Source organism: Macrotis lagotis, chromosome X (assembly GCF_037893015.1).
Source record: "Macrotis lagotis isolate mMagLag1 chromosome X, bilby.v1.9.chrom.fasta, whole genome shotgun sequence".
In the NCBI taxonomy this organism is placed as follows: domain Eukaryota; kingdom Metazoa; phylum Chordata; class Mammalia; order Peramelemorphia; family Peramelidae; genus Macrotis; species Macrotis lagotis.
Window position 1 is genome coordinate 698,765,223 of NC_133666.1, and position 72,089 is coordinate 698,837,311.

The following is a 72,089-nucleotide window of genomic DNA, read 5'->3' on the forward strand; positions in this document are numbered from 1 at the left end:
CCAGGGTCAAAGAACAGAATACTGTGAAGGTTGGCATGTGCTCTGCCAAATGGTAGCTCATTAGAGCTACTCTGCACAGGACCCCAAAGACCTAGAGTCTCAGAAGGGGGATACCCTGGACATTCTCTCTGAAATGAATTACCAGTGGCTGGAGGACTATTGCTAGGTCACACTGCATTTTCCCCAAGTGTTTTGCTCAGTTACTTAGTGTGGCCAAAGAGACTCTAAAGGAGCCACCCCTGACTTACAGCTTCTGGAAACATTCCCTAGGGGAATAGAGACCAGGAGTGCACAAAGACCAGGCTCCTTGCTGTCAGTGGAGTCATCATTCCCATAACCAGCGAACCCCCAAAAAAGTCCCATCTAGAAGAAGATACCCCCTCCCCCGCAAAAAGAGCCTACACTTTAGGTTGCAATAACTCAAAACAGTGTCAAGATACTTCGAACAACCTGCATACACAACCACAACAATGTTAACAGTCCAGTGCATGCCATAAGGAAAAGATTGGCAAGACATACTTGGGAATCTTTTTGTTTACAAACTATCAACCAGATTTTTTCCGCTATCCACGCAGCTGCTTCCTGTCATTTATGGTCTTCAAAAGTTGTCTAGAATACTGAGAGTTTAAAGGACTTGGCCAGTGTTCCACTTACTGCAGAAGACCCAGGCATCAGGTTAGTTTGGATGGTGCAGGAATAGAGGCCTAGCCCTGGAGTCAGGAGGATCTGAGTTCAAATTTGATCTGAAGACACTTGACACTCACTAGCTGTGCAACCCTGGGCAAGTCACTTAATCCTATCGCCTCCCCTCCTGCCCCCACCAAAAAAAGACCCAGGCATCAAACTCCTAGGAGAGAATTGGATATCAAATTCCTGACTAAATAGTATTATAGGATTTGAAAATGGGAAAAGGGATCTGAATGTTCACTGAATCCAACCTCCTATTTTAGAGAGGGAGAAAATGAGGCTCAGAGAAGTGACTTGTGCATGGTCACAGGGTTAAGAAATAGTAGAACAAGGATCTGAACCCGGGTCCTCTTCCTCTTAAGTCCAGTGCTTTTCCACTATTTCTAATAATCACTGAGGTATAAAGAAGCGAAGGGACACCTGGATCATTCCTGACTAGCAGTCTTAGAACCCAGGATTCCAGACACCTAGCCCAATGGTTTAAATTTGTTCTAGTCCAACCTCTTCATTTTTCAGATGAGGTCTGTATGGGAAGAAATTTACTCAAGGTCAATGAGTGGCAGACTCTGCTTCTTCATCTTTCAAAAAGAGAAACTGTCTCATGAAGATAATATTACAAGTGCTCTCCATCATCTAGAAAGAAAATCCTGTCCTATACCCAAGTGTTAATGAAATAGTAACACTTCTGGGGTATTATAAAAAAAGAGGGGTGACACAAAACAGAAACTCATTGATTCAGGGAATGGCTAAACAAATTATGGTTAATAAATTTAGCGGAATATTACTGTGCAAAAAAAGGGAATTGGTTAAACAATATAAATAAATACTTTCTTCACTTCAAATCTCATCTATCACTTCTACTGGCGAAAGAGACCCACTGGTCTCAATACAGCTCCAAGGTTTTTGTTCCCCCAAGGCTAGTGACATATGTATCCTAAGGACAAGAATCCAGGGGAGGTGGAGAGACAAGATCTGACCTGAAACTGGGAAAGAATCTTTACAACTAATGTTTCTGACAAAAGACTCATTTCAAAAATATATAGAGAACTGAGTCATATTTAAAAAAAAAAACATTCCTTAATTGACAAATGGTCAAAGGACATGCAAAGGCAATTTACAGATGAGGAGATCAAAGCAATCCATAGTCATGTGAAAAATTGGTCTAAATCATTAATTATTAGAGATATGCAAATTAAAGCTTCGCTGAAGTACCACCTCACACCTCTCAGACTGGCCAATATGACCAGAAAGGACAATGATAATTGTTGGAAGGGATGTGGGAAATCTGGGACACTAATACATTGAGCTCATCCAATTCATCCAACCTTTATGGAGAAAAATTTGGAACTATGTCCAAAAGGGCAACAACAATGTGCATCCCCTTTGATCCAGCAATACCAATACTGGGTCTATACCCTGAAGAGATGATGAAAAAGGGCAAAACCATCACTTGTACAAAAATATTCATAGCAGCCCTGTTTGTGGTGGCAAAGAATTGGAAATCAAGTAAATGTCCTTCAACTGGGGAATGGCTTAGCAAACTGTGGTATATGTATGTCATATGTATGTTCTGTTAGAAACCAAGAGGGATAGGAATTCAGGGAAGCCTGGAGGGATTTGCCTGAACTGATGCTGAGTGAGATGAGCAGAACTAGAAGAACATTGCATACCCTAACAGCAACATAGGGGCGATGATCAACCTTGATGGACTCGCTCATTCCATCAGTGCAACAATCAGGAACAATTTGGGGCTGTCTGCAATAGAGAATCCCAATTGTATCCAGAGAAACAACTGTGGAGTTTGAACAAAGAGCAAAGACTATTACCTTAAACTTAGGGGAAAAAAAACCTGATATCTGATTGTCTGATCTTGCTCTCTCTTATACTTTATGTTTCTTCCTTAAGGACATGATTTCTCCCTCATCACACTCAATTTGGATCAATGTTACCATGGAAAACAATGTAAAGACTGACAAATCCTTCTATGGGGGTGGGGGGAGGGAAGTTAGATTAGGGGGAAAATTGTAAAAAAATAAATGAAATCTTTAAAAAAAAAAAGACCTGGCCTCCTTTCCTTCTGAATCCCATGACTACGTTTCCTTCAAAGTCCTGGAGGATATGGGCATTGCCCATTCCCGGGGGCAGCAGCAGCAGCATGGGAGAATGGGGAAACCTTGAGGGTGGAGGATGGTCAAGTTGCCGACGTTGCCAGGAGCTCCTTGGGGCATCCCAAGATATTCCGTTACCTCAGTCCTCGTCTCTATAGAAGAAGGATTGGAAAAGCAATGGGCGAGTTCACAGCAACAAGCCTTTCCCTGGAGAAAGATCCAGAACTATGGCAGAGGTGGACCTCCAAGGGGAACATTGAAAGCAACCACAGTCCTCTGCCACTCAACAGCCTGGCGCCAGGCTGGCGGCAGCGGCTTCCGACCCAGCCAATGGGGAGCCAGGGCGGGACGAGGCAGAACCAATCCCCACTTCCACTGTAAACTGGACCGCGAGGATTGGTCGGCCCTGTACCGGAGCTCTGTGAGGCGGTTCCGCTGCCTCAGTTTGGAGCAGCGGATTGGCTACTGCTCTCTTTCCGCGTCCTCCCCATCCCCACTTTTTGGATTTGAGGTAAAGGAGGGGGAGGGGGCATAAATTATCTCTGGTCAAAAATCCATCACCTGGAGGCCAGGTAATAAGATTCCCGGAACTGGGTCAGATCCTTTTCTCACAGGTGGAATCGCAGTCTGGGTCTGGCGGGCAGTCTGGGGCACTGTGAAGAGGATTTCTAACGAGGGCTCGGCCTCCAGGCCTGGGAAGCCTGGGCTGGGGCCGGGCCCAGTCCTGAAGGTGACAAGCGTGGACTAGGCGGGTAACTTTGTATCAAAACTGAAAGAGGGCAAAGAGGGGCCCAGCCCCCGGGAACATGCAGGCACAGGACACAAAGCTAGGCAGACAAGGGCGGTTGATACATGTGCCACATACACAGAGAGAGAGACAGAGACAGAGACACAGAGAGAGACAGAAATATTAACAATCTGATGGGAAGATAGCATGGAAGCACATTTATACAAAGCAACATAGATAGATAAATATATACATACATACATACATACACATACACACACATAGATAAGAAATAATGAACAGAGGGAAGGCACTGGACTGAAGAGTGTGGAAGGCTTCCTGTTGACAGTAGTATTTTAGCCGGGAGCCTGGTTGGTCAATAATTGGAAAGAGGAAGAGGATTCTAGGAATGAGGAGAAAATACCAAAGCAGTCAGAAGGAGTATCTTTTTGGTGGAACAGTTGGAGACCAGTGTCACCAGATAGAAAAGTCTTTGTTGAGAAGTAAGATGTGAGAAGACTGGAAAGACAAGACGGGGTGTAGGTCATGAAAGGCTTTGAATGGCAAACAGAGCATTTTGTGTTTGCACCTACAAATAATAGGCCACTGGAGTTTTAACTTTGGGTTTGGGTTTTGTTGTGGGTTGTTTGGGGGCATGGCATGATTCAACTTGAACTTTAGGAAAATCACTTTAGTAACTGAAAGTGGAGAAAGTATCTAAATGGGGAAAGACTTGAGCTAGGTAGAGTTACCTGCAGATTATTGCACTGGTCTACACCAGGGCCTATACCAGGGTGGTAGCAAACTCAGAGGAGGGAAATGGCCACTTATGAAAGATGTTGCAACACTGAAATGAAAAAGCCTTGGCAACAGATGGAATATGGAGGGAGAGAAATAATAAAAAATCCAGGTTGTAGGACTGAGGAACTAGAAGGATGGTGATCCCTCTACAGTTGGGGAAAGTAGGAAGGATAGAGGGAAAGGTTTAAAGAGAAAGATAATTGGTTCTGTTTTGGACATAGCAAATTTAAGATATCTACTGGAGTCTGAAAGGCATTTGAGGTGGGAGCAGATAAGCTGATATCTGAAACATCAGCATAGAGATGGTGATCTATAGAAGTTCCATGGAACTTCAGTTAGAAGGAAAAGAACAGAGGGCCCTTCAGGACAGAACCTTTGAGGGACATGTTTGTAGAAAGCACGATCTGAAGGAGCCAACAAAAGAGACAGAGGATGCAGTCAGAGAGGTAGGAAGAGATCCAGGATCCAGTACCTCAAAAGGCTAAAGATAGATAAGAGAGCATCAAAGAGGAGACAGTGATCATCAGGGTCAAAGGCTACATAACTGTCAAGGAAAAGGAGAATTGATAACAGGCCACAGAACTGAGCAACTATTTAGTAATTTTGAAGAAAGTTTAGGTGGAATGATTATGTTGGCAGCCAAAATTATTAGGATAAATTAAGAGAGGGAGAGGAGGCAAAGTAGAGAAGAAAAAGAGAACATCAACAAAGTATTGGGGGGGGAGGAAATTAGTGAATAAAGGACAGTGAATAGGAAAAGCACAGAAGAAACACTGTGGCTTGAAGGGATAGCCATAAAAATAAATAGAATAAAATACAGACATTGGACACTGAGTTCAACTCAACACCCATCTAAAGGAAACATATACTCTCTTGCAGTTGGAAGACAAATAGTTATTTATATAACATCTAAAAGCAATCACCAAGCAATTACTAACTACTTACCATCTGTCAGACACTGGAGATGCAAAGACATATAAAAACAGTCCTTGCTTTCAAGAATCTAACTCTAATAGAAAAGCCTCTCTATCTACCTCTGTCTTTCTCCCTCATTCCTCCAGGGAATGCTCAATTTTAAGAGTTCTCTGGAAAAGCAAAATCAGGCCAGTCTAAGTGTAGGGAACAATGCATGAATTCTGCCTGGACTTTGAAGAGAGTAGAAAGTATTGGAAAGGGTATACTAAATAACTTAGAATACTAACATGAAAAGTTTTTGAAGCTATCTGGAACTATTTTTTGAGATATATGTTATATATTAATATATATTTTAATATGTATTATATTTATATAATATATATTTAATATATACACACTATGTAAAAAAGTAAAAGGATATCATAAAGAAGAGTGGAACAAAAAAACAAAATCCAGAACCTTGCTAAAATTTGACTCAGTTCTCTATGTTTGGGAAATGAGGTCTTTATCAGAGAAACTTGTTTTAATATTTTTTCCCCACAGTAGCTATTGCTGGCTATATTTCCTTCTATCTTGTTCCTCCCACTTCCATTTATACTATTCTCTCTCTGCTTTCACCCTGGCCCCTCCTCAAAAATGTGTTGCATCTAATTACCCTCTCCCATGATCTTCCTCCCTCTTATCACCCCTCCCCTTCCCCCATTCCCCTTTCCCCCATCTCTTCCCTCTCCTCTTTTCCTCTAGGGTAAGATAGATTTCTTTACTCAAGTGTATATTTTATTCCCTCTCTGAACTAACTGTGATGAAAGTAAAGCTCATTCACTCCCCCTCACCTTCCCCCTTTTCCATTCCACTGCAAAAGCTTTTTCTTCTCTCTTATGTCAATAACTCACCCCATTCTATCTCTTTTTCCCCTTTCTCCCAATACATTCTTTTCCACCCCATTAACTCCATCTTTTTAATATCTTATACCTTCAAATTCAGCTTCCTTCTGTGCCTTGTCTACATATGTTCCTTCTAACAGCCCTAATAAATAAGAGGGTTCTGTTCAGCATCTCTCATAATTTGCTTCTCCCATCCATGCTCTTTATGCTTCACCTGAGTCCTGTACTTGAAAGATGAGACTTTCTGTTCACCTCTGGTTATTTCATCTCGAAAGTTTGAAAGTCCCCTATTTCATTGAATGTCTATCTTTTTACCTGAAAGAAGATGTTCAGTTTGGGTGAGTAGTTTCAGAAATAATCCAAGCTCTTTTGCTTTCTGGAATATCATATTCCAAGCCCTTTGAGCCCTTAATATAGATGCTGCTCAATCTTGTGCTAAGCTGACTGTAGCTCCATGATATTTGAATTGTTTCTGTCTGCTAATAATATTTTCTGCTTGACTTGGAAATTCTAGAATTTGATTATAACATTCCTGGCAGTTTTTATTTGGGGATTTCTTTTAGGACATGATAGGTGAATTCTTTCCATTTCTATTTTACCCTCTGCTTCTAGGATAGCAGGGTTCTTTTCCTGGACAATTCCTTGTAAAAGGAGATCTAGACTTTTTTTTGGTTGTGATTTTAAGGTAGGTCCATAATTTTTGAATGATCTCCCCTGAATCTGTTTTCCAGGTCAGTTGTTTTTCCAATGAGATATTTCACATTTTCGTCTAGCTTTTATTCTTTTGATTTTGTTTTGTTGTTTCTTGATTTCTCACAAAGTCATCAGCTTCCCTTAGATCCATTCTACATTTGAAGGAGTTACTTTCTTCAGAGAGGTTTTGTATCTCCTTGTCCCTCTGATCAATTCTGCCACCTTCTCCTCATTGGCCTTGTGGACTGCTTTTTCCATTTGACCCAAACTAGCTTTTAAGATGTTATTTTCTTCAGTTGGTTTTTTTTTGTATCTCCTTCACCAAGCTACTGACTTAGTTTTCATGATTTTCCTGCATTGCTGTCACTTCTTTTCCTTATTTTTCCTCTATCTTCCTTACCTGATTTTTAAAATAATTTTTGAGCTCTTCCATTGCCTGAGACCAATACATATTTTTGCAGAAGCTTTGATTTCATCATCTTCTGAGTGTGTGTTTTAATCCTCCATGGGACCAAATTATCTGTGGTCAGATATTTTACTTCTGTTGTTTGCTTATGTGACTTCATTTTGTCTATTTGTTAAGATGGGACTCTGCTTCCAGGGTGGAGGATGTACCATCCCAAGATATTGAGGGTTCTTACAACTGTTTTCAAGAATATTCTGCCCTCCACACCCACCCCTGGACCCCACCATGGACCTGCAAGTTTTCAATTCCTCCAAGGTCTTATGAGAGGCGCTGATTGCTCTCCAGACCTGTGTTTTGATCTGTGGATAACAATTTAAATCTGTCCTGGAACAGAGAAAAGCTTTGCTGCAAGTCCTGAGCTCTTTTGTACTTTTGCGCTTTTTCCTGAGACTGGGTCCCAGACTCTGACCTAGATCTGAGTATGGGTGAATCTATAGAGTCCTGCCTCAGGGATAGTGGCAAGATCTCTGCAATCTACCCCAATCCCATTATCATCCATGGACTATGCTCTCTGGAAGCAGCTGCCCGGCAGCTTTTTCCCGGTGGCTCCCCAGGCCTGCTCCTGGTCTCCAGGGTGGGGTCTGCACTGAGGCTTGCACTGGCTGGGGCCTTGCTCTCACTCTGGTATGTATAAGCCCCATTCTCAGGGTATCTTTGAAGAGGGTTCTGCTTCTCTGGTTCCCACTCACCTGTAGAAGTTCCTAAGTAATTCTAAAATCTGCCAGCAATGAGACAGTACAATTAAGTTCCATCTCTTAAATTTGGTTTTCTAATAACTGGTTCATGTGGTGAAAACCAGTTCAAGTTTTATGAAACCAATCCAGTTAACAGAGCTATGAGGAACATCAAATGAGGAACCCATAATTCACTTGAGACTTTAGAGAATTTCAGTTTTTATACACTACATGCTGTTTTTATATTTACTTAAGTCCTGAACCTGATATAAGAATCTTAAAAAAAAATTCATGAGGGTGTGTCTCATTAAATGAATCTTTCTGGCTCTTGATAGGATCAGACAGCTACTTCAAAATGAGAAAAATGATTTCACTTTCTTTACAATTATCCATGCAATTTTATATGTAAAATCTTTAAATTTAATTTTGGTAATTTAACATACACAAAAGCTAAATGCCAGAACCATTTGGAAACTAATCATGTACAGATGTAAAATAGTTCTTGGAGAAGAGTCTAATCCTGTTGCTTTCTCCAAATTTTCTGTCCCTTTGTATTAGAAAATTTTTATATTACATCTTTATTTTATTACTTTGTCTAGTATCCCCTGCCCCTTAGGAGGATAGAGCACTGACCTTGGAGACAGGAGGACAAGAGTTCAAATCCAGCCTCCAACACTTGATACTCACAAGCTGGGCGACCTTGGGTAAGTCATATAACCCAATGTACCTTGAATCCAGGGCCTTCTCCAGTTCTGATGCATATCTAGCCATTGAACCCAAATGATTCTAGAGAAGAAAATGAGGCTGGTGACTTAGCACAGCCCCCACTCACTCAAATGGCATCACCTTCCTGATATCATGGTTGTCTTCAATTATGAAGGACAAACATCATTATAATTTGACTACAAATACAGATTTAAATTGCAAGATTTTGTACTTTCCTCCTTTATCATGACTCAGAGCAGTTCCAGGATCCATCTGTTAATTGAGTTACTTATTATACTTTTGGGGGGGGGGGGGTTGCAAGGCAGATGGGGTTAAGTGCCTTGCCCAAGGCCACACAGCTAGGTAATTATTAAGTGTCTGAGACTGGATTTGAACCCAGGTACTCCTGACTCCAGGGCTGGTGCTTTATCCACTATGCCACCTAGCCACCCCGAGTTACTATTATACTTGCCAGATTTCTACTGCTCATCTGACCTTATTCTAGAAATTTGCTATGAAAGGAAAAGGAGGACATTGTTAAAATAATAAAAAAGACAGAGCTCCCAGAAAGAGGCAGTCCAGCAAATTGAATTAACACATCTGGCACAGTCTGCATTACACTCCTTGGAGGCTCTGTCCCTGCCAAGAAGGGAGGGAGGTACATTCCAGTGCATCTGAGCTTTCTCTTTATAATGACTTATTGGTCAGGGTGTAGGTTATCCTGAGATCACAGTGACTAGCCCTGAACGAAGTTCTCTGGCTAAGATCTGATGAAGGCCGAGGGCAGTGGGATGATCATTCCTTCTTATTGCTGAAAGCTCTGCCCCTTAGCAAAGCCCAAGATCATCTGAGTAGTTTTGCTCACCATCTCCCACTGTTGGTTCATATTAGTCTTGTAGTCCACAAAGACCCCCAGATCCTTGTGGAACAATTGCTGTCTGTTCAAGCTTCTCCTCCCATTGTCTGGAATTTCATCTTAATAGATTCAGCCTAGTACTCTCATCTCTGAAGATTCTGTTGGTTCTCACTCTCTCAACCACCTAATCCCTCCAAGATTTGGGTGGTCTGCACATTTAATGAGTCTCTAGGGCTTTATCTGATATCAGAGGATGATGAGTTGGGAGAGAGGAAGGGCATTATAAGTCATCTGGCTATTGATGGGAAGACTAAGTCCCATGGAGTGACTTGTTAGGAAATAGTGGAGTCAGGCTAACTCATGGCCTGGGGAACCCAGGGAGGAAGACATCTTCAAAGCATCCTTCATGGTATTACTTTACACAAACTACCTTCTTGAAATCTTTATCTACTAGCTGAAAGTGGACATTTGAATACATGGTCTCCTCTTCCTACCACCTTATTGCAGGTGGGGACATATTACAGGCACCATGACCTCTACATTCTAATCTGAAGTGGCTGTGGAATCTTGTCAACTCAACCTCTAAAACATGTCTTGTGTTTACTCCCTTCTTGCCATGCAGATAGCCCAAGATAAGACCCTTATCCCCTCACCCTGGTGATATGGCATCTCATTGATTTCCCAGACTCAAATCTCCATCCTCCACAAAGTTGCCCTGGTCATATTCCTGAAGCTCAGATATGACCATCTTACCCTAGCATGTAGGTATTCTACTTATCCCCATTTTACTCCTGAGCAAACTGAGGAAGACAGGTAAAGAGCCCTGACAATTAGCATTGGGAATAATATGCAAAATCAGTAATGGAACCTTGTGCCTCAGTTTGAGAGGCAAATAGTGATACAATGTGTCATGAAAACCTGGATTAAAATCCTACTATAACTTCCCTCAGATGTAAAATGAGGGAATTGCCTTCCAAGATCCCTTATATCTCAAACTCTAGGATCCCATGAATCTCCTTTGTAGAATAAGGGGGTTATAGAATAGATGTTGTTGATGGAACCTTTGTGTCTCATCATTCTGGAACTACTCTGGACAGACTGGTTGATTCTTCTCTCCTGTCCTTCAGGCTTCAGTGTTCCTTTTATGGGAAGAGTTGGGTCTTGGTCCAGGTGATGATTCTCTTCCAGATGCACATGCAGAGACCCTCTGACAAGGTCAAGATGAGGGTCTTTGTTCAGTGTTGCCAGAAAGGCAGCATTGCCCTGTTTGAGAACCTTAAGTTCAGCCAGGAGGGCAACAAGAGGGTCCTGGGGTGCCCGGTGGTACGAATTTTGCTGGGGTGATACCAGGGAAGTGTTCACTTTGAGGCCACCAGAGAGGACCCTTTCAGAGAAGCCCTTCTCCCTGGGCTTCATGACGTGGTTCATTGGGAAGTGTGTCTATCAGATATCTTTTGCTCCAGTCAGTCAGAAAGCACATCTTTCCCATACCAGAACTATCAATAATTCCACCCAAGCAATCTGGCTTTCCAAAGAGGAAATGGCTCCTGCTATTTTCAGTATGTTGTAATGATCCTATCTGTGGTCCTGATAGTGAGTCTTGGCGTCAGTGAGATCCTTTAAAAAGAACCTTCTCTGGTGGTGTAGGATGGTAAATACTTAACAACTGGTGACTCTACACACACACACACACACACACACACACACACACACGTATAGACACATATATGCACATGCATGTGATATATAATGTGCAACAGTGTGCACATATGCACACTCATATTGTGTGTCCACATATACATGCTCGTGTGCCTTGTGTACATGCAGATGCCCACACACATACAAGCATGTTACATACCTATACATGCACACACATAAGCATGTCACATACTCACAATGCACATGCATGCACAAACACACACATGTGTACATACCACTCACATGTGCAGGCAGGCACATGATTCACATGTGTGCATGCTCCCATGTGACCTACTATTAAGTTTAATTTAAATTGTTCACTTTTCTCCTGCCTTTAATCCTCCATGTATGGCTTGTCTCTTTTCTGAAGTGTCTCTAGCAATGGCAGGGGCTCCTGCCTTGATAAAGACAAATGCCTGGAGTTTTTCCTCAGGATGAATTGTCTACGTCAGGAGTCTCCCTGGATTGCTGAAACTAGAAACAGTGAAGCTGAGTTTCTCCTTAGCCAGAACAGTGTGTTTAAATGGAAAGTCACCAGATGGTCTTTTGTCTTCCATTCTGCTCCTCCTCAGGTTCCTGTCTCTCTACTTTACCCATTCTGGAAATCTTTTCTGACTTGTTGCTTGCCCCGCAACCTTAACATGGGAAAGTAGGTAACAGGAAGGAAAGAAAGGACTCTTGCCATTCTTACAGCCTCTTCTCTTGGTCTCTGTTTGCTTCTCAAAGGGGCCTGTTGGCTGCCCCTACAGTAGCCCCAGCTCTGGAGTTCTTTTTGTCTGGCCTTGACTTTATGGGGAAGGCCTTTGCAAGCCCCGGGGTAGAGATGTATCATCTGTCCCTGAGAAAGCAGTGTTGGTGTTGAAACTGGATACTTGGATTAGAGTCCTGATCTTCCATTTCCTGACTGGGTGATGTTGGACAAATAACACTTCCCCTTCTCTGGAACTCAGTTTTCCCAGCTGTAAAATGAGTGGGGTGGTCTCCATGGTCTCTCCCAGTGCTAAGCTGTAGTGCTATCCTTCGTCTGCTGATGTCTTAAAGGTGACCACCTTGCGAGTGTCAATGCAGGCAAACTTTCTTGATACAATCTATGGTCAGAATGAACTTTTCTTCTGGAAAGTCAACTAGAGAGCCCAACAGGTTCCTTGACCCCATTAACAGAATTAATGGAGCAAATTGTCTTATTATATGTGCTGATCTTGACTGAGAAAGCTTAGGCTGAAAGGTAAGTCCTTCCAAGAGAACTGATGCCCAAGTCAGTTGGTTTAGAACCTTGGAAGACATCTGAGCTCATGTAAATCATGACCTATTTGTTTTTTCTGAGACATACTAATTGCAGAGACATTTGTTCTTTTCTTCTTCCCTGCTTTTCTTCTATCTTCATTATCTCCTTGAGAACCAAGCCAACCCTGGGACAGGCAGCATTCGTTTTATTTTACTTTTGATTTGAAAATGATTATAATTAAAAAAATTAAAAAGTCACTCCCTTTATTTACAAATTCTACTTCATAGACTTACTAATCTTGTGACCCTGGGCAAGTCATACTATATGTACCTCAGTTTCCTTATCTGAAAAATGAGGAAAATCATACTACTACCCCTCAAGAATGTTATGAGGAGTCAATAACACAGCAGAAATACACAAAACACCCAGCTGTTAGAATTCTGATCATTTCTCTTCCTTTCTCCAGCAAATCATCCCTTTTAACAAAGAAAGGCAGTTCACCAAAACTAACCAACACATTAATGAATTCTGATAGTCCTCCACCTCTTCCATAAAAAAGAGAAAATCCTTATTCGAATAAATAAATAAGAAAGAAAATGAGGCACTTTTGGACAACCAGGAAAAGAGGGTGTCCTCTCCAAGAGAACACTGGGAGTTGGCTATGGGGGTTTAGTGGGGATCACCATCTCCACCAGTCAGTACTGCTGGATGGCAGAGTTTATTATCTTTTACTTGGGAAATATTGTATGTATGACTGATTTTTTTTCTTAGCTTCTGCCCAGCTTGATATTCCTTTTCTCATCTCTCTCATTTCTCTTGTCAATGACTTGACAAGGATAAAGTGGTGGGGGCAGTAGTTTATCTGAGAAAAACCCAGGGGTCTCAGTAGCCAACAAGCTTGGGCGGTAACTAAGCAAAAGGGGCCTTTGAGTAAGTGGCCAGCCTTGGGAAGTAGGTCTGGAGAGTGGAGACTGGGGGTCTGGGGGAGTGTGGGAGGGACTCACCTCCTCTAACAGATGGGGACACAGAGGTCTAAAAAAGGGGACTGACTCAGCCAAGGCCACCAAGGAACCATTGTGGGAGAGGGGTTTTGAATCTAAAACCTCCTACCCTCCCCAGTACACCCTGATGACCTCCCTCCCTCCATTCCTCTTTTCCTCCCTCCCTCCCAACCTGCTTCCTCTCTCCATTCCTCACTTCCCCTCTCCCTTCCTCCTTCCCTCATGCCTCCCTCCTTCCCTTCCTTTCTTCCTTCCTGCCTCTCTCCCCTCTTCCCCTCTCCCTTCCTCCCCCTCTCCCTTCCTCCCTCTCTCCTCATTCCTTCCCTTCCTCTCTCCCTTCCTCCATTCCCCCCTCCCTCCATTCTTCCCTCAATTCCTCTTTCCCTACTTCATTTCCTTCCTCCCATCCCCTCTCCCTCCCTCCCTCATTCCCTCCCTCCATTCCTTCCCCCCTTTCTCCCTTCCTCCCTCCCTTCCTTCCTTTCTTCCTCCCTTCCTTCCTTCCTTCCTTCCTTCCTTCCTTCCCTCCTTCCTTGTTTCCTTCTCCATATTCAAACTGTGGCCTGAGGAAGAGATCTGAGAGGGAATGGAAGGAACTCCTCTGGTACCTTCCCAGTTGAGCACCTCCAGTGTGTCACAGACCTCGGAGCTGCCTGGGACATCATCTTCAGGTAAAGAAGAATGCTGGGCAGGGCATGCCTCCCTGGGATTTTAGGACCTTATCAGATCTGGGGGAGGGGGGGGCATTATTGTCCAGGGGAAGCTTAAGCTTCATCTGCCCCAATAGACACCTGAACTGCTGTGACTATCCCATCTCTTGTCCTAGAGCAACTGCTCAAAAAGAGCATGGCTCCTGGCGAGTAGCTGACCCAGACCCAGTGGTCTGCAGGAGGCACCAGAAAGAAGGGTCTTCATCTTTGGTCCTGCCTCCCAGGAAGGGGGCTCAGCAAGATGGAGGTGTGGCAGACTCCACTCAGTCTTCTCTGCTTTCTCTTCTCTGAAGCCCACCCACCCATCCACCCATTCACCCACTCTGGCTCCTTCCCTCCCTCCCATGACTCCCATGTGCTCCAGTCTTTCAAACTGTCCTTTGGACAGGGAGGAAAGAAAAATCAGCATGATGATGAGCTCAAGGGCCAGGGATTCCAATTCTGACACCACACTCTTCTTATCTGGATGACCTTGGGCAACTTACTCCCCTTCCTGAGTCTCATTTCTTTCTCAGTCAGCAATCAATTAAGGAACATTTAAAAAGGACCTATTTTGTGTTTAATATAGACTACTGTAGTAAGGGCTAGGGACACTGCACAGGGATGAAAGTAGGTCCTGCCCTCCAGGCACTTACAATCTAATGGGAGGGCTGGTCTTGAGTAGCCTGGCTCTTTCAGGAGTATATCAACAATTTGTCACCAATCTCCTGAATATCATGGATGAAGACGACCAGGAAACCAATGATGTGAACAGTCAAGAGGGTCCAGAGGGGTCCAAGATGCGCAAGGCACTGGCCAGCATGATCATCATCGAGAAGGCCAATGTAGAGCCCTCAGAGATCATGACAGCACTCATCCATAGCCTGCAGCTGGAAGAGGTAGGATGGCCCCAAGAAGCTTCCATGTGTGGGGCCTCATAGAGAAAGTCAGTTCCCTGTCTGTTGGAGACTTGAAGTCAGGGACACGAGTTCAAATCCAGTTGCAGTTGTATTCTAGCTGTATGACCCTTAACTCTTGTCTGCCTCAGTTTCCTCAACTGCAAAATGGAGACTAATAATAACAAAATAACAGAATCAAATGAGAGAATTGTACAATTTATATCAGATTGCTTTCTGTCTTTTGAATGGGGGAAAGGAATGTTGAGAATCAAATGAAAGAATATTTGTAAGATAATGTACAAATCTTAAAACACTATTAAATATTCTGATTCTGATTATGACTATTACTCTATCATGGTGTCATTCAGAAAAAAAATTACAAAATACAGGAGACTTGAACTGGGCCTTGAAGGTTTTGATAAGATGAAATTCTAGTCAAAGTGTAGGAGTGAACACCCTCACTCATGACTGGGAGGTGGAGACCTCAGCGCCTCCTGGAGGAGAGGCAATGGGATGGGCAAGTTGGGACCAGCTCCTGTAGGCAGAGATTCTTGCCCGTTCAGGGACATCTTGGGTCCAGGGCTTCATGGGATCAACAGATTAAAGGTTTGGGGGCTGGAGGAGATGATAGACGTCATGTAACCTCACCCTCTTCTTGTCCTGTAGGCACAAATGGGTTCAAGACCATAGAGTGAGTAAGTCTCAAGAGGCAGCTGGTGTTCAAATCTGAGTCCTTGCCATGACTCAGTCATAGAGATGAACAGCCTTCCTAAGGAGATGAAAAAAGCTTTCAGTGTGCTGAGCTCTGGGGCCACAGATAGACCAGAGACCCTGCTTTCAGGGACCTTCTGTTCTAATGGGAAGACCAAGCAGATGTGGGGAGGGATAGCCAGTACTGCCAGTTTCTAGACAGCCCCAAGCATGATGAACAAGTCAATCAGTGGGCAGACTGATGCCCAAGGTCACTAAGATAGGCATGGTGAGAGTCACAGTGAACATGACATAGAGATCTGTTCTGGGGGAAGCCAGTAGTGCCAGGCTTCAATCTCCAGGCCATTAGCCTTCCCAGTCCCATAGGAAGACCTGCTTCCTCTCCAGATCTCCACCAAGAGGAAGATCATCATCTACACCATTCTTCAGGGCATCATCCAGCAGGCAGGGGAGCTGGAAGAGGAGTGTGTCAAGACCTTGGTGAACCTGGCCTCCAAGCAAATGCGGGAGTCCCCAGAGGTGTGTTAGGAGGCTTTCTCTAAGAATGAATTTCCTCTGACTCCCATCCTGACCCAAGCATCAATAATCACAGAAACACAAGGGCAAACAAAATATCCCCCCAAATCCCCCCCAAAATGAAAACCTTATCCAAAATATTATAGTTGATTGTGAAAGAGCTAGAGTAGGTACTTCTATTTTTTACTGATTGTTAAAAGAAATAGGTGCTACCTCTTTTAACCTGAGCAGCCAAGGCAGTGGCAGATTTGTCCATTGTATTGAATATGGCTTTCTGGGGATTGGTTAATGCTGCATAAATTCATGGAATTGTCGCCAGTAGTCTGGCATCTTCATTCTCCCTCCCAGTTTTCCTATCCTTGAAGTCATCTGACAATTCACTCCTCGGGGTTTTAAGTTTACTTTAAGATTCCAGATGCTCTTCCACTGGGAACAAATGGTCTTACCATTAATATTCTCTCAAGAGGCCCTCTCAGGGGTGGCTAGCTGGCATAGTGGATAAAGCACCGGCCTTGGAGTCAGGAGTACCTGGGTTCAAATCCAGTCTCAGACACTTAATAATTACCTAGCTGTGTGGCCCTGGGCAAGCCACTTAACCCCGTTTGCTTTGCAAAAACCTAAAAAAAAAAAAGAGGCCACTCTCTGAGACTCCCAAGTTTCAGAGGTGTTGATGGAGGGAGTTTATTCATTGTAAAAAAAAAATCACAGGTCCAGTTTAAATGTTTCCGTAACTACATAGGTACATACATGATACAGACACACATATATTTATAAATGTGTATATAAAAATGTACACAAAATCTGTAATTTTTTAAAGTGTGATACAAATTTCCTCTTTAGTTGTCTTAATGCTTCATATTTTGAATTCAGCTTTGTCTGGAATCATGTGCTTAACCATGGCCAATTTTCAAGAATCAGCTAACACTGAATAATCCAAAATATTTTACTCTCAAAAACAGAAAAAATATTTTATCTTAGACTGGACATGGCTTAATAAAGGTTGAACCAGATTAAAATATACTTGGGAAATTTATTTTTTTGAGTCAGAGTTAAGTGACTTGCTCCAAGAGTCACACAGGTAGTAAGTGTCTGAGACTCATCATCATGCTGGCTTTTTTTTCTTCTCTCTCCAAAGGACAGTTTGAGAGACTGATGATCTATCCTTTGTGTCACATAGCTGCCCCTGTAATTGGGAAATATTTAACAAAATAAATATAAATACAAGAAAAAATAGATAATGTTACTATGTAGTTTTCTAAATCAATATGGAACTCATAAGGATCCATATAGATGGTTTGAATTTGCTGGCCACTCAGGTATCTTGATGCCTCAGGTTTGTTTCTTAGGGATCCCACATTGTTGGATTCTGCTTTTTAAACCCTTTATGAAATTCTTTTCCTTTTTCATAAAGTTGTACTTCTCATTCATTCAGCATAATGGACTAGTTTATTCTTCAACTTGGCCTTATAAATATTATTTTTACCAATAATTTTTTATCAATTTATAAACTTTTAAACATTTTCTTTCAGGAATATCAATCCTGCCATCATTTCTACACATGTAGAAATTCTCCCTAACAAACTAAAATAATTCCCAAGTTTCTTTTATTACTGAAGGTTTTCAGAACTTTCTATCCTTCTGATAATTCCAGATAGGATTACTTTTTTGCCATTGCTTACTTTCTGACCTTTTCCTCCCATCTTTTCAAGAGCACTTGTCTTTTCATTTCTAAGGTTCACTCTCATGGTAATCCTATCTTTCCCTATTTTATCCCTCCTTCTTCCCCAAGATCACTTGTTTGTTTTCATTTCTCTTTCACCAGATTCAGTTTGCACCTGTTGTGTCCCAGATGTTATCTTACAAATGGGATATCAAAGTGACAATAATGAGCTCTGCTCATAACAGACTATATAGATCAAAACTCACTCATTGATTTGAAATTAATGTGATTTTTTTATTCTATTTTATAGTTGAATTATAGATCAAAGGTCCTGGATGCATTAGACTTTCTGCTTTGGAATGTCTAGATTTCTTTAGTTAATATTCTGAAAAATTCAGACTATATTTCCAAGATGAATAAGTTTAAGACATAGACCTGTGATTTTTTTAATTTACAATGTAAATTTCTCCTTTCCTTCTACTGCTGGATGAGAAATCTTGTATGGTCTGGATAGGTATTTTAAAATATGTGGTGTATGGGGTGGCTAGGTGGCGTAGTGGATAAAGCACTGGCCTTGGAGTCAGGAGTACCTGGGTTCAAATCCGATCTCAGACACTTAATAATTACCTAGCTGTGTGGCCTTGGGCAAGCCACTTAACCCCATTTGCCTTGCAAAAAAAACCCTAAAAAACCTAAAAAAAATGTGGTGTTTCTTCATAGCCATTTGCAAAATTACCTCTCTTTCATGGAATTAGAGTTTGATGACAGTATATGTATCATCAAGTTGAACTGATCATGCACTTCTGTTGGTGTCCTTTAATTTATAGCCTTCTTGAATCTCCTCATTGTACTGATTCTTAAATTCCATCTTCTCATTGGTTTAGCTGAGTTCATCTGTCTTTGGTCCTCCAGCAGAACAATTCCTTTTCTCAGTGATCCCAATATTTTGTTGAGATGCTCCACTCATTGATCTAAGCCCAGAATCTTCCAGTCACCTTTTTCTTCCTCTCTTACTGATTCCATCTTTGTAGATGCTCATATCTTCCACTGATTGTCTTATTATTTACATGGAAGAGTCTTGAGGGTTCTAGATACTGTCTTATTTCTGGAACCATGGTTCATACTATTTCATTAGGTTTTCCCTTTTAATGTTTTATTTTCAATTGTCCTATGATATTCCTTTGTCATGGCCCAGGAGTTTCTATTCTATGGAAGAAGGTAGCACATATTGACATCAGGGCAAGGGTTGAACTTAGGCTTCTTGATTTTAGAACATGGAGAAATCTGATTTTTGTAGGAGAATGTGGAACTCCTTGAAAGACTGTGGAGAGACATAAAAGATATGTAGGAGGAGGAAGAGGAAGAGTAGGGGAGGAGGTGTAATGGGGGAGGGGCAGGAGAAGAAGGGGTAAAGGGGGAGGGAAGGAAGAGGGTAAAGGGGAGGGGAAGGGAGGAGGAGAAGGGGAGTAGAGGAAGAGAGGAAGGGGGAAGGGATAATAAAAGAGGAGAGAGAAGAGGCAGAAGGTGGCGGGGGTAGGGGTTGAAGAGGAGCAGACCATAACAGAGAAAGCCTTTGGCTTGACTGTGGTGGTGGCTTATATCCTTCTCTTTTGCAGACTGAGGGTTACTTATTGGCAGAGACAGCCAGTGACACTTTGGTGACTCTGTCCAGAAACCACTTTCACCTTGTCATGTATGAGCTACAGTACCATTTCAAACCTCTGACCCTAATGGATGAGTATACCCTCATCACATTAGCTAATATGGCCAATGATAATGGTAAGGGTCTATCCTCCTACCCTTTCCCCTTTGACCCCTTCCATTCCCCATCTTTTCCAACTTTTTTCCTTTTCTTCTTCTCCCTCATATCTCTCCTTTTCCATATTCACTCTCTTTGCCATAGCTATTTCTTTCTTTCTTTCTCTTCTCTCCATTTCTCTCCCCTCTCTTACCTCCTTCCCCTTCTCTTTCTTCTAATACCCTACAAGTGAAGGAAAGTCACAGGCTGCTTTAGGTGGGTGGGTCTGGAGGGCTGGGGAGTTTGTAAGGCAGTGGGGACAATTCCCTCCTGCTCACTTTCCCTGGCTCATCCTTTTTCTCTTTCACAGTATTGGAGTTCATGCCCTATATGGGGATCATATTATCCACCACCATCTCCATTTTGAGACTGGCCAATGAAGATAAGATACGCCAGGTGTTCTGTAGTGGTGAGTATTCCTTTTATAGTCTGAAAATTCCCAGGGACATGGGGAGGACATTTCTCCTTGAATCATCCATCCATCCATCCATTTAACAATATTGAAAATATGTCATTGTGTTAAGATACTAGGAGGCATGCAACTAAACCTAAGGACAAAGATTCTAAGCCCTCAAACCTGGGCCTAGAGTCAGGCAGATTTGAATTAAAATCTGATATCAGACATTTATTAGTTGTGTGACCTGGGCAAGTCCCTGAGCTTCTGTTAGCTTCAGTTTCCTCGTCTGTAAAATGTCTCTCCCAGGATTATTGTGGGGATCAAATGAGATAATATTGGTAAAGTGATTGGAACACAGTGAATTCATAAGACAAATCCTCAAACAACACAGAAGGTTCCAACAAGATTTTATCCAAGCTCAGAGGATGGAAAGGTCATATATTTCTGGGGGAATCAGGGTAGACTGCATGACCAAGGTGGCATTGGAGCTGAATTTTGAAGGATGGGTCAACATAACATGAAGTGGGTCATTCTGGACAGAGAGACCCACTCTGAAGATTACCTCATATCTAATTACTATACCCTAGATTTTACTATGAAATCTCTTTGTGGGTCTTAAAAACACCCAGGACCCTGACATTAAATATTCTAGGATGTGACCTCAAAACTTGGGGTGGATAAGAATGTGGGGCAATGCAGGTTTGGTTCTCTGGGGCATGATCTGACTGTTTACAGCTTCAGAGCTGGAGCAGTTTCTAAGGGTGAAGACCTCATTGAGTGAGATAGTCCCCCAGGAAGGGGGTTTGCCTTCCTGGGCTTCACCTTCCTTTCCTCCTCACGGGCTGCCTTCCCTTCTGCATCCCTTAACACATAGCTGTGGAGACCTTTTGTGAGGCAATCCAGTTCTATTTTAAACACTGGGAGGACAGTGTGTACCCCATCCTGACCAGCGAGCATTTGATGAATAACCTCTTCCCAATTTATCGATATTTGGTCACTGTGTGGCTTGGGAGTGAAAACACTGAGGTGAGTGACAACTGCTGTGGGAGGTTGCCCAAGACCAGCATCATCAGTCAGTGCCTCCTCTTCATCCTCTCTTCCTGTCTCTCTCTCCTCTTCTCATCCTTGTTTCTTGTCTTTCTCTTTGCTTCTCTTCCTCTTTCTCCTCTACAACTTTTTCTTCCTTCTCCATCCTCCTTTTCCTTCCCTCCTCTCCACCTCCTTCTCTTCCTCCTCCCCATCCTCAGTGTCCTCCTTTCCCCACTTCTCTTTCTCTTACCCCTTTTCCCCTCCCTTCCTTCTCTTTATTCTATTTCTTCTTGTCTTCTCTTTTCCCTTCTCTTTCCCTTTTCTTCCTCTTCTTCCTCCTCTTACTTCTTTCTCCTCTTTCCCCTGCCTTCCTTCATCATGTCCCCTCTAGGGAAGAGGAGGAGGAGGAGAAAGCCTAGACAGTCTTTGTTCTGTGATAGGTCAAGCTGGCTGTGATCAAGTCCGTTGGTCCCATGCTCAGTCTCCTGCTGCCTATCGAGGAGCTGCGGGAACAGGTGTATGACTACACCCCCCTGATCCTGGCACAGTACCAAACCAATGTGGAGGCTCTCTTCATCACCCAGGTGAGTGGCCAAGCTTCTTTCTGCCTTGGGGTGCTCCCATCTCCAGGTTCATGGTGTCTTGTGGCCAAGTTCCTAGATGATGGACGGGACTTCTTAGCCAAGTGCTTGGGGCCTCCAGTAAAAATCCCTAAGGTATTATATAGGAGATAGTCAGCCATCTTTTCTAGGTGAATTCCCAAGGTCCAGAATTGGAGTCGTTTTTTCAGCAGAATAGGATGTGGCACCTATGGGGAGGTAGTAGGTGGGACCAGAGGCAAAGTCCTCTTGGAGTGTGTGTGTGTGTGTGTGTGTGTGTGTGTGTGTGTGTGTGTGTGTGTAGAGTATTTTTAGGGGTCCTTCTTACTGCACCACACTGCTTCTCATTAGTAAATGTTTCTCAAGTCCTCTTGCCAGACTCCAGGGGAAACAAAGATGCCATCACAGAGTTCCTGCCCTCAGAAGGCTCGTGGCCTACTTAGGAGTATGACTTGTGCACATAAAATGGAAACTGGGCCTTCCCAGGCTCCCCTGCTGTGTCCTGAATGGATGATTCAGAATATTCAATCTATACTGGGGATCAGCAGAGGGAGAGATACAGGGGTAAAGTTTTGCGGTCTTGAACTGGGCCATCCTAGGGGAGTTGGACCAACAGTATTTTCATAGGGGGATTTAGACTTCGCATAAGCCTGGAGGTGAGAAGGTCTGGCAGTGAGGGGACCCATCTGGCCAGAGCAGAGATACATGCTGCAAGACTAGTACCTAGGGTGGGGCACTCGATCTTTGTCCAAGGAAGGGCATCAAAATTTAGAAGGTGCTGGCAGCACTCTTGTGCCTTTATCCTTATAGAAACAGCTAAAACTTCAATTTTGATGAGCAAGGATGTTAATTGAAACTGGAAACTATTGTTGGGAGATACCTGCTGCCCCACCCCCCCTTCTACCTACTCCCAGCAGACTTGCAATATCCTGGGGACTCTAAATACAGGGGCTAAAAGTCTCTGGGGTCAATGGATGTTATCTTGGCAACTCACATCCTCTTGTCCAGTTGAATTTGTCTTTTAAAAGTGGGTCCAAGATTGGATTCCATTCCCCTTGCCCAAAGTCCATTTTTTGAAAGCTTTTTTTCTGGTTAGCAAAATTCTTATTTGTTCAGGAAAAAAAAAAAAACAGATGGAGAGGGAAACTAGGGTGGGGCTGGGATTAGAGGAGCCACACCTGCCAGTCTTTGATGGGGCAGTTTAGCCACTGGGTGGGGGGATCTCCTGGCCCATTCCTCTCTCTCTCTCTCTCTCTCTCTCTCTCTCTCTCTCTCTCTCTCTCTCTCTCTCTCTCTCTCTCTCTCTCTCTCTCGCAGATCCTGAGGCAGATCTTGGACACATCAGTATCAAGCTTTATGCCAGTCCCCGAAAGGCAGTTGCTCCCTATGTTTTATGAACTGCACATGCAGGTAAGGGGGGGAGGTCACCCAGATCTCTCAGTTTGCCTCTGCCCTCAGGGTCTGATGGGGTCTGAATGGTCCTAAGAGAACCTTGCTATCCGACTTATGCTCAAAGAACTTTTAGTCAATCTTAAAGAATTCTCTCAATGTCTCTATTGCAAGCTAGGAGCCCATCTAATTGGTTCAAGAGAGCATCTTTTTTCCTTGGAGAGCTGGATGTTAAACATTTACCTGTATAGATCAGTAACTAGGGGTCTGGCTTGTACCTGGGGAGGATAGTGTCCATCCACTTTCACCTGGGCAGAGCTAAATGTGGTATCTCCAGCACGCTAGGATCTGGGCCAGTTCAGTATAATGATATCCTCCCTTTATGCATGTCCCTCAATGCAGACAGTTTGCTTTGGGTTGTTATGTCATACTGTAAACTCATTTTGAGCTTATAGTCCACTCATACATGCAGATCATTTTTCTCTTGGGAGGTCGCTATAGTAAGGATTATCATTTAAGACAATTGAGATTCGAATGCTTGAGTCCATCACTAATGAGGGGGATGTGTTCAACATCTTTATCTCTTGTCTCCTATTTCTCTCTGAATTGATTCCAATAAATCAATCAATCAATGAGGAATTAAATTTTTTAGCTTTTAATTTTTTATATTTAAATTGTTTTCCCCTGGCTACATGCAAAAGCAAATTTCGACATTTTCTTACAAAACCTTGAGTTCCAAGTTCTTTCCCTTCCTCTCTCCCTACTCCATCCCTTGAGAAAGTAAGTTACTTGGTGTAGGTCAAAAATGTGTAGTCGTGAAAAATATTACTACAATAGTCATATTGTAAAAGTAAACATAACTCCAGCCACAAAGAAAGAAAAACAAAATGAGGACAAAACGTATGCTTCAGTCTGTATTCAGATGCCATCAACTCTGCCTTTGGAATGGATGGCATTCTTTATCATAAGTGCATCAGAGAAAGTACTCCAATATTTTTTCCATAGCCACTATTCATAGCTATATTTCCCTCCATTCAGTTATGCCCCACCCCCATTTAGTCTATTCTCTCTCTCCTTTCACCCTATCCCTCCTCAAATTTGCATTTTACTACCCTCTCCCATTGTTCTATCACCTACAACCCCCCTTCCCTTTCTCCCATCCCTTTCCTCTCCTATTTTCCTCTAGGGTAAGATAGATTTCTATACCAAAATGACCATATATGTTATTCTCTTTCTGAGCCACTTGCAATGAGAGTAAGGCTCACTCACTTTGCCTCACCTTCCCCCCCTCTTCCACTCCACTGCAAAAGCTTTTTTTGCCTCTTTTATGTCAAATAATTCACCCTATTTGACTTCTCCGTTCCCTCTCTCCCAGTATGGTCTTCTCTCCCCCATTAACTCCATCTTTTTAATATATTATATCTTCAAATTCTGCTCTTCCTGACTATAAAAACTCCTTCTAACTGCTCTATTAAATGAGAAGGTTCATATGAGTATTATCAGTATCCTCTTACCATGCAGGAATACACACAGTTCAATATCTTTAAATCCCTCATAATTTCCCCTTCTCACACACCCTCTCTATGCTTCACCTGAGTACTCTATTTGAAGATCAAACTTTCTATTCAATTCTGTTCGTTTCAAAAGGAAAGTTTGAAAGTTCCCTATTTCTTTGAATGTCCATCTTTTCCCCTGGAAGAGGATGTTCAGTTTTGTTGGGCAGTTGATTCTTAGTTGTAATCCAAACTCTTTTGCCTTCTGGAATATCATATTCCAAGCCCTGTGAGCCTTTAATGTAGATGCTGCTCAATCTTGTCTTATCCTGACTTTTGCTCCACATTATTTGAATTGTTTTATTCTGGATGCTTGTAATATTTTCTGCTTGACTTGGGAATTCTGAAATTTGACTATAATATTCCTGACAGTTTTCATTTTGCGATTTCTTTTAGGAAGTGATTAATGAATTCTTTCAGTTTCTAGTTTCTAGGATATCAGTACAGTTTTCCTGCAATATTTCTTGAAATATGATGTCTAGGGGCAGCTAGGTGGCACAGTGGATAGAGCACTGGCCCTGGAGTCAGGAGGACCTGAGTTCAAATCCGGCCTTAGACATTTAATAATTGCCTAGCTGTGTGACCTTGGGAAAATCACTTAACCCCATTGTCTTGGGAAAACAACAACAACAACACCAACACCAACAAAAGAAATATGTCTAGACTTTTTTTGGTCATGATTTTTAGGTGGTCCAATAATTTTTAAATTGTCTCTTCTGGATCTGTTTTCCAGTGACATATTTCACATTTTCTTCTAGTTTTTCATTCTTTTGGTTTTATTTTATTGTTGATTGATTTATCACAAATTCATCTGCTTCCCTTAGCCCCATTCTACATTTGAAGGAGTTATTTTCTTCAGAGAACTTTTATATCTCCTTTTTCATCTGGCTTATTCTGCTTTTTAAGGCATTCTTCTCATTGGCCTTTTGGACTGCTTTTTCCATTTGACCCAAACTGGTTTCTAAGATGTTATTTTCTTCAGTATTTTTTGTTTCTCCTTCACTAAGCTGCTGACTCAGTTTTTCATGATTTTCCCACATCTCCCTCACTTCTCTTCCCAATTTTTTCTCTACCTCCCCTACTTGATTTTCAAAATCTATTTTGAGCCTTTCCATTTCAGACCAATTCATATTTTTCTTGGAGGCATTGTATGGTAGAGGCTTTAACGTTGCTATCTTCTGTGTGTGTATTTAATCCTCCAAAGGACCAAAGTCATTGTCTATGGACAGATTTTTTTCTTCTGTTGTTTGCTCATTTCCCCAGCCTATGACCTGCTTTTTATAAAGGTGGGGCTCTACTTCCAGGGTGGAGGACACACTATCCCAAGCTTTTGAAAGTTTTTGCAGCTGTTTACAAGGATAATCTCCCCCTTACCCACCCACCCCCAGGACCTGCAAGTTCTCAGTTCCTCCAAGCTCTTATGAGAGGCCCTGACTGCTCTCCTGGTCTGTGCTCTGGTCTTTGGGTGACCACAAAGCCTTCTCTCTTCCCTGGAACACGAAGAAGGTCCCAGCTCTTCTGCATGTCAGGAGGTCTATTGTGCTTCTGCTCCTATCCTGAGACTGAGTCCTAGCCTGAAGTCTGGATCTGAGATTGGGCAGAGTCAAGAATAGAGAGGCTTCTGCTATCTCCCCTGATTCCCTTACCAATCCCTGAACTGAGGTCTCTGGAAGCAGCTGCCTGGAGGCTCCCTGCCAGATGACTCCCCAGGTCTGCACCCCCAGGGACAGGATCTTCTCTGAGGCCTGTGCTGGCCTAGGCTCTGCTCTCACTCTGGTGCAGCAGAGTATTCCTGTTGTCCCTGGACTGAGAGATCTAGAAACCTCCACCGCTGCCATGAACCCAGGGGCCCCGAAGTCTGTCTGTGGGTGGCTGGAGCTGGTTTGCTCTGGAGCAGCCTGGGTAGCTCTGCCTGCCCTTTCTGACCCTGGGTGACAGACCCTTCCTGCTTATCTTCCCATTTGTGTTTGGCTGAAAATTGGTTCCATTCAGTCTTTTTGTAGGTTCTGCCACTGTAGAATTTGGTTAGAGTCATTATTTAAAAGTATTTGGAGCGGTCTGGGGGAGAGCTGGCAGGACTCCCTACCTTTACTCCACCATCTTGGCTCCACCTTGAGGAACTGATTATGAAGTCTTTACCATGTACTCAGCACATCTCAAAGATGCATGGAGGAAATGTTGGATTCATTTGATGACTGGGGAAACAAATAGTTCTTGATAAGAAATCTGAACAACAACAAAATGAGGCAAAAAAGAAGAAATTAGAATTAAAGACTCTCTGAGAGGATCACTGCAGAGTAGCCAGAGGATCAGCTTCTGGACCAGGAACCTTGCAGTCAGACTCTGCCTCCTTGAGACCCTAGGTAAGGGCCACTGACCCTCTCTCTTCTCTTCCCTCCCCCAGGTCTGTGCTCCGGCCCTCCAGCAGTTCAGCAATGAGAACCTGACCGAGGTGGTCCAATGCTTCATTGCTCTGGGTGAGTGAGACAGAGGGGTTGGAGTAGAGATACAGACCCTGGGGTGGCCCCTGTCTCGGCTTTTGGCTGTAATTCCTACTCCCCCCAGCAAGCCCTGCTTTGTTGCCTTGTTCTGCTTGGGGCCTGTGTCACTCCTGCAAATGGAGAGCAGTCAGTACCTTGTCTAATAAATCTGGGGGGTCTTGGACTAATTTAAGAAGATCCCTTGGTAGGGGCAGGGGAGATCATTGCACCACCAAAAGGGAACCCCTGGATGTTCTTTGTTCAGGGGGCTTCCTAGTTTATCTAAGTGTGTGTCTACTGCTCATCTCCTGCTTCAGGTGCTTCCCAGGCACCCTCAGATTGCCTGATTAAGGGTGAACTAGCCTGGGGCAGAGCAGGCTCACACTCCATTACCTGTGATTTTACAGGGTGATTTCAGAGGCAGAGTTGCCAGAGAGTAGGCTTTGACACCTGCTGGTCAGGTGACCCTAAGCAAATCACTTCACTCCTTAGGGTCCCAGGGAACTCACTTATACCCAAGGATCTGGTGCCTATCCACCATGGAGGAGGGAGTCCCTGGGCAAGGAGGTATTGAGCTGTGCTCTTGTGTCTGGTGTTAGAGGTATAGCAGGAAATACTAATCTAGAGTACCCAAAAAGGGAGAAAAAGAACTATAATCAGGGTGGAGAAAGAGGAAGAGATGGGGAAAAAGGAGGGAAGGAGACACAAGAAATGAGATACAAATAAGGAACAGAGAGAGCCAGAGACAGGCAGAAACAGAGAAGCAGAGACAGAGACAGAAACAAAAACAGACAGAGAGACAGAGAGAGAAACAGAGACAGGGAGAGAGACAGAGGCAGAGTGAAACAAAAAGAGACAGGAGAGACTGAGAGACAGAGAGAGAGACAAAGGCAGACAGACCCACACAGAGAAATCAGAGAGTCAGAAAGAGAGAAACAAGAGGGAGAGTGGGAGAGAGACAGTTAGAGAAACACAGATCCACAGAGACAGAGCCACAGAGAGAGCAGGTCACCTCCAGCAGTCCTGGGAGCCTAGAACCAAGAGGAGCTGTCTGGATCCTAGGATTCTCCTCCCTCCTCATTCAGTGAGGGGCAGGTGGGGGGGGTTAGGATCAGCCCCTTCTAAGCACCCCACCCCATTTCTGGAGGTCTCTGCACAAGAGGAGCTGGCAGATGTGGGTATGGGGAATTCTAGAAAAGCAGAACTTGGTAGGGGAGAGTGAGTGACCTGGGGACTGTGATGAGTAAAGGGGGAGAGAAGAACCAGAACAGCTTCATTTCTACTTGTAGAAAATCCATCTCCAACTCTAGATTGATAAGAAATGAGAAAATGTGTCCGAATTTAGAGCCAGGTGACCATAACAAGAGCTATATAAGGATGAATAATAATAATAATAATAATGACAATTGATATGATGACTCAAAGTCATCATAGGTCCTGGCTAGCAGGAGAGGGGCTCCAAGAGGCAGGCTGGGGAGTGGATGGGAGGCAGAGGCCCCTGGGTTCAGGGCTCCCTTCTTGGCCCCCAGTTTGTCTTCTATGAAATGAGACTGTTGGACCAGCCAGTCTCTGAGGTCTCCCCAGCTTTACCTGGGCCTCCGTCCATCACATTGTTTTACCTGCATGAAGGTAGCTGTTGGAAAGGGGCAGACCCAGCTCTAGACACCTGAGCTGCTTCTGTGCATGTTAGTGAAATGTTAAGACCTGAGGCAGAGTCATTGACTACTTAGGAGCCTTGAAGCCAGAGACTGAAGGCTCTCCCCCTTATCCACTCAGATTCTCTGGGTGATGGAGGTTGTCTGTCTGTCTGTCTGATTCAGTCTCTCTATCCCATCTCTCTCTCTCCTATCTTTCTCAGTCTCTTTGTCTCTGTCTCTCTAGTGAACAACTTGGCTTCCTTCCCATCTCTTATTTCCCAGTGGAGGGCTTGTTGGTCCCTGGTGGAGTTGGGGGGGGGACCTAGACTCCATCCTCCCTCCCCTGCCCCCAGCATCCCCAACCTTCCTTCCCTTTTTCCTCCCCAGCTCGCTCTTACCCAGATGAGCTTCTGAAATTCTTACAGAATCAAATGGAGACAGGGAAGGAGGCACTCTGTGTGGGGACTCTGACCCTGTTCCAGGAGGTCCTCAGAGCCAACAGTGAGTAGGCCCTTGTTCATTCTGCTGATAATCTCCCCAAACTTGCTGGGCCTTCCCCTGGGGAACCTATCTCCACCTGCTGGGGAACCCATCTCCACCTGTTGGGGATCCAGTTTCAGATCCTCCAAAGAGTTCTTTTTCCATTTTGTTCAGAAATGTAGCTCAGGGATTTGAGTTTTCCAACAATCATTTCTGGGCCTGCTCCTCCTGCCCCCTCCCACCCTGCTTCCCTTATCCTCCATTCAGCAGAGGTCCTCAGGAAAGTCACCACATCTGCATCCAACCTCTCTGCCATGTCCCTCCATTGACCTTTCCCTATCTCCTCTATACCTTCTCTCTCACACTCAACCAGTGATCAATCAACAATGAATGTTTTATTAGGCACCAACTATATACCACACACTGGGCTAGCATTTGGAAATAGAAAAAGAATGAAATCACTTCCACTCTTAAATGGAAGAGACACTAATGTAGGAGTCTATACAGAATCAATACATCAATCAATAGGCAATAATACAACTTTTACTCATCAAAGACCCAACATCTTGCTTAGAGAATAACGTGCACTTGGCAACTCATCACTGGGTGGAAGGGCCTCAGGTCATCACTGGGTAGGATTGGAGACCTTAGGTCCTCATTGGGTGGAAGGGTCTCACATCATCACTGGGGAAGATTAGGGGCTTCAGGTCATCACTGAGTGGGGGTGGGAGCTTGGTGGGGTCAAGATTGAACCAGGAAGGAATTCAAGCTCACCAGGCAAAGTTCTGACTTGAGATGAATTTGAAGTAGGGTTATTTGTGTTGGCAGCTAAGGTTGTTCCAACAAAACATGTAATTTTTAAAAATTGGGTGGTAATCTAGAGTTGCCTCCAAGGACCCCTAGTCCAGCTGCAGAAGCAGCCAGATTAGAATGAGGGGTGCAGACTCTCCACTCTGGAGCAGGAAGTCCTGCTAGAACAGGCCTGAGCTGGACCTTGGAAGTGGGGCTGGGCTAGGGGAGATAGAGGGACAGAGCATCAGGAGTTGCCATCTTGAGCTAATAGACCTGGGAAGAGGAACCTCCTGCTTCCACCCAGGATGAAGCAGACCACGTGGGGCAGGCCAAGTGGGAGGCAGCCCTCAGACTCTTAACACTGTTGCCCTTCCAATGGGAAGAAGGGCCTTCCAGGACTAGGACCTAACACAGGAGGGAGAGGAGGCCACGGTGCCCACTTCATCTGGGGGGGTCAAGGGCTCTGGTGGGATGTCTCAGCCTCCCTGAAATCAGCTCCCCTTGGGTTCCTCTGCATTTTAGTGCCCGAGATGAATAGCAGGACCCTGAACTTTGCTCTCAAGGTGGTTCAAAATGTTCTTGGTGACCCCCGTGCTAAGGTGAGATGGGGGCAGGGAGAGGGGAGGCCTCCTCTGGGCCCACATGAATCAGATCAGACAGATACCCAGGGCTGGACTACAGTCCAGCATCTGTAGCTGGGCAGGAACCCCTTTGCCAATGACTCCAGGAAGCTCCCCCCGAAGGGTGGTGAGACCAGAGGGCATGGTCTCCCAATTTGGTGAAAGGTCCCAGCATGTTTAGTATGGACCAAAGAAGATAAGGGCTCACCCCAGAGCTCACCTTCAGCAGTCCAAGGGTTGTGTATGGGGGAGGGACCAGGGAGGGCAGAGCTGGGGCAGTGGAGGGAAGGCCAGAGTGGCCCATTGTGGGTCGGCTACTAGGAAAGCCTGCTCCCCCATCTCCAATGGGATGGGATGGGATGCTAGGATGCCCCTCCTTGGAGATCTGGAAGGACTAGAACGAGTCAGGATCAGGGAGGGTCTGTTGTTCGGGTTGAGGGCAGCAAATGGTCTCCGAAACGCCCTCCCTCTTTGCTCTGAGACCCTGGGATTCTGTGCTCTAGTCATCCAGGGTCGACTTGAAGAGTGCCAGGGTTAAGGAATTCCTGCCACACTCTCCCATTGCACTCTGGGAGCATCTCTTAAGGGGCAGTGATGTCTCTTTTCTAGAATCCTACTTGGTCCTGACCAGTGTTTTCTTCAGCATGGGGGAAACTTTCTTCTGTCAAAGTCAACCAGTAGCTGCCCTACACCCTTCCCATCTGTAAAATGGGGACAATACTGAGGGTTTTAGTAGTCCCATCTGTGTGTGATGATGCCTTCACTGAGGCAACCCAGTCTGAGACTGGGGGGTGGGGGTAAGAGATGATTAGAGCTGGCCCAATTGGTGGGGTTAGGGGAAGGGAAATCAAGTCCATGGAAAGGCCTGTGCCCTGAAGAAGGAAATGACCATAGGCTGTTCTCAGTGGCCCCAAGGGCCATCATCTGGACCTCAGTGGCATCTTCTCCAACCCACCAGGTGAAACTGGCCATCTTGAGAGTGATCGGGCAACTGGCCATTTCAGGCTACCAGGAGAAGATCCGAGGCTGGGCCCTGAGATACATCTCCCTGCAGCTCATACAATCCACCTACAGGATGGTGAGGAGGAGGAGGATGGTGAGGTGGGGGGGGGAGACTGTGCTTGTACTTGTATGTGAATGCAAGTATGGGTCTGCCAGTTTCTTCCAAGGAATTTCAAGTTCTTTCATATTTACAAATATTTTTATTATGAACTTGTCAACAAATTAAAACATTTTGGCAAACAAAGAAGATTGTAGCCAGGCAGCAGCACCTACTCTGTACTGAGAAGTATGCTGAGAGGACTTTGTATGAACTCATCTACTATCAGTTTGTTTTTAAAATGTGAATAGAATTTCTTCCCTCTTTCCCTTTCCCTTTCTCCCTTTCTCCCTTTCCACCTTTCTCCCTTTCCCATTTTCCCTTGTCCTTTCCCTTCCCCTTCCCTTTCCCTTTCTCATTCCCCTTCCCCTTTCCTTCCCCCTTTGCCCTTTGTTTTATCAACTTTCTTCATTGGTCCAGGAGGACATCAGGTCCATGTAGACACCAGCCAGTGATTGATCAGAGTATGGCTTAATGGATAAGATTCTAGCCTTGGAGATAAGGTTACTTCTGAGACACCTTGCCTTGCCTTGTGTGATCCTGTGATCCTAGGTTGACTCTCCTGGATCCTGAACAGCCGGCTCTCCCTCCATGATGTTTTGTCACTGTTCTGTGTTCCAGATGAACCATTTGACTGATCTGGAAGAGAAGATGGTTCACAAGGTAACCATGGACACTGTGAGGATCATCTTGGCCTCTGTCAGTGGGTTGACCAATGTGAGTGATCTCTCCAGGGTGCCTCCAGTTGGGTAGGACAAGGAAGGAAGCTTTCTTAAGGTCAGAGGTTAATGAGACTTTATTAAATGCCAACTATGTAGCCTAGACTATGGTAGATGCAGGGGTGCTTGGGAAGGAACAGACACAGCTCCTTGACCATAGTCATGACCTTGGCAGTACGATGACACTGGGATGTCTGATTGGACTAGGTTCTATCATCTACCTAGTGGTGGTTTCCCAGATTTGTAGGCATGAAGCCTAGGAAGAAATAATCTGCCAGTCAGAACAAAGAAAGTGATGGAATAGCCCAAAGCGACTCTAGGCTATCCTATTCTTAAGCCCTGGAGTAACTTGGCCCATATGTCAGATTCAACACTCAGAGTGGGAAGACTGGGACCCAGGCAGTGGGTCCATCTGGAAGGCTTGCTCGCACACCCCTCCAGAGGGGTTTTCCAGCCTCTGCTTCCAGATTTCCAAACAAGATAGAGTTCAGACTGGCTCAGCCTCCACAATGCAGACAGTTTGGATTTCTCGAGCTCCGAAAGACTTGGGGCGGGCTCTTGAGAAAGCTGCTCTCCCTTGGAAGAGCTGTTAAGTGCTCACTGCTACCTGGGAGATTAGAATAAGACAAAGATCACAGGAAGGAATGACTGACCAGGCATAGGGCTCCAGATTTGGAGTTGGTAGGAGGGAATGGTGGAAACATTGTCATGATAAGCAACATTCATGAAGACTATTCCAGGGGCCAGGCCAGGTACTAATTGTGCTGGGAGCACAAACACAAGAGAAGGAAGGTCATTCTTTTCTGTGGGGTCAGGTAGAGAAAGTCTGGGACCCCAACAGGACCACTGGGAGCTGTGACTGCCTGGGGCCCCTCCTTCAACCAGCTTTAAATGGATGCTCTAGGAGGGACCAGCCAATAGGGGACAGAGGGGAGCTTCCCATGAACTTCTAGGGGAAGGGGCTTCTGTGGTCTTAAGGGCAGAGACGGTCTAGAAGCAGAGCCGGGAATGTGGCATGGAGAGGAATGTCCTTAAGGGCTTGAAAGTAGTCCTGAGCAGAGGAAGAGAAAAATGTGGGCCTGCCTAGAGCAGATGGTGATACTTGGTGGTGGGGCTTGGTCATGACCAGTGCGGATTCATGGAACCATGGAAGAAATGGAAGAGACTCAGAAATCCCTTGTTCCCACCATGTTTTTAAGGCATTCCTGATGCCAGTTCTACCATGGGGCCCAATCCTCCTCTCCAAGAACAGCCTCTCAAAGGCAGACTGCCATCAGGCTCTCCATCCTCCCAAGTCTTCTCTTCTTCAAACTAACCCCAGAGCCTTCTACCCTCTCTGGATGGCATGTGCCAGAACTCCTTCACCAATCTGAGTCAACCTCTTCTAGATGCCCTTCTACTTGACAAAAGTCATCCCTAAAAGTGACACCCAGAACCCAACACAATTCTGCAAATGTCGACTGACCAGGGCAGTTCACAGAGGTTCTCCTACTTCCAATGTCTTCTACATTATTTCCCTCTGTACTGTCCAAGATTATGTTAGCTTTGTCTATGGTCATATAAGGCTTAGGGTCCACTACCATTCCCATATTTCTCTCAGATCAACCACAAACTAGTTTGTGAGATTTATTCTTTTGAACCCAAGTGCAAAACTATTATATTCATTAAATATTATTTTACTTTAGCCCAAATATTTTAGCCTGTCAGGATCTTTCTGGATACTGAAGGTCATCTTACAAACTAGCTACCCCTCCAAACTTATAGTCATCTACAATTTTGATTAGGATTCCAGCTATATTTTCAAGTCATTGGTAGAACAGTCTTCTCCCTAGCTGGCATCAAACCATTCAGGATCTTTTAGAGCCTGGATTTTTTTTTTTAATTTTCATTTTCTTTATTTTTTTGGTTATTGAGTTCCAACTCCCCCTCCCTCTCTCTGCTCCTTTCCAAATCCATTGTGAAGGCAAGAAATATAATAACCATTATGCACATCGGATCACACAGTGCATATTTCCCTAGTAACCACACTTCATTTGTTTCAAATGCCTCTTAGCTAAGCCACAGCTCTCCTCCTCCACAAGAATATCATGAGATACTCCATCCCAACTTTACTAACTTCTAGATAAACTCTATCTCAAATATTTTCTTGATCTTTCAGTTGAGTAACACTGGCAGACAAAGAACTATCCTAGATGTAGCCATGCTGGCTCCTCCCTTTCTGAGTAGTCAGTAACCATCCCTTTAATAATACCTTCCAGAGCTTTCCCAGAAATGGAAATTCAGTTCACTAGACTAGAGTTTGCACCTTGCACTCTCTTTCCTCTTTTGAAATCAGGACCTGATTCCTTCTCCAGTCTCGGGGTGCCCTCCTATTCTCCACTGGCTAAGCCATTCTATATTTCTCTTCCCCTCAGGATGTTCTTCTTCCAGGTGAGGGGATTTGTATTCACAAGGGAATTGCAGGATTCCCTTTTTCTCTCCTTATTTCTCTTGGGTATCCGCCTCTAGGTAATGACTCTGGTTCTGTTCTCTGGAGAGAACATTATCCACCTACCTTGGTGTTTTTGAACTCTGGGATGATTTCCTTCTCCCTGCTAGCCCATCTGGGCAGGACTCTCAGGCTTTGGACCTGAGGCTAATTTTCTTTCCCCCTCTTCTGCCAACTCTGCAGGAATTTTGGCTGAAACTCTTGAGTAATTTATTGAAGACAGAACATGTGGAGGTCCTCACGCCCATCTGTATCAGCCTGACCAACCTGGCAGAGAGTCAGCACCAGCAGAAAGAGTTCAACAAGAACAGAAACGAACTAGGTCAGTGAGCCATGTGGGGCTTCCTTGGGCTCCACTGGGCCTGGTCAAGGTGGGGCCAGCCTTGGAAAATGCTCGTTTCCTTTTGGGGGCTCAACACACTCTGCTCCTCTCAAAGGGGATGTTGTTGGAGATCATTTACTGAATGTTTCAGGTATTTCATTATTTTGTTTTTCTTTTGAGAAACATGAATTCTAGCAGATCCCCTACAAGTGGAGAGCATTGGAGAATGACTTAATGAAGATCAGGGTCTAGGGAGGTATAAGGGCATCAGGACAGGGTAGACTCACATCAGACAATCAGAAGGAAGGCCAGATGTCCACCTGCCTGTCCATCCAGGGTGGAGCTGGATATCAGCCCTATCATGGAGGTGGCAGCCTGGGCTGGGATTCTTTGGAAAGCTTGACTAGGATGAGGTTCAGTCTGGAGGGACATGAGCTGAAAGGTAATCCGGGGGTGTTTGGAGACCCAGTGGTCCAGGGTATCTGGTCCATTCTACTCTCAGTGAAGAGTAACCTCTCCCAGAAGCCAGTGTCAGTTCCTGGTGGGCCTGAGACTCAGGTGGCCTTCCCTGGGGCTGTACCCTAGACTCAGAGATAGGCACCTCAACCTGTGCCAAGCTTGCTTTAGACACCTTGACAAGTAGAAGAACCAGTTAGTTCCAGTAAGGGGTTCAACACCAGTCTGGCAAAAGGTGAAGGTGGAAAATCTGAGATCTTGTTCTGTCTCTGCTGAATCTAGTTCATGTGAGGTCCAGAGATTTAATCATTTTTCTCTCTTGGTTTTTCAACCCATAGCACTTGGTCACTTCACTAAATCACTAACCTCTCAGTGCCTTAGTTTCTTCATCTACGAGATGGGAATAGTAGTAGGATCCACCTCAGTGGGTGCTCTGAGCTCAGATGAGATAGAGTCAAAGTGTATTGAAGGGCAAACCTAGGAGTCTAGGGGACTACCCCTCCACAGAGATGCTGTGCTTCATGCAAAGTACAGCCCACTAAGCCCAGCAGCCTGACACCTGCCCAGGCCGGGCCTGATTATCTCCACACCCCTGAGGACCTGCCAAGAGGGACCCCTGGACAGGGGGCTCTCCAAGTCTGGTGCTTGAGGGACCACTGCCTAGTCGGGGCAGCTGGGCACCACTTCACCCTACTGAGCCCTGGGGTCCTCTCTAACTAAGGCTAAGACTTGGAGGCTCTGTTTAAAAATATATTTGTATTACTATTGTATTGTTTTGACACTTCTGTCACCTCCCAGTCACACCACACACATAATGGAGAACCTTCCCATAAAAACTGCAAAGCAAAACTCCATGTGCTAGTGTGACAAGGATCCTCTGACATGTTACTAATGGAAAGGAAGGATAGATGATCAGTTACTGACTGATTGTAAAGCACCATTATCCATGATACTTGACCTCCGTTTTGTGGCCTCTTAATTCTGGCCTCATTTGGCATCATCCTACTACTATATCACATGCATAACGTACTCTATATAATATGCATAGTAGATGTTATGGGTAACATGATAATGCTCTTGAAAGCAGTTGCTGGGCTCTATTTTAATCCGTGGCTCTGCTTTCTTCACTCTAACTTGTTTCTCACCAGTCTTGCTATGGTTCTCTGAAATCACCACATTTGGAGAACCTCTTGATTCATTCATTCCCCTACTGTTGTGAACTTGTTTTGTTTCCAGGCTTACAAACATGTTGCTGGACTGGTGTGTTTGGGGTCTTTTTGACTTTGACCCCTTGGGGGTCAAGCCCCCAGAATAGAGATCTCTCCATCAAGGGAGTGTTAAAGCTTGGTCACTTTTCCCCCATCCATTCCAACTATGTCCCAGACTGGCTAGACTTCACCATAGCTCTTGCAGCAGTGAATTAGTTTGCCTGGATAAAAATATAACTTACTTTTCTATTTCCCTTCTGCTTACTAAGACTGATGAATTTTATGATGCAGTTGCAATTATCTCATCTAAACAGCACCCATCTTGTAGCCAGCCTGAAAAAGATGAGGATTGAGAAAAGGTCAACAGAGCAGCCATGAAATCATCCTTGTTCCCTTGGTGTGAGAGGGGCAAGGTTGGAGGTTGCATGGCAAGAGCTTGATAAGGGAAGAGAAGCAGAGGAAGCAAAGGCAGGTGAAGACAGCCTTTGTAAAGGGGAGGAGAGAGAGGGCAATGACTTGAAGAGGTGGTCTCATCATTACAGGAGTTCTTTCAGGTCTAAGAGAATTTGGGAGTTATTTGTAGGCAGTGAGTTTAGAGCTAGAGTTAGCTGGAAGATAGGATGAAGAAGGAGAAAGAGACAGACTGAGAGAACTGCTTAGAGACAGGAAGAGAGGAAGAGATGGGAGAAGACAGAGACAAAGATGGAGAGGCAGAGACTAAGGGGGAGAGAGATGGGGGGAAAGGAAATGTGGGAGTCATCTACTGCAGACCCCATCTCCTATATAAAGGCTGTCCTGATCCCTCCAATTATCTTGTATTTAGCTACTTTTTATCTATTCCTTATATGTGTAGTGATTATTTCTCCCCTTGGGACATAAGCCCCTTGTGGGCAGGCACTGTTCGTGTTGTTACATGTCTCATCAATATCCAGCCCAAGCCTCTTCATGGAAGCTTGGTTAAATAATAGATTGTTGGATTCTTGGCTTCAGTTGGGAAAGACTTTACGTTTTTCACTAATTGCTTTAATGCTGTGATACCCTATTATCATTTGATAATGCATCCATTTGGAATTTATTGTGACATGTGCTATCACAGGCTGGTCTACCTCGATTGGCCTCACCACTGCTTTTGCATTTTCACCATGGTAGATATTGACAGCGTCTCTGGGGAGATGTCTATGGATAAGATCTCTTCTGGATCCCTCAAGCCACATTCAACAGGGAGCCCCCTGTTCTGCCTGGTCCCAAGGCTGGCCCTGCATGGTCCATGGCTGACCTTGATCATGAACTTGACTTTTTCTTCTTTCTAGTGAAGCTCCCTGCCCCACAGAAGCTACTGACCCGGCTCCTGGTGAGTAGCCTGCTGGGAAAATGGTATTACTGATTGGATGGCGTGAACAATGGTTCATCTCCCCACATCCCATTGCCCATAAAAGAGGGGTCCTGACTTATTTTATAGCAAGCAAAGTTCCTTCCCCTGGGCAGGGGGTGGCTGAGGAGATTGTCCTGGCAGAGGAATGTCCTGATCCATTTCCAAACCTACTTAGCTTATTTGGAGTGGACAACACTGACTGTTTTTGTGTTTAGTGAGGTCAGAAAGGGTTGATGTAGGTTTGTATTTAGGAAGTGTCAAATGTAGAGTTGAAGAGCAAGTGCTTCTGGGTAAGGCATCTGAACCTGAGAGACAGCACCCCTGGATCAGAGGTGGGACTTCTGGGTGGGTCCCAGGGCCCTGAAACTGTTCCTGCAGAGCCTCACACACCCTTGTCATCCCACCAAAATGGCCCCAGGGTCTCCTGAGCCTGAGCTGTCTGACTGGTCTCCCCCCCTTCACACCTGCAGGTACTTCTCTCGGACCCTTACAAGGGGGAGGGCCGAGGGGTGGCCATACTCAAACTTCTCAAGACCCTGCATGAGACTATTGCCCCCTCCATGTCGAACCTCTGGGTAGATGAGATTCCTTCTCTGATTAGATACCTGGAAGGTGAGCTCCTGGGGAGTGGGGGGGGGGGGGTTGGAGAGTCCTGTCTGTTGTCCAGCAGCCTGAAAAGGTACCCTTCTAGCAGGTTCTGCATACAGTTGGTGGTTAACAACTAGCTTTGCCTTATTTAACCCCTTCAGAAATCAATATTCATTGATGAAATGCCTGCTAGGACTGGATACATGGTGGCTGCCTAATATTCCTGACTCTAAAGCCCATACAAAATGTAAACCACATGAACAAGAGGATGTTTGAGCAGAGTGTCTCTAAAACAGGCCCCTCAGGGAGTGAGGAAAGATCTAGAACTAAACTTTTGTAGGAAAGGAGAGTAGGCAGAGATGAAGGGGACAGCACACTCACTGTGGGGCACAGTGTGGACTAGGAATAGAAGGCTGTATGTAAAGAGCAGGAAAAACCTTTCTGGTCTGGTCAGGCTGTGCTGGGCTGGGCCTCCAAAGCGGGCCAGTGTGGATCAGGGGGGATGGATGAAGGGTGATTATGAAGAGGAGGAAGCCCCCGTTCTAGCAGGGCAGACACCCCTAGATGAAGAGGGCCTGGGGTCAGAGCAGAGATAAGGTGGCCTCTCCTCTAGCATCTTGTCCATGGAGGAGACCAACAGAGCATTCATATGATCCTGGCGGTACTAGAGAGCTGCATAGGGGTTGTGGTGCAGGAGAACAATGAGGCTGACTAATGGGGAGAACTGGGGGTGGGGAGGCAGGTTCCTTCTACCTAGGTACCCAGTTCTCATTTCTACTTGTCTTTGTACGTTGTTGTGGTTCCTGCATCTGGGCTAAGGGCCTGCCCTTCCTCTGTCATTCTGCCCATTCTCAGTAACTACTGCTGTTTAGCTCTGGGATATTGGACAGATGCAAGATAGTGGCCCTGGAGGGAGAGGATGTTGATCCAGAATCCCCCTCTGATGGGTCTCCTAGTGAATGTGGTGGTCATGTGTCCCCACTTTCTCTAAATTTACCTTGCCCTCATTCTCCCTGAACTTCTGGGGATCTCCTGAAAGGCATCTTCTTTTCCCCCAGTGGAATGGAGGCTCTACAAGGGCATGGGCTGTTTTCCATTTTGCCCTTGCACCCCCACTGTTTTATGTTGTACCTGGCATGCAGTAGGTGCCTAATTGATGCATGTTGCTTAATTGATTGGCAGCTGATGAGAGGCCTGGGAGAGAGCCGGCCCTCCCATCTCCTTCTCCTTTCTTCCTCTCTGCAGGGCACACTGAGTGTTCTTTGAATAAGAAGGTTTGGGAGAACAAACTGATCCAGGTACTGGGGGGAGGGCACTCTAGGGCCATGAGCCTCCAGGCCCTCTGTTATATAGAAGAGGACACCGAGGGTCATCCAGGCAGTCAGGACAGAAGCAGTAGGGAAAACCAGACCCTCCAGAGCTCTCTTCTCTGGGTCCTGCAGCCCCGGGCTCTCGAGGTATTTTGGGGGGATCCCAAGAGGTTTCACTCATTCTGTACTTGCTAGATATTGACCCAAGGCCCACTTTGGGGGTGCATTGAAAGATTCTGTTGGAGGGGGTAGGAAATCACCTTCTGCCCCAGGCAATATGCTGCAGTACAGTTACAGTGAGAACACTAGGTTCAAATCCTGCAGACACTCTCCTTTTTTGAGGCTCATTTTTCTTATCAGTAAGCAAATGAGAATAGTCTCTGAGAGGGGCTCCAAGACAGAGCTGCTGGGAGGCCCAGGTGGGGTAATGAGCTTTGCAAACCTTAAAGAAGCAGGGAAATGCCCCCCTTCCCACTCCCCAGTCCTTGGTCACCAGCTAGTCTAGCAAAACCATCTGTCTTGTTTGTAGAGGATGCTGGGGCCAAGTAGCCCTGCTGGTGAATCGCACCCATGTGGAGCTGAGCCCATGGGACTCCCTGCCAGGGCTGCCAGCGGGTCCTTAGAGTTGCTCCCGGCAGGGCAGCCTGTGGGAACCTCTGGTGGAAGGATGGGATCCCCCAGGGGTGTCGGCAAATGGCTACGGGCTGTCTACTGCTTTGCCACCAACAGGAACAACTTCCAGAGAAATACTTTAATTAATTTAGGTCTCTTTGCTTCTGGAGTCTGGTTGGCCAGGAAGCTAAGCCACATGGACTTGGCCAAGAAGCTAAGCCAGCCAGGCCTGTAGCACGGCTGTGCACAGTTGCACTGTTTCCCCAGACAGATATTTATCCTGGGGTGACAAGTGCCTCCCACTCATGGCTCCCAATCCCCCATCAGTGCCCGGTCCTTAAAACTGCAAACTCCCAACTACACTGGCCTGAGCCTGTGGCAACCACTGAAACCCTGGGGACCCAGGCTGAGACAGCAGCTATGTCCAGTCCAGGACACCTCCTCCCCAGGAGACACTCCAGGACTGTCGCTGCTCAGGGTGCTGGTGGGCTCTGCTGAGGAGGGAGAGAAAGGCAGAAAGGGGACAGGATCAGGCTGCTCTCCTGGTTGGACACCACCATGTTCCCTCCATCTCCTTATGTCGGGATCCCTTTTGTAACAGAGAGACATTGATAAAGGCTACTGACTGAAGAGGCCGTTCCTTTTGTTCCGTTTTTAGTGAAAGCAGGGAATATCCCCATTGCTTCCAAAGAAATGGACTCCAAATGCTCATGACAGACTGAATAGCCCGGTAACTCTTGACCCCAGAGTGGGGCAGCCTTAGTTCTGACAAAGTGAAAGGATGGGGGGGCAGCATGGTTTCCAAAACAAGCTCTGATCCCTTCGGGGCCTGGTCAGTCTTCTTTCCTCATCACTGCTGCCAGACCCCAGCTGAGCTTGGAGTTGGAGTTCAGAGATTCCAGCATGGCCTGGAGTGTAGAAAAGGATCAAGGTTGGGGTATCACACCCTTCCTCAACACTATATACATTCAGCTTGGAGTTGATACATGGACCCAAAAACCTAGGAAACCAGAAGGAAAAGCAAATCACTACTGAACTTTCCTCCTTTTAAAGAAGCAACTGAAACAAGATGGAAGGATCAGAATTCTGAAGCTAGCCAGCTCTCAAATCTTTCTGCTGAGGTCAAATGAGTAAATCAACCAGGAGACTTCGGAAATTTCCTTTTAAATATTGTCAACCTTCTTCCCATCCAAATCAACAAGAGCAGTGCTGCTTACCAGAAACCAAAGGGACTAAGTTCCATCCTCCCTTCTTCCTGCTCCGGAGAAGGCTTTAGCAGTTGGTGAAACAGCCAAGGACAGGAGGGGAGGAGTTGCAAGAGGGAAAGAAGAGGATAATCCATCAAGTGAATCAGCAGCAATCTAGAATCCACCGAGATGCAACTTTCTTAGTATCCCTAGTATTCAGGGGTGTTCCCAATCCATTGTTTTTATCTCCAAATGGCTGACAGATTTGGTGATTTAAAATAGAATGATGTGAAAAATAACATTTACATGTTTTCTTTTTACTTTTGATTACTCTTTAGTTCTTATAGACCAGAAGAGGGGAGCATGCCATTCTAGTAAAAGGTCGAGTCAGAAAAACCACATTAATCAACGTTTTTCCATATAGCTAAGACATTAATCAGCATATACTAGGAATACCTTTAGAAACAGAGCATGCTATAAACAGGGAGATCGAAGCAGAATGTTAAGAGTTGAGGGAGCACCAGACTTGGATTAAGGAGACCTGGATTTGGTGTGATCAGATTTGGGGCTCAACACTTTTCTATGTGTGTTGAGTTGGGCTGGCCACTTCAGCTTTCTGTGTCTATTTCCTACTCTACAAATTCTACTGGATGATTTCTTTAATTTCATCCAGTTGTGGTATTCCACAAGCCTAGGATTCCTATTTTTTGAGACTTTTCCCATTTTTGATGGAAAAATGGAAAGGTCTTTTAATCAGTAGAGAGAACTCAAGCTGAAACTCAAATCTTCTGACTTTATCTATTAGATGTTAATGGCTTTGGTCTTCCTCCTACAAAGAGTTAGAGATCCGCATCACTGAACTGGACCAAATGATAAAGAAAACACACATGTGAACACACCAACAATTTATAGTGTCCACACTCTAGGAAAAAAAGTGTAGGCACCTGTCTTTGTGTTAGATGGTCCTGTGTAGTGTCCTGAGCCAACGCCTTTCCTATTATCCATCACACTGGCTCAGGGGCTCAGGCCAAGGTCTATCAAGAGAAGAGAGTGTGCCCCTGCAGCAGTAAAGTTCCATCATTGAGACCTGGCCAACGATGACACCCCCATCTTCATCCAGATCATCTCGAAGAAGGATGTATATACATGTCTAAAATTCCATGGTCAAGACCTGGTCAATGATGACATGGTAATTATATGCAGACCCCCTAGAAGTTATGTATATATGTGTATTTATAAATTTGTTTATAAAGATTCCATCAGAAGCAAAGATGTTTACAAAATGTGATGTGTTTTTGTGTAGTGACACCATGGTGGAAGCGATGACTTGGAATAGGACCCAATGTTTAATGTTTTATGTTTTACCACTATATAATCAGCATTCTACAAAATTCTTTTCACTAGTAGAAATGGGCAAAACCCTAAACAAAGATGTAAAACATTTAGCTTTCTTCTGCATGTGTCCTCATCTATAAATTCTTAAACACATACACTTTGAGGGTAGATTAATGTTTAAAAATGTGCTTTGAAGATAGAAATCCTTACCCATTGATTTTTTTTACCTTCATCCCTTCCCACCCCAGCTAGTTTATTAATTATAAAGGTCCTGTCTCATTCTATCCTGGGGTTGGTACCACATAAAACTGAGAACTGTTGAGCAGATAAACCAAGAGCATTAAGTCCAATGAAACCGAGCCAAGGCTCCAACTGGGATTTGCCACCTATTCATTTGTGCCAGAGGGAGTTCCAGGATCTCAAAGGGGCCACTTTCTCTCTTCCAACCCTTTCTAGCTCTCAAGCAGGGCTTCCCCTGCTTCACAGCACCTGTGACTCCTCAGAGATGCACACCTGAATTGTTGCAGGTGCAACAACAGGACCTGAGGGGTCCTGTAGTTCATTGGCTGCTTTCTAGCTTCACTCAGAACCAGGGGTTTTGGAGAGGATTCCAGTCATCTACCTACATGATTGGGGCGAGGATAAACCAATTTACTAAATTAACATTTTGTTGGGAAAGGGGTCAGATTATTCCTCTACTTTTGAATCTAGTGTTGACACATCTGTAGCTACAAAAGGGAACTCTCCTGATATCAGTGAGACACCAAAGAATGTCATTGTGACACTGTACTTGGGGTAATTTGTGCATGAAAGTTGGAAATCTCATGACATATAGAATAGGGATATTATGCATTGAGATTATATAATCTACTGAAACAAAATGTAGACCCCATGGAGCCAGAGCCAAAACTGGGAGCTGATCCTCTAGATCGGCAGCTACGAGAGCCACTGAGCAACAAAGGTGGGTTCTCTGCTGGTTCCGTCAGTGGTGGGGCTGGCTTTGATGAGAAGCAGAAAAGACTGGGAGCTCCAACAATTGACCTTTTCAGTGGTTGAGATGGGCAAGCTTTAAAGTGAAGGGAAAATGGGCCATAGAGAGGGTGTGTGCCTTTCCCTAGGTCATTTCACCTCAAGGTGAGAGCATTGGAGCTAGGGATGGCTGTCATCCTTCTTGGCTCAGATACTACACATCCCTGGAAAGGGGCCCCAGCAGTAAGTGGGGACAATGGTGCATAATAGATGGGGTTCCCTCCAAGGGAACAATTCCCTGCAAACAGGCATCAGGAGAATTCTGTGAACTTGGCTTATCAAGCCCCTTGCCCTCTCTGGGTTCTCTCTGGACCTCAGTTTATCTGTACCACAGGAATAATAGCGACTACTAAAATAGTTGAGCTACCAAGCAAAGGGACATTTGATAGGTAGAGAAACAGGCTCAGATGCCCAGGATCACATGTGTCAACTGAGGCCCAAACCCAGGATCTCAGACTCTGAAGTCCACTGGCCCATGCTACCTTCCTTGTGGTGTTGAAAGTTTTGAGATAATGAATCTGAAGGGGGTGTTTTATTTCAATTTTTAAAAATTTACAAGCTTTAAGGTTCTCTCTCTCCCACTCCTCCCCTGGAATAACCAGATAAACCCATGTCCCAGAATGCCTGCCTCATTCAGCATCCTGAGGTCCCCACCTCCTTCGGAATCTGTCAGTCCTCAAGCTGGCACCAGGTGCTTTCCTCGCCCCTTGCCCTCCATGGTTCCATCAGGGGCAGAGTCCGGTTACTGGTCCTGGAGTTGGCCAGTTTGCCCATCTTTAATGGTGAGAATTGTCCACTGGGACGTGTTTGGAGATGGCCTATGAATCTAGGCTCAAGATTCTGGGCAAGATCATTTGAGGAGTGGGGGAATTTGCCAGCCTGGGGGGGACTCCCCTTCTCCTCAATTCCTTCTAAGTCTTCCTTTACTAGGTGCTAGGCTTCCCACTGACCATGGACCAGGAGGCTGGCAAAAGTGGAGACGCAGCTCATGGAGCTATTAAGACCAACCACAGGAACAAGTCTGAGAGGGAGGTGAGGCCCCCCCACTGCTCCCTCATTCCCTGGTGACCACATCTGGGCACTGCCTGTCACAAAGGACATTGGTGAGCAGAAGGGCCTGGGAGTCATTGCCCAGAGAGGGACCAGTGGAGGGAATGGGCACGTGGAGCCTGGAGAAGAGACTAGGGCAGGGGCCTCCAGGAAATTCATTCCATTTGGAAGCACTAACAGGTGAGCTCTCTAGAGAGTTAACAATGGGGAAATTCTCAGCCCTAAGCCCAGGAAGGCTAAGGCCCCTCCAGCCAGATCAACATCCACTGGCCAGGCCAGGGCCCTTCAGCTCAGGCCAGTATCCACCAGCCAGGTTGGGGCCCCATCAGCTAGACCAGGGCCCCTCCAGCTAGACCAGGACACCTCCAGCCAGGCCAATGTACACAGTGGCCCATGCTCTTCATCTTCCCCTGGCCTCCTCCAGGGAGTTATCCTTTGCTTGAGACTCTCTGTCTGGGTTCGGGTGACCACCATGCCAACATTGGAGAAAATTGAAGAGACAGAAGATTCCTGGCCCATCAGTGCCTGCAGGGTGAGGAGCCTGGACCCTGAGGCCCAGGGTGGAGGTGGCCACAATCTCAGTGTTCACAGCCTCATCAGAAACTAGAGGGGGAGGTTCTGTCACGACTTGTGAGGCAATAGGGTTAATTGACTTGGCCGAGGTCACACACTTTCTCCTGAGGTTCTGACTCCAGGGCTGGTGCACTATCCATTGGCCACCTAAGTGCCCCTGTGGCACCTCTTCTGGACCTTTCTTTGGTCTTCTGGTTGCCAACATTCCTCCCAGTCTGATATTTGGGGAGTTCTTGAGTTGGGTCCTAGATTGAACATTGGAAGGTGATCCTTTTAGGCCCCTCACATGGAACCAGAAAGTCTGGTCTGGGGGTGCTTCAGGGAGGCTCTCCCACCTCATTTCATGCTATCATTAATTCAATTCAATGTTAGTCAAGCACCTGCTGTATGCTGGGGTGGGGGGCTGCAGTGGTGATGCAGGGGCAAAGAATCTTGGATTTTCAATTTGAAGGGTCCTCAGAGGTCTTCTGGCCTGCTGGCCTCTAAGGAAACAGGATTGGGACTCAGGCCCCCCACCTCTGACTCTCCCTACTGAGCTACACTGCTCTTTCCATACCTAAAAATCTAATGCAGATTATCTGCAATCATGATTTTGATGGGGGGAGGGATTAAAGTCTCGATAACCAGGGGTTGAGGGGGCAGTCCAGGGACTGGAGATGAGCCTCAGGAGAGTCAGGAAATGTCCAGAGTCCCAGACAGCCTTCCAGGCCTGGGCAGCTGTGGACCCCAGTTCTAGGGGATTGTTTTCCAATCCAAGGGAAGCCTTTGGCCTTGAACTCTCTTGGACCTCCTAGCTAAGAGGCTGGGGGGAGACGGGTACCTTTGCTCCCTTTTCAGACTGACTACTCCTGGAAGAGGGAGGTGGCGAAGAGTGCCCTCATGGGAATTTATGCTAGTATGGCCGATCACTCTCACCTGAGGATGCTCTTGTCCCATGTGAACGAGATTACAAAGAAGGTTTCATCCTCCCAGGTGACCTCACTGGTCTGTGGGCCCCAAGTCTGGCTTGGCTGCCTTCTGGGAGGGGGTGCCTCAGGGGCACTCGGGTGGCTGGGCATCTAAGGGAGGCAGATCAGTGAGACAGGTACCTGCCTCCCAGGTACCCTGCCCCCTGGAGCTTCCTCTATTCTAAAGGAATGGAGGATGGGGGATGGGAGGCCTGCTGCTCTTCCATTGTGACCCAGCTTCCTTTCTGGCCACAGGCTATTTCTCTGAAGCTACTTAAGCAATGGCATCATGCAGGTCTATCTGGCCACCAAGGCTTGGACCAGGTGGACTTTCAGTATACCTACAAAGCAGAGCTCACTGTTAATCTCCTGGTGAGTTGGAGGGGTTTTTCTGAAGTAGGAAGGGCTTTCTGGGGCTGCCTTCACCCGGCCACTGGACAATCTGGCTGCAGCCTCCTTGCAATCAGCAGGGATGATTTCCTTTCTGGAACTCCTTCAAGAGAACAGGTTGGGGCCCGGGGCCCTGGGCTCCCTCCAATGAGGGGTACAATGAGTAGAGGGTGTGGGGGGGTCAGGTGACACAGAACAATCAAGAGTGAGACTGAGTATTGGCCTGGGGTGGGGTAGGGTGAAGATCTTCCTCCAAACCCGCACTATTATTCCTTATCAGAGTTGTGGGAAGTTCTAGATTCCTGCAGGGGGTGGTTCCACACTGCATGGGTCTTCACTTGGAGTCTGACAATGTTTTAGAAATTTTAGATCTAATAAACCCTGGCACTTAGACCCTGGAGCAAGAGGGCTTGGGGGGGGGGGGGAGGGTTCTTTCTGGGGCCTAGTCTGGGATTAGGGGTGTGTGACTACATAGTTTGTGGTTCCATGTTGCTTGGGGGAAGGCGCACATGCCCTCAGCAAAGTCAGTTGGGTTAAGGTCTCATGCCAAGGCGCCAGGCAAGATATTCCATTTAGTTTGGAGGGACAGTGTTCCACCCATCATGGTTAGAACCAGACTTGGCTCAGAAGCTTGGACTTGAAATCTCTCCTTGGTGGCTCTTCTGAGCAGTTATTGTTTCATTTTGGGGGAACCCCATCCTGAGTGCCTTGTTGGTGTTGGGCAGGTGATCCCTAAGTGAGAGTCACTTGATTCTCTTGTTTCTCCTGTGCGTTACCTGACGATGACTGTGCTCTGGTATCTCAGTTAGGCTGGGCCATGCCTGGGACCCTTGGTCAGAGTAGATGAGATCCCATCTCAGAGATCAGCCCTGGGAGCCCACTGATCACTGGGGTGCTCTTGGCCTTTTCCTGGTCGGGTGGCACCTGCCCATCCTAGACACAGATAGCATGATTGGGGATGGATTCCCTCATGGGAATGAACCCAGAGGAAGAGGGAGGGTGGACATGAGAGGTTCTCAGGGTCAGAGTGACAACTGAGGGAAAGCAGGCAGGAGGTCCATTAAGGATGGCCATGGACACAAGCTCTTAGCCAGGGCCCCAGCTCTACCCTGCACTGAGCTCATCCTCTTAAGTCATAGGCCTGGTGATGGGCCTGGGCTCTAGCCCAGGCTGAGTTCATCCTCTTAGCTGTGGACCTGGTGGTGGGCCTGGGCTCTAGTCCAGGCTGAATCATACTTTTAGCCATGGGCATGGGCTAAAGGTCAGGCTGAGTTCATCCTCACCAGTGGAGGGACCCATCAGATGGCTGCTGGCTCTCCTGGGGCTGGACCACCTGTGCTTCAACTCTTCCTGTCTGTCCATGTTAGGTCCATCAGGACAAAGGCAGGTTCCTCCTTGTCTCTGTGGTCAGCAGGTATTGGTGGACCACCAACTATAAAACAGACCTTGCGCCAGGCCTGCCCACCCTCAGAAATTTCTGGAGCCATCCTGGCTTGAGCTCAGCAGAAGTGCTTGATGAATCCCATCCAGTTGAGGTTTTGGAACTTTCCTGAGAATGGCAGTTGGCCTTTCCAACTGCCTTTGGACATTGGGACCCTTTCTGGGGATCTTCTGCTGGGCCCTCTCTCATTGTGCCTTGCTTTCCCCAGTGAACTGAAGCCTTATTTCAGTGCTGAGGACAAACAGGAACTGACTGACAAGAGTGTCCAGTGTTTATTTCCTCTCCCTCCTCCAGAAGAGGAGTGACCAGGTACAAGTGAGTTCTGGTCTCTGACCTCCTTCTCTGTTCCATGGTGGACATTTGTGCTGACCTTGGTCCTGAATCTGGCATCTTCACTCACCTCTCTTCTTCAGGTTGCAGCCTTCCTGAGACCTGGGCTGGGTCAGGCTCCTTGACTGGGGGAAGGGCCCAGAGGATGTTATCCAGGTTTTAGGCAACGTTGACCTTGTGACCAGCCCTTTGGGCCATGAACAAACCCTTTTGGAAGAAACTCAGCTCAAGGGAGCCATATAAGGTGAACCCCCGGGTACACTGGTCTGCCACAGGGAACCCCCATCCCTCTCTTAGAATCCCAGCACAAGGGCATGTTCAGAGCCTACACCATACCAGAAGCAGACTGGGGAGGTGGGGGCTCTGCAGATCACCTCCCTTTATCTCTCTACTCATGTCACTGAAAGTAACCTGGTTAAGATCTGTCCTTTCAGTCTCTGCACTTGTGTCTGCTCCTATAGCCCAACAGATTTAGAAAATCTTTTGCTAATGTGTCAGGCTTCACCAGTACAGTGGGCCTCAGTTCAGAGTCATAGCCAAGAGATGGAAGGACCCTCCACATCATCTCCTCTGGCCTTCATTTGACAGAGGAAAACACTGAGGTCCCCAGCATTTAAAGGACTCCCCTGAGGAGCTTCTCCTCAATCCCTCTGCTGTTCTTCCTCATATCAGTCAGAACAAGGGACCCCAAGGTTTTGGCACCTGCTGATGAATGCCATGACCCCCATACATTTCTTCTCTTGGTCTCAGATGCCATATAAGAGTTCCATAACATTATATATTTTTTGCAAGGCAGTGGGGTTAAGTGGCTTGCCCAAGGCCACACAGCTAATTATTAAGTATCTGAGGTCAGATTTGAACTCAGGTCCTCCTGACTCCAGGGCCACCTAGCCACCCCTCCATAGCATTATATTGATGAAACTAACACAAAGCATTCTATTATTCAAAGAGATGAACCATAAGGGCATTCAAGGAGACATTTCACATGAATGTCTGGAGAGAGTCCCAAGGCCCTCTCCCCACTGATTAAAGAAGCCACTCTCCATGGTGGCCTGCTCTTGGAGCAGGGCCAGGCTCCTCCAAGTTTCTCTGGTCTTCTGATTGGACTTTCACAGCTTTGGAGCATGGGGGGAACTTGGCAGAATGGGGAGTCTGAGGGCCCTTCAATGCAGACTACTCTGAGATCTGAGGGGACCCTCCCCCTGACAAGGTTGGGAGCTCCAGAGTTTTCCAGCTGACCTAGTGGGAAGGAACACCAGGCCCTCCATGCTTCCTTACCCTTCCTCTGCCAGCTTCTTAAGAAGGAAATGCAGTCATAAAAAGGAATGTATGAAAAGAGAGTGTGGTCAAGCTGAACCTTCTTCTACTGAGAGTCTACAAGGAGGGTTTCACTCTCCTCATGAGTACAAGTGACCCTCAGGACCAGGAAAACCCACAGCCCTGTGGCTGAGCTCTCATTTATGAGCCCCCATTAATGAGCCCCCCATAGGGGGCTGGGCAGGCATGATCATGCATAAACTCACAGACTGGGGCTCAGCACATTGAGAACAGGAATCGAGGGCTGGTTCACATTGGTTGTTTATTTTTAAAGGAAATTTTAAAAAATATTCCCAATTAACAAAGATTTGTTTTCTCTCCTTTTGAGCAACAAATACAAGTGAAACCTTGATTCTAAAATTTCCCTTCCTGGCCCTGCATTGGGAATTTCCCTCATGATGTACCTGCAGTCCTTCACACCCTTCTCAGGAGGATGAGGAGTACACTCTGTCTCAGTGCAGCATCATTCTCCTTTGGTTCCCCTTACCCCACCTGTATCAGGTTTTCCATGTTTTCCCATCTCTGGAACTGTTCCTTTTCATCAGTGATACCCCATGAGCCCCATAACCCACAGGTTGATTCTCCTGGGGAGGCTGGCACTCCTTAGTTTGCAGATTTGGAGACAATTCATGCTTGTATAGTCTGGATTAAGGTTTGCCTGAACATTGGTGGATGTCCAGAGAATTCTCACCACCCTGAGAAGGAGGAGCTAATATACCCATTCTGCAAATGAGACAGACTGGGGAAACAATTCACCTTAGGTCCCAGATTCAGCCTAAGGTAGGATTCTAACTTAGGCCTTCCAGACTACTTATGTCACCAAGGTCCATGCTTTTCAACCCAAGGGGTTTAGGGTGACAAGCTTTTAAAAAATAGGTGGATTTTTTTTGCATGTCAATGTGGAATAATGGATAGATGGCTGACCCAAGAGTGGAAGACCCCAGGGTTTATGGAGTCAGTGCAAATTAGCTAGGGAGAGCTGATTGTTAAATTTTCAGTGTGAACCTTGTAGATCAGCAAATGCTACACTATGAAACACACTCTAAGTGATTGATTGTTGATGCATAGACTTGAGAAAGCAATGGATAAAATGTCAATAATGCAGATTCATCTTAGAAGTGCATTTGGCCCCCTCGAGCCAGTTATTAAGCACGTTACAGCCTACAGCTGTCTTGGGTTTGAATGTTAATTTAGTGGCAGTGTGACCCTAGGCAAATCCCTTCCCCCTCAGTGCTCAGACAGGCCTTAAGACTTAGAAATAGTTCTGAATTGATAGTTTCTCCTTTGAAAGCCCTCCAGGACAATGAAGGGGCAGGTCTGATCTATTAAACTTTATTTTCTCATTGCCTTCTGTTGTTAGGCCACAATCATAACTTCCTGGCCCTTCACCCTCAGTGGAACTCTGCCTTATAATAAAACACAGAAATCCTTAGACAAAGCCAGTTGCCGCCAAGATATGTCTTAATGAGGTATGAATCACTCCACATTTCCCGTCCTCCCCTTCCTGTTGAGAGGAGGAAGAAATGTATCCCAATAAGTTTTCTAGCAACAATCTAAACCGTCTGTGGGTCAACTTATGAACCTGGTAATGAGTGTAATGAAAGTGTGTATGTATGTGTGTATATGTGAAAGACAGAGACAGAGACAGACAGGGAGGCAGAGAGAGGTACACAATAATTTGAACCAGTCCAGCCATTTGCCCTGGTATCAGAAACAAATGCCCCTTAAACATGGACAGTTTGGCACTCTGCACTCCTGGTTCCATACCTAGGACTCCCAGGTGAGGACCCATAAGTCAGTCATTAATGTCATCTTCCTGCCTTTTTACCTCCATGGTAAGAAGACAAGAAATCAGTCTATTTCTACTCTACTCAATTTGGGATGGGTAATTCAAAGGATTGTTCAATGTTGGCCTACCCTTAGAGAGATTACACTCTTACTGAGAAGAGAAAACAAAGACCCATTTATAGTTAATGGACTTTAATTTTTTCTTCTTCTTTTTTTTTAAGTTTTTGCAAGACAAGTGGGGTTAAGTGGCTTGCCCAAGGCTACACAGCTAGGTAATTATTAAGTGTCTGAGACCAGATTTGAACCCAGGTACTCCTGACTCCAAGGCCAGTGCTTTATCTACTACGCCACCTAGCCACCCCAGACTTTAATTTTTTCCACTAAGTTTTTCCCTTAGAGTTACATGTCATTTTATAACATTGATTTTTAAAAATTTTGAATTCCAAATTCTCTCCCTCCTTTTCTCCCTTCTTGAGAAGGCAGGGAATTTGATATAGTTTATACATATGCAGCTATTTCTGTATTGGTTATGCTGTAAAAAAAACACATTCCAAAGACACTATTAAAAAAGTAAAAAAATAGTCTGCTTTGATCTGCTTTCAAACTCATCAGTTCTTTCTCTGGAGATAGATATCATTTTTCATCATGAAATTGTCTTGGATTATTGGATTGCTGATGATAACTAAGTCACTCACAGATGATCACTGGGCAATATTGCTGCTACTGTGTATAACCTTCTGGTTCTGCTCACTTCATTTTGCATCAGAGTGGGTAAGTTTTCCCAGGTTTTACTGAGTTCATCCTGCTCAACATTTCTTAAAGCACAATAGTATTCCATTGCAATCAGATTCCACAACTTGCTCAGCTATTCCCCAATTGATGGACATCCCCTGAATTCTGAATTTTTTGCCACTACAAAAAGACCCACTAAAATATTTTTGTACATATTGGTCCTTTTCCATTTTGTGTTTTAATTTCTGATCTAATAGCTGTATTGCTGCATCAAAGGGTAAACATAGTGTTAACCCTTTTGGCATAATTCCAAATTGCTTGCCATAATGGTTGAATCAGTTCACAACTCCACCAATAATCTAATCATTAGTGTCTCAGTGTTTTCACATCTCCACCATCATTTGTAGTTTTCTTTTCTGTCTTATTAGCCTGTTTGATAGCTATGGACTGGTACATCAGAGTTGTTTTAATTTGCATTTCTCTAATCAATAGTGATTTAGAGCACTTTTTTTTAAGAAAGATTGAGTTTTACAATTTTTCCCCTAATCCCTCCCCCACCCACCCCCACAGAAGGCAATTTGCCAGTCTTTCCATTGTTTCCATGGTATACATTGATCCAAATTGAGTGTGATGAGAGAGAAATCATGTCCTTAAGAAATAAAGAAAAAGTATAAGAGATAGCAAGATCAGACAATAAGATAGGTTTTATTTTTCCTAAATTAAAGGTAATAGTCCTTGGTCTTTGTTCAAACTCTACAGTTCTTTCTCTGAATACAGTCCCAAATTGTCCCCGATTGTTGCACTGATGGAATGAGCGAGTCCATCAAGGTTGATCATCACCCCCATGTTGCTGTTAGGGTGTACAGTGTCTTTCTGGTTCTGCTCATCTCACTCAGCATCAGTTCATCCAACTCTTTCCAGGTTTCCCTGAACCCATCCCTCCTGGTTTCTAATAGAACAATAGTGTCCCATGACATACATATACCACAATTTGCTAAGCCATTCCCCAATTGAAGGACATTTACTTAATTTCCAATTCTTTTCCACCACAAACAGGGCTGCTATGAATATTTTTGTACAAGTGATATTTTTTACCCTTTTTCATCATCTCTTCAGGGTAGAGACCCAGTAGTGGTCTTGCAGATTGAAAGGGTATGCACATTTTTGTTGCCTTTGGGCATAATTGCAAATTGTAGAGCACTTTTTTTCATGACTATAGGTAGCTTTGAATCCTCTTCTGAAAATTGCCCGTTCTTGGCTTTTGATCATTTAATCAATTGGGGTATGATTCATGTTCTTATAAATTTGACTCAGTTCTTTGTATATTTGAGAGGTGAGGCCTTTACCAGAGAAACTAACTGTAAAATTTTCCTGTTTCCTGCTTTCCTTCTAATCTTGACTGCATTGGCTTTCTTTGTACAAAACCCTTTTAATTAAATGTAACCAAAATTATCCATTTCATATCCTGTAGTGCTCTCTATCTCTTGTTTGGTCAAACATTCTTCCTTCATCCATAAATCTGACAGGAGAAAAATTCTATTCTCCCTTTTCTAGAAATCATGGATCCATTTTGATCTTATTGTGGGTGGTGGTCAGTGAGATGTTGGTCAATACTAGTTTCCACCAGACTGCTTCTAATGAACTTTGCAAAGACAAAAACACCAGCATTCGGAAGGTGGGAATTCTTACTGGGGGCAGCCGAGGTCAGTCAAGGTTGTGGGGAAGCTGAGAATTGACCTTCTCTTTGTATAGTTGATTTTGTTAGTTATTGTCCTAAGCCAAGGCAGGCAGGCAGTCAAAGATTTGGTGAAGCCCCCACTGTAGAAGGTCCCTGGGGGGGGGTAGGAAAAAGAGCTCTTCTGACCACTGGGAATGGGATACAATAGGTCAATGTTTGCTGAGAGTCCAGCAGGGAGGAGAGCCCTAGACACTGAGGAGAACAGGAAAGGCATTAGCTGAGGCTCTGGTGGAATGGGAGTCTAGGGTGGGGAGGGAGCCCAGGGGAAGCCTCCCAAATCAGAGGTTGCTGTGCAGAGCTCAGGGAAGCTTCTGGGGGTGACATGCCAATGTCCTAGTGGAGTTGTGGGAACACCAGGGAGTAGACCCATCTTGTGCAGGGTTATCATGGTCCTTTCCAATTGCAGCCCAGTCCTGAGCCATACAAGACTAACACAGAAAAGTTACTAATGAATATAAAACAAGAACTGGAGAAGATCGCCAGGGTGACCAAGGCAGCAGCCTGAGTTCAAGGTAGTGTCTGACCCAGGCCCCAGTCAGCGCTGAGCCTCCCATGCCCTCTCAGTTGACTTCTGAGTAGGCAAACTTGTGTGCTGACAGGTATAGGGCAGGGGGTGGGGCTTGATCTTCCTAGAGGGGTCCCTAGCTCTACCAGCACTAGCACCACCACTACTACTGCAATTACTACTATACTACTACCGCCAATATTACAACTACCACTACTACTACTACTACTACTACTACTACTACTACTTCTACTACTGCCACCATTACTAGATAGTATTTATCATGTTAAGGTTTGTAAAACACTTTACATGTATTAATTCACTTGACCCTTGCAACTCTTAAAAGTTGACTGCATTATGATCTCCATGAGACAGCTTGAGATGGAGTAACTTCTAGCCTATGCTGAGGCAGGATTTAGACTCGGACCTTTCTGACTGCAGACCACTGGCTCTGCTCGGCCACCAAGCTTCCATGACAGACAAGAGCCAGGACACTAAAGGAGCAGCCCCAGATGGCCTCCCCCTTCTAGGCTGCTTCTCTCCACTCTTTGTAGGAATCTCCAGCCCCAGAGTCAGCTTCTCCCTGGGGAGCTCAGAGGACTTTTGACTGATGGACAGGAAGGGCATCATTTGAGTTTTCGCTGGGTGCCACTGTGCCATGGCCACACTCTGTGCTCAGTCTTTTCTTGTGGCTTTGGGAGACTCCTGCTTCTGCATTGGGCATCAGAAACCTAGTGGGGTCAGTCAAGAGGGTTTAGATGACTCCAAAGGAGTCAGCCATGGGCTGTATCAGTTGAAAGGACCAGTGAGATCCCTGGCAGGAGGGAGTGTCCAGACCTAGGGAGCTGGTGGTCCCACTATCCGCTTCCTTAGTCAGACCTCATCAGAGTTCTAGGTGCCATGTTTGTGGAAGTGCATTAGGAAAACTGGAGACCATACACAGGAGAGCCATGAAGATGGTCAAAGTCCCTAGGGCCTCACTGTTGATCAGTTGAAGGAACTGTGGATGTCTTGCCTGCAGAAGAGAAGCCTCAGTAGAATAGAAGGGGGAAGAGGGAAGCCTCATAAACTGGTTGCCTCCAATTATGTGAAGGATTGTCCCCAGGCAGATCCAGGAGCTATGGATAAAAATTGTCAAAAGTTCAATTTAGGTTTGATTCTAGGAAAGACTTGCCCACAATGATCTCTGTCCCAAGGTGGGACTATGCTGTCAATCAAGATTCTGGGCCTCCCGCTGAGGTTCCTCGCAAGCCCAAGGGGAAGGTGGACCCCTCCAGAAGGACAAAACTTCTAGACATGGGCTCTTGGCCTTTCCTGTATCTTGCGCCCCTCTGGCATCTGAGTGGTCTATGGAACCACTCTTCTCAGGAGATGGTGTTTAATGTATAAAACAAAATACAGAAAGCTCCAAAGGAGACCAATGCTAATGAAAGGCATTGAAAGGCAAGCTGGTTGGAGGGGTTAGATAAAGAGCTTCTGCTCTGGGTTCACTCCTGTGGGGAGGTAGACATGGGAGGCTGAGCTCCATTGGTCTGGTTCCCAGATAAGCACCAAAGCAGGAAGGGAAGAACTTGTCTTCTTCAGAACACCTATGAGAGCCTCACCCATGTCAAGGCTGCCATCATGTGGTTCAACACCATCCTCAGGCTGTGGGGGCATGAAGTGGAATTGAAGGTAGAGTGGGTGGGGTGAGTCTTGTCATTACCTGCCTAGCTGGTACACAGGCAAAGAGCAAGAGATTCAGGGAGGCTGCCACTGATGGCTCTGCTAGAGTGCTGGTCTTTCCTAGGGTGATGGTCTCCATCCTTCACAGGTGCCAGAGATCTTTTTCTTTAGGTTTTTGCAAGGCAAATGGGGTTAAGTGGCTTGCCCAAGGCCACACAGCTAGGTAATTATTAAGTGTCTGAGACCGCATTTGAACCCAGGTACTCCTGACTCCAGGGCTAGTGCTTTATCCACTGCACCACCTAGCGGCCCCATGCCAGAGATCTTGAGCTCCATCTTTACTTACCTGCCCTCTGTGCTTCATCTGAAAATATAAGGGTCCCTGGTAGAAGCTGTCCTCTCACTGATTCACTCCTACCAGGAAGTCATCCTTACCCCTCTCCTGAGGCAGTCTCTGAACAAGTAGGTGGATGTTGCCTGGGAGGCCCAAACCTTAGACTGGAATCTGCATTATGCCATGGCTTTTTATCCTCACACCGTCATAACCAAATGCTTTAATTAGAAACATCCTTGAAGATTATACACCAAACCATAATGATGGAGCAACCAGTCCCACTTCAGTAAACTGATTTCACATCTTACAAGCCAGGTGGCATGTTGGATGAAGGGCTGGGTGTAAAGTCCAGAAGTTCTGTATTTGAGTCCTATCTCTAACACATCCTGAATTTGTGATCCTGGGCAAATCAATGGAACAGTGTATGTCTGAGCCAACTTCTGTAAACTGGGAGTTTGAAGGCATTCCCTATGCTGACGAAACTAGAGTTCCCAAACCCAAGTCATGCCCCCACATGTCCTTCCAAGTTCCCCTCAGGATTCTTTGTCTGCTTTTCCTATGTGAATATACTTCCCATGTAGACCATACATAAGACCACACATAGATTTAATGAGAAGGAAACTCAGTGGTCATTGAGGAAGTTCAGGTCCATGGAGATGAAATGATTTATCCAGTCACACTGGTAGGAGGAAGCAGAACAGGAACTCCCCGAATCACAGATGTTGATATTTGGAAGGGAGGAGTTAGAAAACTGATCTTGACTCCCATCTCAGTTTGGCCCAAGCCTGGGGGCTGGGCCCCTGGGTGAGGTCTCATCTATATGATCACATTGGTTATTTCTTGTCAATTCATTTGACCTCACCTGGCATGTACAGAAGACCTACTCTGTGCAGAGCAAACCTCTAGCCACCAGAGGAGATTGATGTGCAGTTTGGCTAAGGGGCAGCTCCTGACCACTTAGAATCTGATGTTGGGGAGGATGAGTCGCCCAGCTCTACACAGTCTTGCTCAATGGGCACATTAGAGAATGGCAGAGTTGTAGGAGAGGTCCCTGAGAGGATCTGGGAAAAGTAAGTGTGGGTGGAGTCCAGTTGATTGGATTGGAAAGTGGTCAAGGGAATGATGTGCCATCGAGGCAGTGGAGTGAGGGTTAGCTAATGAAGGGTCTTAAATGCTAGTCAGAATTTAGCTGATGAGTAAGAGGAGCCACTGAGTCTTCCATTACAGAGATATCACTAAGCTATGGGAAGTTCTGGAAGAAGATACCGTCTTTTGTGAAAAGATCCTACAAGTTTTGACAGCAAAAATGAAGGCAAGGAAGGCTCCCAGTAGCAACCCGAACAAAGATGCCAGTGGCTGAATGTTGTAAAACTTCTATAATATGTAATTAGAAAAATTAAATTACATTTAATTTAAAAACCACTCCTGGTAACATTGACTTCTCATTTTCCCCAAGTGCTGATAGCTGCCAGTTTATGGTGATGTTTTCAGGTAGGTAATCACTGTCTGGGGGTTCTTAATCCCATCTCACCTTGGGGCTTTTGATTTCTCTGACATTGGTTGAATGTGGATATTTGTGGAAAGGCCATCATAGGCCAGCTGGGCATTGCACAGGTATCTAGATATATGTTTATCTCTCTGGAAATCTGTTTATACCTCTAGCAGAATGTCTATATAAACACACACATAGAGATGGTGTTGGCTCTTGTGAGTTTGAATGTAACATTGACATGTATCTCTTACCCCATCCCAGCTTGTATACACACATAGTCATATGGAGGGAAAACAAACACAGAGACCCAAGGATGAACAAACATTAAATCACAAAGTAACAGACACAAAGAAAGAGAAAGTTAAGAATGGAAAGTGATTGAGAAGGGAGCAGATTTGCCTGGAGAACTAAATCTATGGAAGGGGGAGGGGGGCTGTGGAAGCTTATCCAGTTTCCTTAAGGTGGAACAGAAGGGTTTAAGGGTCTTCTGCAGGTGATGAAGCTTGTCTCTAGATAGGAAAAGAAGGGGCTTCATTGGCTGGCATGTGGCAGGGATTGGACTATAAAAGGCGAGACCCTGAGGAGGAGGCATTCTTCCTGGAGAGCCCAGAAGAGAGTTGTACCATCACCTGGGGCTGCCAGCTCCAACTTGGAGTCCTTTGGACCTCAGTGTTTTCCTGTAGGAAGTCTGGGGGCCTCATGTCCCTTCAGGTAGCTAGAGAACAAGTGAGCTTGGAGATGTCTGGGTGCTAGAGAAATTTCCTGGGCTCAGGAGTCTGTGCCATGTCTCCTGCCAGTTCCTGCCACTACTGGCAGCCCTGCCCAGCCAGCCAGGCCAAGGCCTTGTCCCAGCACCCCGACACTGCTTCCTCCAGACACTGACCTCTCTCACCCTGACCTCTGGCTCCAGTTTCATGCTGAGCAGAACCAAATGATCCTCATCAAGCAAGGCCAGGCCATGTTCCCCATCCTAACTTAAAAAGCCCATGGCCTGGACCCCGCGGCCCACAGTATGGGGCGCCTCCAACCTGTGCCCCCAGATCCTACAGACCCAGTCACTGGGGCCCAGGAAGAGGAGAGTCTTCAAGAAGTAAACTGAACCTGTCTCACCAAGTCAAATTGTGAGGACTCAACAGTGGGGGAACCTGCTTCCAAGAAGAGATGTTTGTCTCCTAAGGATTCAGGCAGGCACTCACTCTTTTTCTTGAGAGTCACCCTTGCTGGCATCTTTGGACTCTACTCCCAGCAGCATTAGCAGCACCAGCAGCAACCATTTTGACCTGAGCCCCATCTACCCAGCCTTCCTTCCCTCCACTTCTCCAGCTACTATGCCTTGTGATATCAGACAAGATGCTGTGGGCTCACTCTGGGAGAGGCCCAATTTCCTCTCTGGGATGGCAGAGGAGAATTCTATGGACTCTCTCCTATCTGGACCCCCAAATTCCATGGACTCTTTCCTGGATCCCAGGTCCTGGAATATTTTCAAGAGAAAATCAGCACCTATCTCAACAGTTCAAAATCTAAGGATTCAACATTAGCTGAAACAACTTCCTAGAATACATGTTTGTCTCTCAAGGATCTAGCAACTCAGACTCTCCAGTCACTTGCTCAGAATCCCTCTGGGAATTCCAGTTCCAGGGAGGAATTGTCACTTGCACCCTTTACATTCATACACACAAAGAAATAGTCTATTTTTCTCATCTGTCTCTATCCAGTCCTGTCACTCCCATTTCTTCATTATCACCACCTCTTCCATCACCTACTTCTTCTGCTTCTTGTACTTCTTCATCTATTACTACCACTATGAAGGCAATGACTAATGTCGCCTGTAAGTTGACTTCTTCTTCTACTCCTCCTCCTCTTTTTCTTGTCCTTTCCTTCCTCCCACTCCCAAATTAAGCCTAACCAACTCCCTCCAACCAGAGCCTAAACATCATTGACACAAATACTAACACAGAAATTCTATCTCTAAGCCTTCCACATTAAACCTTCTCTTCTGACCTTTCACCTAGAAAGCTTTCCCTCTCCATGGAAAGGCACCCCTAACCATGGGACTGCACCTATCGCCAATAGGAATTAATATGACGCTTAACCCTAACCTTCAGTGCCTCCCAGTCCAAATCAGAAGGGAAGCAGTTCTCTCTAGCCAAATCCTCATGTTGTCTACACAAACCCAAAGCTGAAAACTAAATTTCAGCTTCTGATTCTTGCACTAGAAGCCTCTGCCTCCCACTCCTAATTCGATCCTAAGGAATTGACTCTAAACAAAACCAAAATGCCTGACAGTTACAACCTATTACTCAGCTTCTAAAGTGAAAATTATTCCTACCCTTTCTTCTTTCAATCTAATCCTTTGAAAGTTATCCTTGAAATCTCCCCCCAATCTACTCCAAATACAAAGAAAATCAACTCCCTCCATCCAAATCTGGATGACTTCAACAAAACATCTAACACTAAAGTTATGCCCAATAGTAACCATACCCATAATTCTAACCTGAACCCTTACTTTCCCTTACCCACTCTAACCTAAACTTCAAATTCTTACTCTTAGAAACCTCTGCCTTCCACTCCTCATGCCAACCAAAGCCACAATCACTTGGAGTCAAAACCAGTAACTTACTGGAACCTGAGGAGTGGAGGTGCCCAGACTCATCTTAGGAATGGGAGGGGAAAAAACATCAAGCAACTTGCCTAAAGTCACATATCTAAGACATTTTTGAGGCTAGACTTTATTTCAAGTTCTCCAGGTCTAGGTATTTTACATTCCTTCCATTTTAGGCTAAATAGTAAATTAGCTTTCTCTTCAGTAGTGATTTCCCATGAATCCAATTTGTACCAAATCAAATCTGAATTTAAAGACACTAGAGGTTCAAAAAAATTTATAGCATCACTTTTTTGTATTGACAATGTGTTAGAAATTAAAGGTTGGGCGGCTAGGTGGTACAGTGGATAAAGCACAAGCCCTGGAGTCAGGAGTACCTGGGTTCAAATCCGGTCTCAGACACTTAATAATGACCTAGCTGTGTGGCCTTGGGCAAGCCACTTAACTCCATTTGCCTTGCAGAAACATAAAAAAAAAGAGGAATTAGAATTGGGAAGGAAGAGACAAAACTCTTCACAGATGACATGATGGTCTACCTAGAGAATCCCAAGAAATCATCTAAAAAACTACTGGAAACAATGAGCAATTTTAGCAAAGTTGCAGGTTATAAAATAAACCCTCATAAATCCTCAACTTTTCTATACATGTCTAGCAAGAAACAGCAGGAAGAGCTAGAAAGAGAAATCCCATTTAAAGTAACCTCAGACAGTGTAAAAATACTTGGGAGTCTATTTGCCAAGACAGACTCAGAATCTTTTTGAAAACAATTATAAAACACTTCTCACACAAATTAAATCAGATTTAAATAACTGGGCAAATATCAACTGTTCATGCATAGGTAGAGCTAATATAATAAAAATGACCATTCTACCAAAACTAAACTATCTGTTTAGTGCCCTACCAATCAAAATTCCAAAAAATTACTTTAATGAGTTAGAAAAAATTGTAAGTAAATTCATATGGAGAAATAAAAAGTCAAGAATTGCCAGGAGCTTAATGAAAAAAAAATGCAAACGAAGGTGGCTTAGCACTACCCAATGTAAAATTATATTATAAAGCATCAGTCATCAAAACTGTTTGGTATTGGCTAAGAAATAGAGTGGTGGACCAGTGGAATAGACTAGGTGTAAAAGCAGGAGATGATTACAGTAATCTGCTGTTTGATAAACCCAAAGAGTCCGGCCATTGGGATAAAAACTCCCTCTTTGATAAAAACTGCTGGGATAATTGGAAGTTAGTATGGAAGGAACTTAGATTAGAACAACACCTCACACCCTTTACCAAGATAAGATCCCAATGGTTACAGGACTTAGACATAAAAAACAATACTATAAGCAAATTAGAAGATCAAAGACTAGTTTACCTGTCAGATCTATGGAAAGGGGAGCAGTTTATGACTAAGGAAGAGTTGGAGAACATCACCAAAAACCAATTAGATGATTTCGATTACATTAAATTAAAAAGCTTTTGCACAGATAAAACCAATGTAACCAAGATCAAAAGAAAGGTAGTAAATTGGGAAACAATCTTTACGATTAATGATTCTGACAAAGGACTCATTTCTAAAATATACAGAGAACTGAGTCATATTTTTAAAACAAAAAGCCATTCCCCAATTGACAAATGGTCAAAGGATATGCAAAGGCAATTTATAGATGAGATCAAAGCAATCCATAGCCATATGAAAAAATGCTCTAAATCATTAATTATTAGAGAAATGCAAATTAAAGCTTCTCTGAGGTACCACCTCACACCTCCCAGATTGGCCAATATGACCAGGAAGGATAATGATCATTGTTGAAAGGGTTGTGGAAAATCTGGGACACTATTACACTGTTGGTGGAGCTGTGAACTCATCCAACCCTTCTGGAGAGCTATTTGGAATTATGCCCAAAGGGCAACAAAAATGTACATAGCCTTTGACACAGCAAGACCACTACTGGGTCTATACCCTGAAGAGATGAGGAAAAAGAGTAAAAACATTACTTGTACAAAAATATTTATAGCAGCCCTGTTTGTGGTGGCAAAGAATTGGAAATCAAGTAAATGTCCTTCAATTGGGGAATGGCTTAGCAAACTGTGGTTAATGTATATCATGGAACACTATTGTTCTATTAGAAACCAGGAGGGACGGGATTTCAGGGAAACCTTGAGGGATTTGCATGAACTGATGCTGAGTGAGATGAGCAGAACCAAAAAAACACTGTACACCCTAACAGCAACATGGGGGTGATGTTCAACCTTGAAGGACTTGCTCATTCCATCAGTGCAACAATCGGGAACAAGTTTGGGCTGTCTGCAAAGGAGAGTGCCAGCTGTATACAGATAAGGATCTGTGGAGTTTGAACAAAGTACAAGGACTATTCCCTTTAATTTGGGGAAAAAACCAGATATCTTATTGTCTGATCTGGTTGCCTCTGAGAATTCTGTTCTCTTTAAGGATATGATTTCTCTCTCATCACACCCAATTTGGAGCAAGGTACAACATGGAAACAAAGTAAAGACTGACCGAGTGCTATCTGTGGGGTGGGAGTGGGGGAGGGAAGCAAGATTGGGAGAAAATTGTAAAACTCAAATATCTTTAACAAAAAAAAAGAAAAAAATAAATGCTTAGTGACTTAATGACTAGGAAAGATAGTATATACTTTAATATATGGTCATTTTCCTAAGTTTTTGCTTAATTGTTTTTCTCAATTAAAAGTTTGGGTGGGGGAAGGGGAATATTTCAGAAATAACTGTGATATAAAGTCAAAGGGCATCAATAAAACAAAGAAAATAAAAATTAAAAAAAGAAATTAAAGTTGCCCATTAATTAAGGAATGGCTGAACAAATTATGGTATATGGATGTTATAGTATGACAGTGCTCTGGAAGAAAGATCAGAATGAATGGTCAGGGGTGGCTAGGTGGCATATAGTGGATAAAGCACCGGCCCTGGAGTCAGGAGTATCTGAGTTCAAATCCGACCTCAGACACTTAATAATGACCTAGCTGTGTGGCCTTGGGCAAGCCACTTAACCCTGTTTGCCTTGCAAAAACCTAAAAAAAAAAAAAAAGAATGACTGGTCAGCCTCCAAAGAAGCATGGAAAGAATTACTCTATCTTATTGCAATTCAGAGATCTAGGACAACCCAGGGATAAACATTAGGAACAAAGCCATCCTCATCTAGAGGAAAATAAAAAACAAACAAATGAAAAAACTGACAAAATCTGAATGAATACTATGTTTATGTTTTAAAAGTTTTGCTTCTGTTTTCCCTTCCTATCCCATGGTTTTCTTTCTTTTTCTTTATTCCTCATTTACAAAGTCACTAATATTAAAACATGTTAAACATAGGTATGTATATGTATAACTTTTACCAGTGTTTGTTCCTGATATGTAGGGGATGAGAGGGGGGGAGTGATAGCAAAATTGGTACTTTATAAAAATACAAGTAGAGGAATGTTGAAAATTTTTCATAACATGTAATTAGAAAAATAAAATTAAAAAATACTTGACTTCTCATTTTAGTTTTAGGGTGAAGAGATTTCAAGTAGGTCTTGTTCCAAAAACTTGTTGGTAGCACTCTCAGCTCCCTCGGACTTTTTCTGGATTTCCTATTCCATCAGCCAGAAAACCTAATCACTGCCTGGGAGTTCTTAATTCAATCTCACCTTTGGGATGTTGATTTCTCTCATATTGGTTGAATTTGGAGATCTGTCAAAAGACCAAGTGCCTAATTTGTGTCATAGGACAGTTGGACATTGTATAGGGATCTAATTGCATGTTTGTTTATCTCTCTGGAAATCTGTACATCCATGTAAACACACATATACAGATGGCATGTGATTGTCTTTTGTGATTTTGACTGTCACATTGACATGTATCTCTTCTCCCTTCCAATCATGTATATAAAGTTATATGGAGAATAACACACTCACACAGACACAAGGACAAACAATACCCACTCACTCAGGAACGGACACAAAGCAAAAGTTGAGAATGGAGAGTGACAGAGAAGGGCATAGACTTGCCTGGAGAACCAAATCAATGGAAGGGGGAAGGAGGAAGCTCATCCAGTTTCCTTAGGATGGAGCAGGAGGGTTTGAGGGTCTTCTGCAGGTGATGAAGGTTGTCTCTGAGTAGGAAAGAAAGGGTTTGCTTCATTGACTGTGATGTGGTAAGGGCTGGGCTATAAAAGGGGAGAAGCTGAAGGGAAGGCATTCATTCTGGAGAGCACAGAAGAGTATTGGGCAGTTCTAGGCACTGCCAGCTCCACCTTGAAGTCCGTTGACCTCAGCATTTTCTTGCAGGAAGCCCTGGAGGCCTCATGTCCCCTTCAGGTAGCTAGAGGCAAGTGGGCTTGGAGACATCTCAGTCCGGGAGAAGCTTCCTGGGCTCAGCCATTCTCTGGGACCCAACCACCCTCTGGGGTTGAACCCTTAGGTGTCTGACTGTCCAGAAGGCCCACCCTGTCTGGTTAGGCAGTCAGCTGGCATGCCCAAGGATAAGAGGAATGGGGGCAGGAGGAGCCAGGGTCAAGGTGCCTTCTTCTCCCAGCCTCAGCAGGATGCAGCTGGAGCCTAGAGGGACCAGAGACTTTCCTGCACTGGGGCACCAGGCAGGATGTCCCAGGGCCCCCCTTCTACCACCCACCCTGGCTGCTTCCAGTCAGACCCAGCTGCTCTGTCTGTGCCATGCCTCCTGTCAGTTCCTACCACTGCCCACACTCCTGCCCAACCAGCCAGGCCAAGGTCTTACCCCAGGACCCCAACACTACTCCAGAACCCCAAAAGGCTGGGCCATGTTCCCCATCCTAACTTACAAAGCCCATGGCCTGGACCCCGCGGACCACTACCAGATCAGAGTAGACTTCCTATCCAGCAATCCACATCATTGGTGTTACCAGAAGGACCAATGGGCTCCATATCAATTGGAAGAGGACTCCCTGCCAGGTGGTCACTTCTATGTCCACCCAGACTCCCCCAACACTGGGGCCCACTGGATGAAGAAAGACATCTCATTCAGGAAGCTCAAGCTGACCAACACCAAGCCCCCTTCTGGGAATGCCAACCAGCTCATCTTACTCAAGTCTCTCCACAAATACCAGCCCAGGCTTCACATTGAGGAACTCAAGGGTGAACACCAGGCCTCACTGCCTGCTTCCTCCTCTTCCTCTGCCTACATCTTCACCTTCCCAGAAACAGACTTTATTGCATTCACTGCCTATCAAAATGTTGAAATCATCCACCTCAAAATCAACCACAATCCCTTTGCTATGGCCTTTTGGGAAGGCCCCTATTTTGAAGGGATCTTGAACAATGATACCCCCTTGGAGAAGCTAGTGTCAACACCTCTTCTGAAGCTGCTCCTAAGGACTGTGGCTATCCCCTAAGAGGTAAAGAGGATGCTGCCTAAGACAAGAACAGGTGTTTGCCTAGTCCTTCCCATCTGAGCCACATCCCCCAGACCCCCTTGGAACAGAACTGTACCTCCACTCCCAGAAGCAGCAGCAGCAGAAGCATCATATCCTCTCACATGAACCCCCAAAACCCAGGCACTCTACCTTCTGCTTCTCCACCCACCATGCCTCATGACCCCATTCAAGAACATGTGGTCTCACTAGGGAAGTTCCCTCTGTTCCTCTTAGTCACCTCCCAGATCAACAATACATACTGTCTCCAATCTGTGCCCCAAAAGCCTATGGAAGTTGGTAATAAATCCCAAGATGAAGAACAGCTTCAAAAGGAAATCTGGACTCATCTGACCCAGGGGGACACAACACAGGGTGAACCACCTTCCAAGAAGAGATGTTTGTCTCCTCGTGATTCTGGCACTGATGCACCATGTTCAGTAAGGGTGATTAAGGAAGAACAGGACTACTGCCTTACTGCTGAGAAATCGAGTGCCAGCACTTTCCTTGGAGCATCTTTTGAAAACTGACTAGAACCAGCTATGCCTAAAAGAGGGTACAATACAAGACTAATGGGTTCCCCATTTCCTGAGATGATTCCCTGGCAGGGAATCCAGGACCTACACTCATTCTTGAAGGCAGCTTCAGAGTCCTCTCGCAGCAACAGTAGCAGCACCAGTATCCCCCATTTGGACCTGAGCCCCACGTACCTAGCCTTCCTACCCTCAACTTTTCCAGCTGCTATACCTTATGATGTCACTCTGGGACCATTCCAATTTCCTCTCAGGGATGGCACTGGGGAAAGCTATGGACTGTCTCCAATCTGGACCCCAAAAACATTTGAATCCTGTTACTGGGTCCCAGGACCTGGAAAGTTTTCAAGAGGATATTGTAGAGGGTATATTCTTGCTCCAACAGAAGCTGGCCCTCTACTGGATATCTGCACCTATCTCAACTCAGAATTCATTCAGCATTCACATTCTCCCTTCTTTCCCTCTAAAATTCAGCACTAGCTGAAACAACTTCCAAAAAGACATAAATGTCTCCCCAGGATTCCAGTAACCATGACATCCCTGTCACTAGCTCAGAATCCCTCTGGGAATTTTATTTCTAAGTCAGAACAGTCATGTGCACTACTTACACACACATACACACACACACACACACACACACACACACACACACACAGGCAAAGAAACACTGTCTTTCTGTCTTTCTCTCTCTCACTGCCACTTTGTCTTCATGATCATCTCCTCTTTCAGTTCCTATTTCTACTTTGACTTCTTCACTTCTTTATCTACTACTATTGCTATGAGGACATCATCAATGATAACCATTATGGCCACAATGACTAATGCTACTCCTAAATCTTATTTTTCTTCTTCTTGCTCTTCTTTTTCCTTCTAGTTTTTCTTGTTCTTGTTCTTTTTAATCTTCTTCTTCCCCTTTCTCTTCCTCCTTTCCTCCTGCTACTTTTCTGTCTCCCAGTGATAAGCTAAGTGGAACAAACTCACTTCAACCAAAATCTAAATATCATTGACACAATTGCTAACACAAACACAAATCCTATCTGTAATCCTTCCACCTTAAACCTTATCTTCTTTAATTTCAAATCCAATTCATTGATCTCATCTTTCTCTATTTTATTCACATAGGCATTTAGAGATATAAAGTTTCCCCTCAAAATTGCCTTGACTGCATCCCATAAATTTTGGTATGATATCTCATTATTACCATTTTCTTGGATATAATTATTGATTATTTCTATTATTTGCTCTTTGATTCACCCATTATTTAAGATAAATTTATTTAATTTCCAATTAGTTCTTGATTTATCTTTCCCTGACCCTTTATTACATGTAATTTTATTGAATCATGGTCTGAGAAGTGTGTATTTATTAATCCTTCCTTTCCGCATTTGCTTATGAGGTTTTGTGCTCTAGTGCATGGTCAATTTTGGTGAAGGTGGCAGGTACTGCTGAGAAAAAGGGATATTCTTTTCTATCCTCATTAAGTTTTCTCCAGAGGTCTGTCATAGCTAAGTTTTCTAAGATTTCATTCCCCTTCTTAACTTCCTTCATGTTTATTTTATTGGTAGATTTATCTAGTTCTGAGAGAGGGAGATGAGATCCCCCATTATGAAAGTTTTGTTGTCTATGTCTCTTTGTAATTCACTCAGCTTTTCCTCTAGGAATCTGGATGCTATGCCACTAAGTACATACTTGTTTAGTAATGATATAGCTTTATAACCAAAGGTGCCTTTTAAGAAGATGTCGTTTCCTTCCTTATCCCTTTTAATGAGATTGATTTTTTTTCTTTTACTTTGTCTGAGATTAGGATCGCTGTCTCAGATTTTTTTTACTTTAGCTGAGGCATAATATATTTTGCTCCAATCTTTTACCTTTACCCTGTGTGTATCTCTCTACATCAAATATGTTTCTTGTAAACAACATATTGCAAGATTCTGTATTTCCCTCCATGCTATCTTTCTCCATTTATTTTTATCTCCTTTCCTTATTCCTCCTCACCAAAATTTTACTACCTTTCCCCTTTTGACTTATATTTTAAAATTTAACTTTCAGTTAATTTTCACTTATACCTTCCCTTCCCTTTTATCAGTCCCTTCTTACTCTGTCTTTCCCATTCCCAGTCCCTGTGTTAGATTTTTAAACCCAAGTGGGAATGTATCTTATTTCCTCACTAGGCCAAATTTATTGAATAAAATTCACTCAGCATTCACATTCTCCCTTCTTTCCCTCTAAAATCATAAGTCTTTGTGCCTCTTCCCTTGGTGTTATTTATTGCTCTAATATTATTAATCAGGTATCATCAATTGGGTATGTAACTAAAAAAAGCTAGAAAAAGAACAAATTAAACATCCCCAATTAAATACTAAATTAGAAATTCTGAAAATCAAGGGAGAGATTAATAAAATGGAAAGCAAGAAAGTCATTGATCTCATAATTAAAACTAAGAGTTGGTTTTATGAAAAATCCAATAAAATAGATAAACCTCTGGTTAGGGCGGCTAGGTGGCGTAATGGATAAAGCACCAGCCCTGGAGTCAGGAGTACCTGGGTTCAAATCCAGTCTCAGACACTTAATAATTACCTAGCTGTGTGGCCTTGGGAAAGCCACTTAACCCCGTTTGCCTTGCAAAAACCTAAAAAAAAAAAAAACCTCTGGTTAATCTGATGAAAAAATAAAGAAAAAATAACCAAATTGCCAGTATCAAAATAAAAAGGGTGAACTAGCCACCAATGAGGAGGAAATTAAAGAGATAATTCGGAGCTACTTTGCCAAACTGTATGTCAATAAATTGGATAACTTCAGTGAAATGGATGAATATTTACAAAAATAGAAACTGCCCAGATTAACAGAATAGGAAATAAATTACTTAAGTATCCCCTTTTCAGAAAAAAGAAATTGAAGAAACCATCAATAAACTCCCTAAGAAAAATCCTCCAGATCCAGATGGATTTACAAGTGAGTTCTACCAAATAAATTAAATTTCTTATTCAGTGCCATACCAATCAAACTACCAAATAACTACTTTACCGAGCTAGAAAAAAATAGTACCAAAATTTATCTGGAGCAACAAAAGGGCAAGAATAGAAGGGGAACTGATGGAAAGAAAAGGTAAAGGAAGGTGGCCTATCTCTATTAGATCTAAAACTATCCCATAAAGTGGCAGTCATCAAAACTGCTGGTACTGGTTAATAGAGTCATGGATCCATAGATTAGGACAGGTTTAAAAGAACCTGCAGTAAATGCCTATAGCAATCTCCTATTTGACAAGTCCAAAGACATCAGTCTCTGGGGTAAAAATTCAATTGACAAAAATTGTTGGGAAAACTGAAAAACAGTCTGGCAAAAACTAGGCCTAGATCCACATCTCACACCCTATACCAAAATAAGGTCAAAATGGGTACAGGATTTAGACCTAAAGAGAGATACCACAGATAAATTAATAGAGCAAATATACTCTATCTGATCTATGGCAAAGGGATATATTTATGACCAAACAAGAATTAGAGCACATTATAAACTGTGAAATGAATGATTTTGACTCTATCAAAAAGATTTTGCACTAATAAAATCAATTTCAAAATTAGAAGGAAAACAGAAAGCTGGGAAATAATCTTCACAACCTGGAGTTCTGACAGAGGTCTCATTTCTTAAATATATAGAGAATTGCATCAAATTTATAAGTTCATATGTCATTGCCCAATTGATAAATGGTCAAAGGCTATGAATAGACAGTTTTCAAATAAGAAATTAAAGCTATATGTAATCATATAAAAATGCTCCAAATCACTATTGATTAGAGTAATACAAATTAAAACAACAAGGTATCATCTCATACCTATTAGATTAGTGAAAATGAGAAAAAAGGGAAGATGATCAATGTTGGAGAGGTTGTTGGAGGATTGGGGCATTGATACATTGCTGGTGGAGTCGCGAATGGATCCAATTTTTCTGGAGAGCAAAATGGAATAATGCCCAAAGAGCAATAAAACTGTTCATACCCTTTGACCCAGCAATTCCAATTCTAGGACTATATCCAGAAGAAATTGTTAAAAAATGGGAAGAGTCCTACATGTTCCAAAATATTCAAAGCAGCTCTTTTTGCAGTAGGAAAGAATTGGAAATTGAGGGGATGCCCATCCATTGGGAAATGGCTAAACAAGTTATGGAACATAAATACTAAGAAATATTATTGTTCTTTAAGAAACCATAAATAGGGGCGGCTAATTTCTTACTCTGGAAACCTCCACCTTCCACTCCTCACTCCAACCAAAGCCAAAATCATTTTGAGACATAACCAATAACAAACTGCACCTTGCTCCTAAGCTCATTTTCTTTTTTTTTTTTTTGTTGGGTTTTTTTTTTAGATTTTTGCAAGGCAAATGGGGTTAAAGTGGCTTGCCCAAGGCCACACAGCTAGATAATTATTAAGTGTCTGAGACCAGATTTGAACCCAGGTACTCCTGACTCCAAAGCCGGTGCTTTATCCACTATGCCACCTAGCAGCCCCTAAGCTCATTTTCTTTACAGTTTAGGAAAGGTAGGGGAAAAGAGGCCAAGTAACTTGCTTGTTATGGCGTCTTCCAGATCTAGGTATTTGACTACCTTTGGATTTTAGGCTAAAGAGTAAAAGTGCTTTCTATTCAATGCTGATTTGCCACAATGACCCCAATCTGGGAAAGTATGTCCCTTGAAAAGAGTCAACAGAAGACAGGTTTAAGAACTAAATTTGGACCAAATTAAATCTTTTCTATAAATGGGATCCAGAGGAAGCCAGGACACAGAATAGCTTTCTGTGTATGGGGAACTGTGAAAATGTCCAGAGATTCCAGGATCTGACCCAGGGCTTGGC

At 44.6% G+C, this 72,089-nt stretch overlaps 1 protein-coding gene and 1 pseudogene across 1 annotated transcript; both read left to right on the forward strand.

Annotated features, from left to right (window-relative positions):
• The first annotated feature begins 2,874 nt into the window (after positions 1–2,874).
• On the forward strand, positions 2,875–11,139 carry LOC141499635 (uncharacterized; annotated as a pseudogene).
• Positions 11,140–14,026: 2,887 nt separating this feature from the next.
• Positions 14,027–52,446, forward strand: LOC141499636 (maestro heat-like repeat-containing protein family member 2A). The gene is given in 27 exon segments (XM_074202297.1): positions 14,027–14,111; positions 14,829–15,028; positions 16,127–16,258; positions 19,532–19,694; positions 20,024–20,122; positions 20,985–21,136; positions 21,580–21,723; positions 23,056–23,148; positions 27,085–27,157; positions 29,185–29,298; positions 30,592–30,668; positions 31,648–31,767; positions 32,410–32,505; positions 35,179–35,317; positions 38,292–38,332; positions 38,824–38,965; positions 40,187–40,398; positions 40,781–41,094; positions 41,191–41,347; positions 45,345–45,446; positions 45,889–45,996; positions 46,875–47,009; positions 47,240–47,356; positions 48,118–48,188; positions 49,024–49,116; positions 50,051–50,147; positions 52,009–52,446. Coding segments are annotated over 27 exon segments (3,714 nt in total).
• Positions 52,447–72,089: the final 19,643 nt, after the last annotated feature.